Raw genomic sequence first — 72,089 nt, 5'->3', positions numbered from 1 at the left:
ATCACTAGCATCACACATGAGTTCGAAAGGTTTAGACCAATCGGGACGCTGTATAATCGGTGCAAATGTTAAAGCGGCTTTTAAAGTTTCAAAAGCCAGTTTGTAGTTATAATTAAAATCAAAGATGGCATCCTTTAAAAACATATTAGTTAAAGGCCTAGCTATTTTTGAAAAATCCTTGATAAAACGCCTATAAAAACCTGCATGGCCTAAAAAGGCTCTAATGTCACAGACAGTCCGTGGTAAAGGTAGAGATGCTATATTATCTAATTCTGTGCATGTGGTGACATTGAAGCATGTGGGGGTATACTTGCCTAAGCCAGTTTTCAGTCATGGACAACTATATGTTGCAGTATCACGAATAACTACACGATCATGACTGAAATTCCTAATCAAGAAAAATGGTGAAGAACCAGAAGGATACACTCAGAACATTGTCTACAAAGAAGTATTCAACAATTTACAATGAGGTAAAAAAAAATATTAGTTCAATCTCAAATTTTCATTTTTTTAACTTCGTATAAAGCGAATTACTTATTAACTAATTAATTTTTTTATTCTATTGCAGTGTAGAGGACCAACAGCTACTATGGAGACATTATTCACATTCGCCATTTTTTTTTAATTCTCTTTTGTTCTTTATTGGAATATACAAACCCATTTTCTATATATATGCCAAGTGTTTGAAATCACTAGAGTTTACTACTTCATTGGACATACCTTTGTTTTCATTTTATATTTATTTTTTAGTTAATTATATTACATTTGAAAAGATAATCTCCTACTTATCTGTTCTCGGTCGATCTACTTGCAACATTTATACATGACAACTCATTACAATTTGATAAAGCAAGTCACCAAGTCAGTTAGGAATTTGAAGCTCAGAGTAAGAATTGATAGAAGCTGGGACCACTATCTGGTTGGAAATGAGACATTGTTAAGTAAAGATATAATCCTCATCGACGAAAAAGTAAGTACCACACTTATTCAATGTCTCTTTTATCACTTTAAGATTTATATCCATTATTTTTTTCATTCATACAGGGTGACCAAATCAATGCGTCTATACCTATGGAGATCTATCCACAGTTTAAGGAAAAAGTTCAAGATGGTTCAGTGGTACATTTGGAAAAATTCATTGTTAAAAACGTTAGGTCTTACTGTCCCGTGAACAATAATAACATTTGAGAAGTATACAACCATGAGGAATATTTCAGATGAAACATCAATTCCACGACAACTATTCAGCTTTGTCGATTTCAAGAAATTAGCCCCACATGAAAAGCAAGACGAATTTCTTACTGGTAATTCTAACATTTTTTTTTCAAAGTACATTAGTTCGTTTATTGGTAAAATTTTCATAGGCTTACTAATAAAGTTTAGGGTGAACTAGTATTACACCCCTTCTAGATGGGAAATTAGGGTCTCCCCCCTAGATACACATAAAAAAAATTCGGTCAACCCACTTTGACTTTTTTTTTGTGTGTATTTAGGGGGGAGACCCTAATTTCCCATCTAGTGGGGGGGAAATCCTAATTGGCTCATCTAGTGGGGGCGTAAGGGTAATACTAGTTAACCCTAAAGTTTATCTTATTCAGATGTCATTGGTTTCTACAACAACATCGGTGAATTGCAAAAAAATGTTCACACAAGAATGGGACAATCAGATAAAAAATCAATCTACATTGATAATGAGAGGTATGCTTTTTCTTATTAATGATACTTTACTATTTAATAAACCAACTAATCACCAATGGTATATTTTTAACTCTATTTTCTTATTTGTTGTTAGAATGGAATGCATGGAAATTACTTTCTGGGGAGACCGGATTAAACAAATACCACAAGTCCTAACAAAAAATGGCCCAAGAGATATTATAACTATGACTTCAACAACAGTCAGATTGTTCTCAGGTACATCTATCTAAATATGTACATTCAATAAATTTGAGTGATATGTGCTAATGTACAAAGTTATTGGGCTTTGGGTAAATATGTACTCCAAGCAACACCGGCAACAAAGGTGTATATAAACCTGGAAACAGATGATGCTCATACTTTAAAAAATAGGTAACAATTACTTATTTCACAGGAAAAAATCATGTACATACTTTAAAGTTTATGACATATCTCTCATGTAAAATGTAGTTCAAACAATCCATGGGCAGAGTTGCCAATTTCCAGAAAAAGGCCATCTACCTATGCAACAGAGGCAAGTCAAGTGAAAAATTTAGAAGAAATTGACACATTGCTACTGAGTACTTCATCAGTGGTAACTTCCTGCCTTTATCCAAGTTCATGTGTAATTATTCTTTTCAATTATTGTTTGACTGTTTAACAAAATTTAAAATTATCAATGTATAGGGGAAAAGGTACAAATTTAAAGCAAAAATATCGATATTGACAACAAATACAACCGGCATTACAATTGTTGTGAAAAGCAACTAATCTTGAGAAGAAAAGTATAACTAAAATATCCGAATGGTGGTGTGACTATTGTTCCATTTCAATGAAAGAACCAACAAAAGGTATTGAAACAAATATTATTAAATAAATTACAAATATTATCATAGAGACTAAAGTAATTACATTCTATGCAGGTACAAAGTCCAATTTGAAATAGAAGATTCAACATGCAAAAAGTTGATAACAACGTTTGATGATGAGGCCGAATATTTGTTGCAACGTCCTTTGGATAAACTGTTGAAAATTGAGAAACAGGTATTAATTAGCTTTAACTCTTTAAAATTACATTTATTTACAAAAAATCTCGCATGATGACATTAAAATATTCTATGTAGGAAAATGGCTTCGACTTGGTTTCTGAAATATTAGAAGAACCAATTGGCAAGGAATATGAATTTGAAGTCAGAATAACAAAGTACAACTGTGAAAATGGAAAAGATAGCTCATTAACCGTCTCAAAAAATAGACAAAATTGTAAAGGTAAGTACAAATTTTACTGTTGGTTATATGCATTGTTAAAATTTTACTGTTGCAGTTTATTGCCTAAGCAAGTTGTGGAACTTTAGCTTCCTTTCATACCCCGGTAATAGTCATAGCTAACGTTTCGCTCTACTACTAACCTATCTTAAAAATAGGGCATCAAAATCATCAAACAAGATGATGAAGAACCAAATGCCAAAAAACAATGTGTAGAAATTCAGGTAACATACTCATTCCCTAATACTTGGAAATAAAATATTGAAATAATAACTAATTATGAGATTTAAAATTATTCTTACTACAGGATTGATTGAATTCATAAGGCTTCTCATCAATGGAATCATGACGTAAACGAAGGAGTGCAAGACGACATACGAAAATATACTCAAGTTATATGTTGAAGTTGCTTTATTTATATATTTTTCTTATTTAAAGGGATATTATACATACATTAAACTCATTATTTGCTCATTGTCTTCCACTTAATTGAAAGTTCTTTACTATCTAATAGTCGTACTGCTGCAGGTTTGCTTATTTAAACATCTTTCAAATTTTATATGTCAGTCTTAGAAATATCTATTTGATTAGTTTAAAGGGGATAGTGTGCTTACAGTCTTTAGTTTATCCATGTCAAGACGCAGGAGTAGGTACTATGGTACTTTTGTGATAGGGAGATTTCACTAATGTTTGGCGAGTCTATGGAATTCCACCTGAACTAGAAATATCTATGCAGGAGCATGTTTCAGTTGCATATCCCGTGGTGTTTTAGAAACACAATCTGACCGTCATAGATCTTTATAAATTCTAACAATGTGATGCAATGTCCAATTTTACATGTTTGGAAATGGCATTTTTTTTCAACCACATTACGGGCTGGTGGTTGAAGGGGGAGGGGAGATTAATGGAATTGAGGGGATTGTAGTTGGCAGAGTTGGAAGTGAAGGGATGGTTGTTGGAATGGTTCTTTGGGATGGTGGGCGTGAAATGGATGATATGGGTGTTGAAAGCGGTGGATAAAGCCGGGTATAAGACACCTTCTCCTATTCAGATGGCGGCGATACCACTTGGGTTGCAGCAGAGAGATGTGATTGGGATTGCGGGAACTGGGTCAGGTAAAACTGCTACTTTTGTACTTCCTATGTTGACTTATATATCTAGATTGCCACCTATGAGTGAGGAAAATGAGGCTGAAGGGTCCTTATGCTGTTGTTATGAGTATAAAGCCAGTAATTCAGCTCTTAGAAACTTTAGCTTTCTTTTTACTCAACAAAATCTTTGGCAACAGACGATTAGACTGAATGGAAACGGCTTTCTTTGATGCTTCAATAGGTATCTCTACTTTACATCCTCCCTGCAGTCAATAGGTATACAGCTGCAGAACATCCTACAATAGGTATACTTTCAATAGGGTACCATTAGATCAAACCCCTGCAGTCAATAGGTATGTCCTTGAGAACATCCTCCCGATACTTTACATGATGGTGAAACCGATATACAAATTGTTTTATGAGTACTCTACTACATTCCACGTAGTATCTCGACTTTCCTCGCAGTTTTGAATACGGTATCATGCCCATGTGGAGTCCAATCGAGGCAAACAAAAGTACCCAATTATATGCCGCATGCCAGCACATATCTATTTAAGTTTACCATTTTTCAATTTTCATCCCAAGGGAATGTTACTTATAGTAATTCTGTAGAATATATGGTAAGTGTGTTAAGTGTATCGTGTATGTTAAGTCTGTGTGCTATTTGTACTTATGTAGGTACCCATGTAGGTAACATCGTGTTATATATATCAGTGGCAATGTATCAGACTATCTGCTGTACCAGCAAATTTCAAATTCAGAGTAGCAGACTAATCGTGAAAGTCCAATGCAAATTGCAACTATAATGAGCTTGAGACGATCATTGAGTAATTTCATTGGCGTAATCATTAATACTCTGACACAATGTTTTCTACATGCCAAAAGTGGTTCTCAAAGACAGAGACCAACATACTTCTTCCACTAACGAGCGCCAAGACCCAGTCCAGCTTCACTTGCTGAGGCCTCCTACATTGTATATCATTCCTTTTGGTATTAAAGAGCGATATCTTATCTAAAAACGATTGTAAAACAGAGTTATTTTAGATAATTATCTATGAATCCATTTAGAAATCTATCAATAAAATCGATTGTTGTGTCACGGAAAAGAAACTTTAGTCCGAATCAAATCGCAATCCTCCAGCCCAAACATATACCATGGGACAGGGTAGTGTACATAATAATTGCTCATATAGTGATCCTTAAGCAGAATTTTCTTAAAATACCACGTGTGCACCGGCTACTTTTGAAAAACCGGTGCGAAGCTCGGTTCGCATACTACCTTCACCACATATGGTGAAGGTACATATAGTGGTTAAATGAGATTTCCCCAATTTTAAATACCGACATGATCATGTTAGAGACATTTTATGTGATGCATTTTGAAGGGCTGGGATACAAGAGAAGAAAGAAGCTCCTGTTAACTTTTTCATTGATCCGAATGAAGGCAAATTGACACTTTGGCCAGCAGATGTCTTGATTTATAGTTAGTCTGAAAGGAAGCATGCATGTGTTGATGTAACTAGAGTCTCTCCATTGGTATGGCTAGGGAATGGTGACTTTGAGGTGGGAGGAGAAGCTAAGAGAGTAGCAACAGGGAAGATAGAGAAGCATGAGGAAGTTTGTATGGCTAACCAGCATTGTTTTAATTATTCCATTCAGTTTCAACACATTTGGGCTTTTGGGACAACAGTCTGTTAAGCTCCTCAAAAGACTTCACAAAGTTATGGACAGTAACATTATGACAGCTGGGTCTAATGAGTTTATTTTTAGAATGATAAGATTTGTTATTCAGAAAGGACTTGCAGTGCAGCTTGTTACATGTTTGTCCTAATTATGTGCAAAACTCATTATCATTGTGAATAAAATTAAATTTTCCACTTTAAAAAAAAAAAAAAAAAAAAAAAAAAAAAAAAAAAAAACTCGCCTGCCTGCATACAAAAGAAAAAATTAAACTCAAAAAGTTCAAACATGCTTCTCCGTGTTCCTTCACTTCATGCCAAAAATGGAAAAATTAAATTAAATTTTTTTTTATCTTTTTTTAGCGATTTTCTTCACGCCAATCCTCCTTACAAGTCTTCATCGACCTTCACGCCCTATCTCTATAACAGGTGCTCTCTCAATGTGCTTCTTCTATTGTTTTATTTGCTTTCTTTATTATTATTATTATTATTATTATTATTATTATTATTATTATTTTTTTTTATTAATTTGATGAATTAGAGTTAAATTGCAATTGAATATTTCAGTTTTGTCGATTGAGTACAATGGTTGATGATGCATGCATTGATGGACTGTGAGTAACTTGAAATGGATGCACAACTTTTGGAGGTTTGTTCATTTTCTTTAATCTATACGGTCTTCAAAAATACATATTGTATATAAAACAATGGTAGAATGGTATACACACAAGGCATTGAACCTTCAAAGTAAGTCTTATTGCATCCCATGATGAACAAAAGGCGTTGATGCTTGCTCAGTAGTACTAATTATTGCTAATTTAATTATTGCTAAGTGATGAACAAAATACAGTACTACCAAAAAAGAATAATCACAAGATTAAGTTTTGATTCTTATGTTAGCTCATTAGCCCTGTAAAAATGAACTTTTAGATCGGGTTAGCTAGCTCCTTAGGTCATTTTTAAGTCCTATATTTTAGATAGATCTTTTTAGGTTGAAATTATCAACCAAATTTTGTTTGCTTTACTCAATTGCACTCTCCACATATTAAGCTTTTGAAAGAATAATTGTCATTTCAAATACAAATAATTGAATTTCACTTTCGACACAAATAGAACATGGGAAGAGCCCAATGTTTTTAAATGAAATACTAATTGTTGTTGGGCACCGCAGAGGATTGTTTGATGTATCTTTTAGACTTGAAGGGACAGTTAAGCACATCATATACCTTTAATGAAATATTCTTGTATGTTGTTGATCAGACCCCAAATGTGCGTTTTTATCCCCTTACATTACTGCATTACAGCCATTCTTACGCATAATAAATAGACAACTTATAGTTTTTACTTTCATTTGCAGGTTAATTATAGGTCATTTTAGAATACTTTTCATCTTAGTTGGTTACAATGTGGCTCCATTTTGGACTTAGTCATTGGCCTCGAGTATGGCTGGGATATTATCAATCTCACAACCACAAATGATTTGTTTCTATGGAATATGAGAAACTGAAGGAGTTTAAATTTTAAAGTGTAAGAAGAGGCGTGAAAGCAATAGAAAACAATAATAGATAGTAGTGGACATGTGGTGATGGAAATATTTATTATAATAGTAATTGTATAAGTGGTGGAAAAGTAGTCCGGTGGTTGGCAGTGGCCACCCGCCAGCAAACACTTTTAACCCCAAGATTAATTGAACCTTGCTCGTTAGAGAATTTTAGCTCTTGATACCATAAAGAAAATAAGAATAGGATGAATTTTATTGAATCAAGGTTGTTTCCATTAGACCCTTTTGAAGGGTATATATAGATAATTATATAAGACTCAAATAGAAATAAAATCTAGTAAATCCTAATCTTTCCCAGTCTAGAATATTCTAGAACATATTTTCCATACACCATATATTGCATATTATTTGACAATATATTAATTGATATTGTCAAATCTTTTATATTTTCCACCATTCCATTATTAACAACGATTCCATGCTCCACATCTCAGATCATCGTATACTTCATTAATTCTCACCAGCCAATCTAAGCTACAGACTACGGTGGTGACTGCTTCATCAGTGCATATATCGTGGAAGTTGCATAGACGAATGCCATTAACATTTTTGTTGCCTACAAAATTAGCTTTTTATACTAATCTCATTTAGAATAATGTAAATCATTTTGTAGACCATCTAATTATGTTTACTCATTTGATATTGTAAACCAACCAACTTTATTGTTTTTCATGGAATACAAAACTCTCCGGCCTCTTTGTATACATACAACACCATTCTAGGCTCTTTGATGGAAATACATGAACCATGAAGTAGTACATGCAGAGTGTATAACATCCTCATTTCTACCAAATGGAAGGACCATTGAAATTTTAAATCCTTTAGAATCACTTGATAACTTAGTAGAATTAGCTGTTGTGATTGGGCAAAAATCTCGCTATGATCTCGAAGCGATTAATATGGATTACGTTGGAGGTCATCCTAGAAAGTAGCAGATAAATCACTCCATTTACAATTTCCAAATTTTATTGTCCTTTTATAATTGAGTGTTCCCGCTTTTTGTATATAAATTGTGTTAAGTTTTAATGATTATTTGTCAAGTAATCCAATTGTTCCTAAGCTTAACCAAAACAAAAGCAAAAGCAAAGCTTCATTCAAGGTAATGTGAAGCGGGGGTGTGGGTATTAGTGATTAAAGTTTGTTCTGAATGTCGTTCGCTACTCACTTTCTTGTTATCCTCAATGGATCAATGCATCTATTTCTAAAAATCTGAGAGTAGTCATATTTCCAGTTTCTTCCATGGAACCTCCATATCTTTAATACGTATTAGTAGTCAGGTAAAATCAGATATCATTCAATTACTTCTAACTTAATATTTGATTGCAATAAGTTTCATTTCATTTCTTCTTATCTAAACTTATTGTCACCATTTTTTGTAGGTCACTCAAGCTTTCTGCCTTTAGTTTATATGCATTTATGGAGCGGTCAAGCTCAAGTATCTTTAGGTATTCATTCACCCTTTGATCGAAAATTAGTGGATACCCATAATAAGTTTCACAATGTATCAAAAGGGTATAAGGGATATCAAAAAGTAATAATGTAAAAATTTAACTACTCAACTCTGCTATATATATAGGATACATAATATATATAGAATATTCCAATCCATACTATATCTTATGTTAGTTAAAAATAACAACTTACGAAGATTGAATGATAATTAAATGTAAGGGTTTAACACAATTAATTTAAAAACAATGTCAATTACACACAATCGACCCTCTCAAAAAAATCATGCCATGAAGGAATCTAATGAAGATTAAATATCAACATACAAAAAGAATGTTTGAGCACACACCAAATAAGATGTGCACCTTATGTAGTGATATCCTGAGGAAGCTACTCCCACAATTAGACTTTTTGCCTGTAGTAGAGAATTAAAATAAATCAACATCATAGGTTGTCAACATTATATTGTCAATTCCACAAACAATGAGCAAACAAATCCATTAGGGTTAAGAAATTTGAAGTTAACAATAATAACACACCTTTCTGTGACAATCAAGTGAAGACAATCCTACGAAGAATCATTTAGTGTTGAATTGCAAAGATGACAATCACACCTATGCTTCAAAAGCAGCCATCAACTTCAACTGATTGAAGATGTTCACAATATCAACAACGACATTGAGATAACAACGTTTAGACTAACACATGCATAAAACCAACTTTAAGTAGAAATTATTGTTTAATGATGTTTCGTCCAAAAAGATATCAACACTTGTTTGATTGCCCAATTGTAGTCTACTTGTGAGAACAACCATAAAGCAAAAGGTCCGTGAATCAAAGGTACTGGTAGATTCGATTCTATTGAATTCTCTTTTAATTTATATTTTCTCAAATTCCTAATAGTTTAGTTTAGTCTAGTTTAATATTAGTTTAATCCAATCTCTACAACCACAATTTTTAATCCCTCAAACCCCCTTTCCATTATCGTCCTTCATATATTAATACAAACCATGAGCGGATTGATACCCTACTCATCCTTTACTCATTAAGGGATATGTAGGTTTTGATCTTGTGTGTTTTAACCAAAGACAACGATCCATCATCCATATTCCCACATCATCGTATCATCTCATCTCATCTCATCTCATCTCATCTCCATTCCACCTACATAAAATGCATATAGTCACCATGATGATAACCTCTATAAACCTTTAGCTCATTTGATATTGTTTAACCATGCCAAAAGATGATTGCAAAATTAAAATTTCTGGCTCGTCAAAAAAAAAAATACAAAGTTGATAGTGTACTAACAAATCCCTAAAGTGTTATGTGCGTGTATGCACATGTTGTTTTTAGAGTAATTCTTAGCAATGGGAGTTAGTAATAGGAAGTGGTCTTTTAGTTAGAGGAGTGGGTGGTTATTTGAAGAGAGTCCATGTTAGTAGTATGGGTGATAAGTGTTTCCTTATTTTTAGTATTTCAGTTGTACTTCCCACCTATTTAAAGGGTGAAAAGTTATCAATAAAGAGAGAAGATAAATAGTTAAGCAGACTTGTGTGATGTAGAGGTCAAAAGCTCTTCCATCAGCCTTAATTCTTACTTCTGTCATTTTATTTCTTGCATCACACAATTGGTACTAAGGTACCAAAGTGGTATCAGAGCCGGTTGGTTTTTGGATTGGGCTGCATCATTCGTCATTTTCAGTGAACTAGAAACATGAATTTGCATGAAGATGTAATGGAGATAAAAAAATATGTTGGCAAGTTTGAAGAAATTCATTGAAGACTATTGTGCTAAATCATAAAAGGTAATTGCCAGATTGCATAAGCAACGATTTTGGTATATGTCTGATTTCTTCGACATCTTTGAAGAAAAGGCCGAAAAGATTCGTAATAAACTTCGGAGTTTTACAACTTATGATATTTGGGACTTTTTTCTCAATTTTTAAGGAGGAAGTTGCAAATACTTTTAATCTTGGGGGGATTTTGAATTATCTTTCAAACATAATTCATTGTCGCTGACTTTTGATGAGAATGGGGTGGATCATTTATACCAGGCAAGGAGGAATTTTAGTACAGCAGCTACATGGAATTACTTCAGCATTTCAATTTGTACTGCTGCTATTTGTAACATTTTAGATTTTAATCTCTCATTATTTATTTAATCACATATATCAATAAAGTGGTATTGATGCTGTAAATGGGTTGTGGTCAATAAAAATGACAAATAGATATTGTAATCAAGTGCCTATATAAGAAAAGGCAAGTCATGAATAAAGGCAACAAGTTATCATCTAAAAGCAAGTCCAATGGAGGGTTGCTATAATGGGTTGCTAAAAGGTGCCACATAGGCCTTTTAGCAAGCCCATCCATATTTAGTAGCCCAAAATCAAAAAACCATTCCAATCACACTTTTTAGCAGCTGTTAAGTTCGGGATACAGATGGCAAAAACTCTGCCGTTTGTATGTTAAATTGCAACAGACGACAGACTCTATGCCGTCCGTATATGGCAATTACTAAAACGCACACTCCACTCCTCTAACTCCTCCACTCAAACAAATCCTCACTCCTCCACTCAAACAAATACCTCTCTCTCTCTCACTCACTTGATCTCCTCACTCAAAGGTAACACTAAAATGACAATTTTCATTCTTGAATTGTTAATTGTTTATTGAATGCTTGAATGTTATAATGTTAAATGTTGAATTAGAATTGATGTTAGAATGTTGAATTGGAATTGATGTTAGAATGTTGAATTGGAATTGATGTTAGAATGTTGAATGTTGAATTGGAATTGATGTTGGAATGTTAGAATGTTGAATTGGAATTGATGTTGGAATTGATGTTAGAATGTTAGTTTGAAATGGTTTGAAATTATGTGTGATTTGAATTTATGTTAGAATGTTATAAGTGTTGTTTGAATTGAAGTTAAGAGGATATTGTTGATTGAATTGTAGGTGCCACGCAAAATGAGTAACAAGGGTAAACGATTTTTCGGTCGAAAATCTGTTACTAGATTGACAAATGAGTCGATGTCAACACTAAACGCCGATGAGGATGAAAACGAAGTCTATAATTTGTAAAACCTTTCAGTAATTGAATTTCCGGACCCAGTTTATCCACTAACACATGCTATATTGGCTAGAAACCCAGAAACTCACATCTCTCATCGTGTAAATATGGTAAGCATTTGATCGTTAAATTTGATTTCTTTAACATCATAATTTGTATTTTATTTAATTTTAATGAATAAATGTTTTGAATAAATATTTAGGGAGGGGAAGGGGGGGAGATGAAATTGCGGTGTTGTTAGGTATCCGTGAACAATTGGTGAAAGATAATGGTTGCCAAAGGAGATTGTTTTGAAGGCATAAGAAATAAAATTTTACAATCTTCGTTTGGGTCATTGTTTCGATGTGGTTATCAAAACGCCAACCGTGGTTTGATATACACTTTGATCGAGCGGTGGTGAGACACAACTCACACTTTTCACTTTCCACAAGGCGAGATAGGCATCATTCCAATGGATGTTACTATGCTCACGGGAATGAGCGTAGGAAGGGGAAAGGTCGTTACGTTTGGAGAAGGTCAGTTCGTGACTTTTGATTATGCACAGCAAAGTTGGTCGAATATAAGGCCGGAGCATTGGGCTAAAAGGGGTATCAAACCCTCCTTTTTTGTGAATGAGTTCATGGAGAAGACGAAAGAGAGTGACAAAGGTTGGTGCCCGACGGGTACAGTTCGGGAGAGATATTTGAGAGCATTCTATTTGTACTTAATCACGAAGTGTTTCTTCCCCACAGGTGATAGTTCACTGAGATTAGGTTGGATAGAGTGTTTGGTTTGGTTAGATTACATGCATCAGTATGATTGGGGTGGTGCTATGTTTGGAGCTTTGATTTACGCGTTGGATCAAACATGCCGAGTTACAGCTAATGTTGCGGATGGTCAATGTGGTGGCTTCACCCCTTTTTACAAGTAAGTTTTAAAATTTTAGTATTAAAATTTTATGATAGTATTATAATTTTTAAATTACGTACAAGTTTGATTTTGATATTTGTTTTTATGATTGTATTGGTGGCATATATGAGTACGTACCTACCATGGCTCCTCTTCTGAGACCGAACATGGACCATGATATCGTCCCATGGATTAGAGCATGGATGAAAAACTTTAAAGATCGCCGAACTAGTCAAGGACATCACAACATTCACTTAGATTGTAACCAACTCGAGACTAGGTCGGTATTGGCAATACAGTGGACACCATGATTTCATACTCGATATATGGAATTAAATGTTGATGATGTGGAGGGAGATACCATGGATGATGTTTGGTTACGTGAGGCAATTCACCGTATATGTCGTTCGTATAATCTTACAATGCGCCAAATCGTCTTTGAGTTTGGAGGTATCATCGTGTGGTACCTGGGCGATAGGTGTTGGCACCAAATTGTTGGGACACCTTTCATCCCACACCCTCCTCCAGAGAATATGTGCCCATTGGGAAGAGCCAGTCAGTGGAGGTCCTATCTTAGAATGCATGAAGACTTGTGGCCACAAGCTTCTCTATATTTAGATGTGAATGGTGACTTCGATAGTTACTGGGATCGCGTCTCAAGGGGTCCTATATTACCTGCTAACATGTACAGAGCTGCTAACATGGACTTTGTAGGACATAAAGCTATTAGAAGTGATTTGCGTATCCCACACCCTGCTGAGCCTTACTCATCATCTCAAGGTCCTTACGAGTCTTTTGTTCCACCTCCTTCCGATCCGGATAACCCATGGAGCTATGGCATAGTTACATCTCAGTAAATGCATGTTACCATACCTATACCTCATGTTAATCAAAGTTATCTTCCGAACCTTGTCCCGGATTTTGACACTCTAGATGAGGTTAGTATTTGGTATATATTTTGAAATTTGAATTATATTTGGTTTATAGTGATGATTTTTCTTAAAGTTATTGATTTTTTTGTAGGCTACACATAGAGCGCAATATGTCGAGTCGCAGCTAATGATGCATGGGATGTGCGATTCGTTTATGACTACAACCGACGAATACTATCATTATTTGGTGGTCAAGCGAGAAGAGAAGAAAAAGACACATGATAAAGTCGCGGAGTTAGAAGCGCAGGGCTAGAACTGACATTGCGAGAATCACGATGAGCGAGTAAATCAAAGAAGAAGAGGCAAGTCAGGGGGTTCGAGCGAAATTAGTTTAGAATTTGTTTTTATGTGTGTTTTGATTTACTTTTATTGATTTTGTTTAGTTGAATGAATTGAATCATATTTGTTTAATAAATGAATTTTGTTTAGTTGAATCATATGTGTGGATTGTTGTCACCATTGTATGAACGAAATGGATTGGAATGGAATGAAGTGGAGTGAGTTTGTATATGAAAAGAATAATGAGATTTGTCAGTTTTTACGTCTGGTAAGTATAGACGGATGAGTTTCTATCGTCCATCCATTTAATTAAAATCAGATACGGACGGCATAGTTTCTGTCGTCTGTGCATAAATAACCAACATATGGTATAAACTATGTCGTCCATCTCCCGAAACTTATTATGGCAGCTGCTAGCAAAGGTCTTAACTTTGGTTTGGTTTTTGACTCCTTCCAAATTTAAGACTCTTTTAGCAGCCCCATTGGAATGACATTCTTGTGGTTGGGGTGCTATATTTGTCTTTAGCAGTCCATATAGCCCCCCATTGGACTTCCTCTAATGGGCTGTTAAAGGTAAATATAGCACCCCAACCACAAAAATGTCATTCCAATGGGGCTGCTAAAAGGGTCTTAAATTTGGAAGGAGTCAAAAACCCAGCCAAAGTTAAGACCTTTGCTAGCAGCTGCCATAATAAGTTCTGGGAGACGGACAACATAGTTTCTGCCATCTGTTGGTTATTTATGTACAGACGACAGAAACTATGCTGTCCGTATCCCATTTTAATTAAATGGACAGACGGAAGACACTGTGTCGTTCGTACCTTCCAGACACTCAACATAATTTAGACTTCGCCAAATTTAACCAATTTTTCACTCACATGCATTTACTTGTCATCAAGCCTCAAGCCTCAAGCCTCAACTCTTCAACCACCAACCTCATTTCTTGTGTCAACTTTATAGACCACAAATTTCTCAACTTTGCCTTCACTCACACTTTTTGCATTACTATTCTCAACTTTGCAACCTTTCTTCTTACATTCATTCTCAACTTTGCAACTTTTCTTCTCACATTCAAAATGGCTTCTTCTTCTCGCTATGTTGAATCAAGCTCCTCATCCGAAGATGAGAACATGATGAATGACTATGAGAACATGTTCGTACCTATTTTCTCGTTATTGTAAGACATGCACGAAGCTACTCGTGATCATCGAGGCTCGGTCCAGGGTAGAAAGTACATTTATTGTGATCGAATCGACGCTCATAATAGGATTATGAGGGATTATTTCATGCAATACCCGAAGTATCCCCTTGATATCTTCCGTAAGAGGTTTAGGATGCACCGCCATCTCTTCCTCCGAATCTTGAAAGTCATCTCTGACCATGACAAGTACTTCACATACAAGGTTTATGGCATTGGAAAGCCATGTTTGACGGGTATACAAAAGGTGGTTGCTTGCATTCGTTTGCTTGCATATGGGTGTGGTGCGAATGCGTGGGATGAATACGTTCAATTCGCAAAGAGCACCCTTTTCGAAAGCTTGAGGCATTTTTGTGATGCCATGTTGGCGGTTTTCGAAGAAGAATATTTGATGGCTCCAAACGAAGAAGACATTCAACGTCTACTTGCACAAGGTAAAAATCGTGGCTTCCCGGGTATGCTTGGAAGTTTGGATTGTATGTATTGGCATGGGAAATGTGTCCTACGGCATGGCAAGGTACATATGTAGGACATAAAAAGAAACCTACAATCATTTTGGAAGCCATTGTTGATCAAGACTTGTGTATTTGGCACGTTTTTTTTGGTATAGCGGGTTCAAACAATGACGTCAACGTGCTTTAACGTTCTCACCTCTTTGACAATCTTATACTTGGTGATGCTCCTAATTGCAATTACACCGTGAATGGTCGCCAATACAAAATGGGTTATTATCTAGCCGATGGGATTTATCCTAAATGGGCTACACTTGTACAAACAATCCCTCACCCAACAACTCAAATAAAAGGATTATTTGCTAAGATGCAAGAAGCATGTCGTAAAGATGTGGAGTGTGCATTTGGTGTCTTACAAGCTAGATGAGGGATAATCAAGAGTCCGGCGTGAATGTGGAGTAGGGATGACATTAATCGGATAATGAAGACATGTATAATTTTACATAATATGATTGGTCGAGGATGAACGAGAGATTGATATCAAAGATTGGCAAATTGACATGGATTGGGATCCACCAATCGCATTGCATGTTGTCGGGAATCAAAATGAGGAAATTGCAAGAAGACTTAACACACTTCGTCACATTCAGAGCAGAGAAACTAATGTTCAACTAAGAGTTTACCTCATCAATCACCTTTGGCAATTTCGTGTGGATCAAGGAATGTAGTATGAGTATTTCTATGTTTGTAGTTTAAGGGGGTGTTTGGATCCTATTTATTTTTTGGCAAAAAGTGTTTATTAGTCAAAAAACGTTTTTTGAAAAAATAAATGCGTTTGGTCTCTATTTTTCAAAAAAATTGTTTTTCATCGAAAAAACATTTATTAGTCCGAAAAACTGGTTTTATGAAAATTAGGTAAAACTTGTTTTTTAAAACAAAAAACTGTTTTTTCATCTCTTTCTCTCATCTGCGCTAAAGGCAAATTGACTGCCCGGTTATTTTCTCCAAAGAAAACTCGGTTTTTTTCGATATCTCGTCTCGATCTCTCACTCGAACAGCATCTCTCTTCTCGATCTCTCACTCGAACAACATCTGTCACTTGATTTCTAAAGGTAAGAAGATCCTAAAAACGCGATTTTTTTTTTGTTTGAATTAATTATACATGATTTGCATCTATGGATCTATATTAGATTGATTCTATTGTGTGTTTCTGTATAATTTCTATTATGTGACTTGCGTCGACTAAGCAAGGATTTGATGTTGTGATGTTAAGTGATGTTAATAAGTTGTGATGTTGTGATGTTGTGATGTTAAGTGATGTTGCGTCGACTAAGCAAGGATTTGATGTTAAGTGATGTTCTAATAAGTAGGAACAATTGGTAGTTGCACCTGATGTTGTGATGTTAAGTGGTGTTGTTGCTGCAACTACCATTTTTATTTTTGGAGCTAAGGTTGAACAATCTACTCAGAGTTGCTAGAGCCTCAGACAAAAGGCTTCTTGTAAAGAAAGGAGCATCCATGAAATAATAAAAGGTTAAGTGGGCATGCTCGCTGCACTAGCTTAATGGCGTATCGGCCACTTAGAGTACACTACTTACAGCACACTACTGGCCTTCACCCTTCTCACTGCAAGTGCTGCAGCTTTTTTCTCCTATTCACTTAACCCATTGGAGCCAAACACCTAACCAAACTTCTGCTCTGTGTTTCTCTCCTGCCCATTGGTTAAATGTCCTGCTTTCATGAAGAAAACAGGATGTCCCTATATATATTTAAGTTAGTGTTGTAGACTCAAAATAGAAATACTACACAAAAGAAGTGAAGTGAAAGAGAAAACATAGCTTTGTAAGATGGAATATAAGGGGAAGGGAGAATGATGTTGAGGTTTATAGTTTGAGTTCCGGCAAATGGAAAGAGGTGCCGATAAATGTACCACAGATTACAGGCATGGTACTGTCTAATGTATTTCTGCATGGACAAATTCATTGGGCAGCCTATACGAACATAGGCCCTTTGGATATTGTGACCTCCAAAAGAGTAGTTTTAGGCCTATCGTGATATACAACCACAAGAAAGAATTACTAGAGAATTTAAATATGGCAATTGCATAGGTGGGGAGACTATTTTCACCCAAGAATGTTGGTCATCAGTAGAGGTAACAAAATCTGGAAGCATGACTCTTTTATATATTAGTTTTGATGGTTGCATCTTTTGATATAATGATCTTTAATTGTACCATATTCATTACATATGCTGCTCCACTCTTCGCTGAACGACGCATTGTTGATGTGTTTCCTTTTGAATTGAAAGAATTATATTTGAATTTAATTCAATTCCTAAATATAGCCCCGTGTGTCGGATACTAATTTGAATCATTCCATTGTCATTTTTTTAGGACTTATCAAGAAATTTTTTTTTTTTTTTACTTGAGAGTTGATCATTAGTTGTTGTCACCATATATAGATGAGTAAAGGTACCACTTCTGAAAAAGTACGTGCAAATTGGAATGACAACCTTGATGTGATCTTTTCGGATGCGGTGGTTAAGGAGACTTTAGATGGTAATGTCACCCAAAATGGGTTCACCAAAGTCGGTTGGAATAATATATTGAAAGACTTCAACGAGCAGTCACAATGTGACTATAATATGGATCAAGTTTGTAACCGCTTGAATAATTTGAAGTCAAAATACAAAGTCGCAAAGGCACTTACTGTTTTATCTGGTTTTGGGTGGGATCCGACTACTTGTGTGTTCACCGCCAGCAGTGCTGTTTGGGATGAATATTTGAAGGTACGTAATGTTTATCGGAAAATGTATATCTATATCTTGAAGATTTTGATGTTATTAGATTATTAATAAAAGGAATGTACACAGGCACATCCAGATGCAGAATGTTTTAAAAAATCACCATTTCTCGTGTATGATCATATGGCTTTTCTATGTGATGGAAAAGTTGCTGAAGGAAAATTTTGGAAGTCATATCACCGACAACCAAATCAAGAACGGGTTTCTATCGACATACTTGAAAACACACAAGAGGTAAGAGCAAATGGTGAGTCTTTGCCTTTACAGGATGAGCCAGTTATACAACGAGAAGAGTCTGTGCATTCACCTGATATCGAACGAAGTGTTACTAGAGATGCAAACAAGGGAAGAGAAACAACTAATGCGAAGCGAAAGGCTTCTAATATTAGTGAATTGTCTGAAGCTGTAACAGAGTTAGCTGAGGCACATCGATTTAGGGCATCTTATTTTCGATCGGTTGATGATCCTTATGGCTTAAACAGATGTATTACTACACTAGAGGAATTGGAAGGGATTGAAGAAGAAGAGATCTATGATGCAATAGAATTGTTTGAAAAACCTCATGCTAGGGAAGCATTTATGTCTCTTAAGCCACATCGTCGTTTAAATTGGCTTAGGAGGGAGCTTTCTCGACCAACTATGGTTTAGAGGCTCTCTTAATTATTTTATATATGTTTAGAACGATTGTGACGTTCCATCTTTGTACTATTTAAGTTTAGTTGTGTGTTGAGCTGAACAATCTTTCTTTTTGATGATTTAGATATTATGATGTATTAATGATTGAGAGGAACATATATATTAATTATGTTTACTTGAACTTGGGCTTACTAGTTTTAGATAATTTTTATTCTATAGTGATTATGGAATATGTAGAGATGGTACTAGCTTCTTGTTGCAACTGTAGTAAATCTGGATCTAATGCTTTCAGATTTTAGAAAAGTTGTACAAAGAAAGTTGGGAACCAAATTTTGGGGTAGGCTGCATAATAATAAGTCCTACCAGGGAACTAGCAGGTCAAATTTTTTAGGTATTGAACTTAGTAGGGAAGCACCATGGCTTCAGGTCAGGATAAGATAGTTCTTTGGTAGTTATTATTGGTTCAATCTATTTGTTACTGTGATTGTCACTCCTAGTGGCCTGCAGCAAACTGCTATTATTGTTCCTCTCGAGAAAAATACTTGTGACTTGAACCTCTTTCCTGTCAATACCTCAAGACACTAAATTGTAGAATAGGTGATCTGTCCCTCAAGATGCTAAATTTCTGAAGCTCTCTTTGGTTTGTATCGTCATGTATTAAACTGTATTTCCCTATTCATCTGCTTGCTATAATGGAACAATGAAATTACTGTAGACTGCTGTGTTAAATAATTGGTTGGGTTGCAACTAAATTATATTGGTTCACTATTTCTGCCTTTTAGTCTGCCTTTTAGCCTTGCTTGATCCATAGAGAACCTGTATGTTGAATATTGTATTGATGCAACATCTATACTTCAAGTTTCTTTTGGGTCAAATTTCCTTTTGGACTGTTCTCTGAAGTCATGAACTAGTAAGTAGTAATATCAGATGTGGTGTGAAAAGAATACGACCTTGTCGTGATGTTGTATTCTTATGAGGAGTATATGTTGTATGTTATTGAATAATTATGAGTATTCTTAACAGGTGAGATATTTTTCAATTATGGGTTTCGATGATGAGCTAGATGAAATTGAAGAATGCCTCATAGAACAAGTGATTGCGTATGCTATTGGTATACTTGGAAGGCGTTTTGATAAGCAACCTTGTAATGATTCTATGCTTAGTGGTTAGGGCTGGCAATGGGTTGGATCGGTCCGGATATAGGCAAATCCAAAACCGATCCGCTTTTCAACAATAAAGACCCAGAACCGGATCCGATCCGAACGGATATTTGAGTTAGAGAACCAGAACCGAACCGAAAACTTTTTTTTTATTCCGGATCCGATCCGTTCCGAACCAATAAGCTCAATTTCAACCCGGTGAACCGAGTTTTTAATAATTGGATCCTAATTTTAAGTTATATAAATATTAAATAATTTTTTTTTTGCTAAACACAAAAACAAGATATACAAATAAAAAGGCATAATGAATGATTTGAAATCCAAATTTGTAATAGAAACCATCTTTTTATTATGTAAAAAATATCGTAATATTATTACATATGTATTTTGCATATCTTATTTTGGAACTTTAAATATTGCAATGTTGTATAAGGTAATAGAAATATATGGTGGAGGAAAATTAGAAAGAATAAGACTAAAAATTTTAATTGGATTAGGTCCATAACGGTTCGGTACATACTTAATCCAGAACCAATCCAATAAGAGTCCGGTTCTGATTTTCAAGACCCAGAACCGGTCCAATATGCTAACTACCTGTCCCAGACCCGCTTTTATTGGTTCGGACCGGATCGGGTATCGGTTCTTACCCGACCCATTGCCAGCCCTATTAGTGGTGGTGCCTATATGAATGAGGTTTTAGAGGGGCACAATGATCGATGCCGCAGAATGTTTCGTATGGATAAGCCTGTTTTTGTGAAGTTTTGCAAGATTCTCAAAGATAAGGAGTTGCTACAATATTCTTTTACTATTAGTGTACGAGAACAAGTAGGAATGTTTTTATATACTATGGGTCATTGTGCGTCAAATCGGATTTGTCAAGAACGATTTTAGCATTCTGGTGAAACAATTAGCCGCCATTTTCGCAATGTTCTGAATGGAGTTTTATCCTTATCAGAAGAGTTCATTCACCCACCTACAACTAATACGCCTCCTGAGATTCAAAATAATGAAAGATTTTTTCCTTTTTTCAAGGTAATTTAGAAACATTGTTTTTAGTTTAAAGTCACATGTTTTTCATTTGGTATTATGTATCTGACATGATTGACTATTTTAAAATTATAGGATTGCATTGGGGCTTTGGATGGTACTCACATACCTGCTAATCTTCCACTAAATCAACAAGTTAGCTTTCGTAATAGGAAAAATGATATCACACAAAATGTTTTGGTGGCTTGTACTTTTGACATGCAAATTTGCTATGTATATGCCGGTTGGGAAGGCTCTGCAGCTGATGCACGTGTGCTAAAATCTGCACTAGAAGACCCAGATGCTAGATTTCCTCACCCACCTGAAGGTATATATGTTTATGTTGATTTCTAATTTATTTAATATGCATTCCACATTATCATATAATTATTTACTTAATTCTAATTTTGTTCTTGAACTAGGCAAGTACTATGTTGTTGATGCTGGGTATGCAAATACAAAAGGGTTTTTGGCTCCTTATCGAGGAGTTCGATATCATTTGCAAGATTACAGAGGAAGCAAAAATCCACCAAGAACTAAAGAAGAGTTGTATAACCATAGACATTCATCTCTTAGAAATGTCATCGAGCGTTGTTTTGGAGTTCTTAAACCTCGATTTCTGATACTTAAATTTGCGCCAGCCTATCCATTTGAGACGCAACATGATATTGTATTTGCAGCATGTGTCTTACACAACTACATTCGTCTAGAAGGGAAAAATGATTGGATTTTCACTAGGTATGAAAATATGGCAAATGAAAATGTCCCAAGTGAAGAAAATGACCAAGTGGAGGTGGTTGCATCACGACCAAGTGCGCGTGTTCAAAGAGTTAACCAACTCCAAGCTTCATTACTAAGGGATTCAATTGCAGACGACTTATGGAGTGCAAGAGATTGAACGTATTTGATCAATCAATTTTATGATATGGGGTTGTTTTTAACTTTTATATAACTTGAACGGTTTGTAATAACTTTTTTTTATTGTATTATCTGAGCGAGTTTAGTTTATTAAGATTGACTATTTTTCCACACACAAATTTGGACTTTAAATAAATACGTTTGGTCCCTATTTTTTAAGAAAAAAATATTTTTTTTTATAAAAATAGCTTTTAAAAAAAATCTCAACCAAACATGTTTATTCAAAAACTGTTTTTAGAATAAATATTTTTTCAAAAAAACACTTTTTGAGAAAAACTGATTTTTGGAAAAAATAGGATCCAAACACCCACTAAGTATTATCTATGTTTGTTTTATAGTTTAAGTATTATCTATGTTTGACTTTATGTTGTTTCAAGACAATTCAAATTCAAATTAAATTGAAATTATAATATTGGAAATGAACTAACAACAACAATGGAAATGAAATAACTAAAACAACATTGAAATTAATCTAAGTCGTAGAAGTACCACCCTCACTAGAAGCACTACTTGGAGTTCCAAACGTTCCACTCTCTCTCCTTTGGCGAATTATCTCCATTTTCATCGTCTTGAAGTATTCGGCAACTTTCGGCTCAAAAGTAGAAGTATCTTGTGCTAATATTTTGTTGTCTTCTTTCCACTTCTTGAGCTCCATCATCTTCACCCTATCGGCGGCATTCGTCATTTGTGCCAAATACTTTTTCATTATCTTGTAATTCTCTCTTCCTTTCTTCATCCTTTCTTTCTCACCCCTTGTTTCCGGTGGTCGTTTTTTCTTGGTTCCACTTCCACTTCCACCTCCACCTCCACTTCCACTTCCATTCTTAATTTGTGTAGGAAATGGATCAATTTGAACGCCACCAAGAGTTGCCGACGGCGTTATAGGTGTTAAAGGCACGACTTCATCATCTACATAGAGAATGACGTTGGTGCGTCTCCTCGATGTAGTTGTGGACCGGCTCTCCAATTCTTCATTCCGTTTTGGGCTATCCTTAAGGAGGGCCCAACAATGCTCAAATTGAAAGTGTGTGTTATGAGCCAACATATATGTTGTTTTTGCCTTGGCCAACCGATCTTGGATCGTTGTGCCACTTCTTGCAGTCCTCTCTAAAGAGGAGATAATTCCCGCCCACCGGTTGCAAGCTTTTTGGATGTGTCCAAATCGAGTGGACACCGAGTCCTTGCTTCTCTTGTTATTTTCACCAACTCTCTCTTGTAATTTCTCTAATATTCTCTCCCAATAGTGTGTGACTCGTTGCCCCGCACCAACAATTGGATCTTCATTAACATATATCCACGCTTTGCAAAGAGCCTCGTCTTCTTGAATTGAAAAATTGGCGGACCTTGTAGATTTCTCTCCTTTTGATGTGGTTGCATGTTCCTTTAGATCTATTGTTGTACTTGGAGTAGTAATTGTTGTAGTTGGAGTAGATAGAAATTGTATGAGAATTAGGAGCAAATGGTGAGAAAGTTGTGTGAAGTAGTTGCTATAAATTTGCAATTTCAGAAAAACTAGCCATTTCTAGCCGTTGGGATGTCCGGACTAAACATACGGCAGAGTTTATGTCGTCCGTAATTTAAGGTACAGACGGTAGAAACCCTCTACCGTCCATATCCCGAACTTAATAGCTGCTAAAAGTCCCCATTGGACTGGTTTTTCGAATTTGGGCTGCCAAATTTGAATGGGGTTGCTAAAGGGCTATATGGACTGCTAAAGACAAATATAGCACCCAGCCCACAAAAATGTCTTTCAATGGGACTGCTAAAAGGGTCTTAAATTTGGAATGAGTAAAAAACTCAGCCAAAGTTAAGACCTTCGCTAGCAGCTGCCATAATAAGTTCCGAGATGCGGACGGCATAGTTTCTGCCCTCTGTTGGTTATTTATGTACAGACGGCAAAAACTATGCCATCTATCTCCCGTTTTAATTAAATAGACGGACGACAGAAACTCTGCCGTCTGTACCTGGCAGACGCAAAACCTGAGAAACCAAGAAATTTATTTTCCACTAATATTTATGTACAGATAACCAAAATATTTATTTTCCACTAATTCTCATAATTTTCCTCGTTTTCTGGCTAATCACCATTAAGTTTCATCGTTTTTACAACTTTTTTGCTTATATAAAAGTATAAAACCATCCTGGCATATTTCCATTTTGAGGTCCTTCTCAACTGTGTACCAAATTTTGAAGAGGAGATGACAGTCATAACATGGGAAGACTTCGAACTAGCCGTGTTTACTCGCTATGGTCCCAATCCATTTAGCGACTTTTTCGGCGACGTGGCTAAATTACAGCAAGTTGGATATGTACGAGAATATCAAGCTCAGTTTGAGCAATTGCTTGCAAAGGTTGGGCATCTTCGGCAGGAACGACAAGTGAGTTGCTTTGTTAGTGGGTTGCGTCCTTCGATTAGAACCGATGTTCAAGCTGCAAGACCGAACTCATTATCTACAGCAATTGGGTTGGCCCGTTTGTATGAAGCACGAGATTCATCACAGCAGCGACCGGTACCAACAGGTGAATCAAAGCGAAATTTTTTATCTAACAAAGACACTGCAAGCAGCAGTGCTAGTATTCCGGTTCGGCGATTATCACAAGCTGAATTACAAGAGCGGCGTACTAAGGGGTTGTGCTATAACTGTAACGAGAAATTTGTTCCGGGGCATCGATGCAAGAAGTTATTTGTGATAGAAGGTTGCTAGGATGAAGAAGACAGTGATATAATTATGAATGAGGACGACACTATTCATGAGGCTTGAGTGAGATGCCTTAGATTTCTTTGCATGCAATTTCGAGTTCCCGGGCACCAGAAACAATGCGGATAAAGGGTGGCATTGGGTATGTGTCGACTATTGTTTTGGTAGATTCAGGAAGTACTCATAATTTTATTAGTGAAACTCTTGCTAGCAAGGTGGGCCTACAGCCTGAACGAGGAGGAAAATTTGAAGTTGTGGTGGCTTCTGGTGATAAATTATCCAGTAAAGGTAAGTGCACAAACGTTAAGTTAAATTTGCGAGTACCTTTATTTATGGATTTTTATTTGCTTCCACTAGAAGGCTATGATATTGTGTTAGGCACTCAGTGGCTGCGTACACTTGGTCCTATTATGTGGGATTTCACAAAATTACAAATGAAGTTTAAGGTAGCAGAAAAAGAAGTACTCTTGCAAGGTGTAAATCCTCCAGCTAATAAACTACTTGGAGACTTACGGTTTTGCCATGAAGCAAAGCAGTGCAAGAAGGGAGTATTGCTTCAATTATACTCGCTCGGAACTCCAGTTCCTAAGCTTAAGGCTGGCTATCACCCTCCACAATTGCAGCAGATTCTTGCGGCATTTCAAGATGTATTTGATGAGCCGAAGGGCTTACCACCCCCACGAAAACAAGATCACAGAATTCCCTTGATGGCAGGTAGTGAACCAGTCTGTGTCAGGCCTTCTCGCTATCCGCATTATCAGAAAACAAAAATAGAGAGGCTAGTGGTCGAGATGCTCTCTACAGGTGTGATCAAAACCAGCAATAGTCCTTATTCTTCACCAGTTATTTTGGTAAAAAAATATGATGGGTCGTGGCGCATGTGTGTTGACTATCGTGCTTTGAACAAGCTCACAATCAAGGATTGGTTTCCTATACTGGTAATTGATGAATTATTAGATGAGCTACATAGCGCAAAGATATTTACAAAGCTTGATCTCCGAAGAGGTTATTATCAAATTCGAGTGGTATCTGATGACGCATCAAAGACTGCCTTTCGAACTCATCATCGTCATTACGAATTCTTAGTAATGCCATTTGTGTTGTCCAATGCACCGTCCACATTCCAAGCTTTGATGAATGAGGTATTTCAAGATCATTTGAGAAAATTCATTCTAGTATTTTTGAATGATATCCTTATATATAGCAAGTCTTGGGAGGAGCATTTTCAGCATTTACAGATTGCATTGGCTATACTAAGATCCCACAGGTTGTTTGTTAAAAGAGAGAAGTGCCAGTTCGGTCAAAATGAGGTGCACTACCTCGGTCATATAATTACTGCTACCGGTGTCGCGGTGGATTCCAACAAAGTTGCAGTGATGAAAAGCTGGCCCAAACCATCCACGCCTAAGGCATTAAGAGGCTTCCTTGGTTTGACTGGTTACTATCGCAAGTTCGTCCAAAACTTCGGTAAGATCGCCGGTCCACTTACCAAAATGTTACAGAAGGACTCTTTTGTATGGACACCAGTTGATGAAGAAGCATTTGCACGCTTAAAAGAAGCCATGACAAAAGCTCCGGTATTAGCTCTACCTGACTTCGCCAACCAGTTTGTAGTCGAGTGTGATGCTAGTGGTTCGGGTGTTGGTGCTGTTCTAATGCAAGACTGCCCTATAGCATTTTACAGTCATGCATTATAGGGAAAGAATTTGTTGATGTCGACTTATAAGAAGGAGATGTTAGCATTGGTACTGGCTGTGCAAAAGTGGCGTCCATACTTATTAGGAAGACAGTTCCTGGTTCAAACTGATCAGCAAAGCTTGAAATATTTGTGGTCCCAAAGAATTATTACAATAGCTCAGCAACGATGGTAGTACAAACTGATGGGATTTGATTTTGTTATTGAATACAAAAAAGGAAAGGAAAATACAGTGGCAGATGCTCTTTCTAGAAGAAATGGTTTTGCACAAGATGAGAAGAACAAAAGTGAACTTGCAGCTATTACTCATCCCGTTCCTCACTTGGTTAGAAGCTATCAAAGAAGAAGTACGGTGATTCCGTATTGCAAAACCTCATTCAACGATCAATGATGACAAAGCAAGAGGGACCATGGAAATTTCAAGTTGGAGTTATTTTTTTTTAGAGAGAATTTATCTACCCGAAAATTCTTCTTTACTTAAAGATATCCTAGGACGGTTTTCAACAAGCATACCCATGAAGGCTATCAAAAACTCTTCAAAGAGTTCGAGCTATTTTTATTGGAAAGGAATGAGACGACATATCCGGGGATTCATTGCTGCTTGTGATGGTTGTCAACGCCACAAATCAGAACAACTTGCTCTAGAAGGGTTGCTTCAGCCACTTCCTATTCCAAATCAGGTATGGGAGGACATCTCTATGGATTTCATTAATGGTCTGCCTATTTCTAATGGGAAAACTACTATTCTAGTAGTTGTTGATAGGCTGTCCAAATATACACACTTTCTTTCTTTGTCACATCCATACACGGCAATTGGTGTTGCACGAGTTTTCTTTGATAATATTTTCAAGCTGCATGGTATTCCACGGACAGTTGTGTGTGATAGGGATCCAACATTCACAAGTATCTTTTGGTCAGAGTTATTTAAACTGAATGGAACTGATTTTAATTATAGTTCAGTGTACCACTGTCACAGCCCGAATTTCTAAACAATTAAAAAATGAATATTTGAAATATAAATATCTCAAACATCACTTGGTTCAATTGTCTAAAAACCCAGGCTATGACGGGGTGGATACAACACAAATCAAAACCTAAAACCCACATCATAAACAATCTTAACCACAAATTCAATCTCTAAAAATTCTCTTTATTACTTTATACAAGTCTATCTTCCAAAAAAAAACATCAATATAATATTCTAAGAATAACAGGTCCTCAACATCGTATTCTCATGTCATACTAAAATGTAAACTACGTTATTACATCTTTCCAATAAGAATCAGACCTAAAAGAAAACTAACGGACTGCTCCAAGCAAGAATCCAAATCACACGCCGCGGTTCCACTGCCTTCCACCTATGTTCCCAAGAACACACCCACGTTGCCAAAACAAAGCAAACATGGGTCAGCAAATTGAATTTTTGGTATGAGTAGACTAAACACATATAACCATTATCATACTTTTAATTATTCAAACAATCCCTTTATTTTATCCCATAACTCAATCATTCACAAATTTGGAAGACAGGTAGTTCCGTCATTTTAACCGGCATAATTTCTTCCCAAGCAAAACTTCCATTTTATTAACTTCCATCTTATTAACTCATTCTAATAACTCCTTTTAATATCTAGATAATTGAATTACACTTACCGATATCCGCCGCTGTATAAGGGTAGGACCGCGTCCCTGCACAAAATGTTATTAAGTCCTACCCTCCTGCAAAAGAAAGTTAGAACTTGTATATATAACATATGTAGATATTCTATATGTATTCAAAGGTAAGCCCAAGCACACTCGTATAAACAAATCCATTTCTCTTATCAATTAATCAATTACTTTTCTTATACACCCATTTCACAACCTATGTACCTTAGGTCATTCCCACCACATTCAAGGAATACCCAACCTTACATTCCTGTACACTCAAGGAATACAACTAACCCGCAAGGCGAATACCTTAGTTCCTCTTTAGGGCAGTCCAAACTATCTGGTCATTCATGGCACATTCAATGAATACCTGGGTCATTCATGGCACATTCAATGAATACCCTTATATAACGCTTAACGGCCATTTATGGCACATTCAATAAATGCCCACCTAACATATGACTTCATCAGGTTAATAAACTCAATTCCAAAAATTGTATGCGAGAGTTCTAAAAGAGGTGGTAAATTGTTTTTACGATTATTGAAATTTATTGTATTTATTATTTCTCGAGAGAACCATTAAATATCTTGATTCACGTATTTTTAGGTTTACGCTGCTATTAATTTCATGAATGTCTAAGTGTCATAACGTTGTATATCATAAAATCTTTGCCTAATCACATATTAGTTAATACACGCATTACACATATATAGAAAGGTCTTAGCCTAAAGCCAAGCACGTTAATAGTCCTAGACTTATCCTATTAGACCAATCATAATTTTAGGAAAAGTCAAATTTTCGGTCAACTGGTCAAAGTCAACCCCGGGTCAAAGTCAAAGTCAAAGTCCACTCGTCAATGACATCCAAAGTCGACCGCCAAGGGTCAACAGCAGTCAACCAGTCCAAACTTATCTAACCCCAAAAGCCCACAGCCTAAAGCCCAAAGTCTAATACAAAAACCAAATTTGAAAATCTACATAAGCCCACCCACGATTGGGCCCAAGCCCAAATCGTGGGTTACTGTTCATCTTCCTTCCTCACCAAAACCTCCACCAGCTCTAGCCACCACCGGCCAGCCATCACTCAAGATGAGTTGGTTATTTCCAACCCACACTAGAATTTGGTCGGCCCAAGCCCAACATCAAACATGAATTTCGCTATCATCTTCTTCCCTCACACCACCATCACCACCACAAATGCGGACCACCGCCACCTATAATCAAAAAGAACCCAGCGGTTTTGTTCCATTTTCAAACCCCTACCTATCTATACTAACAAATCACGATTTCCTTATACTGGAAAAATCGCGATCTACGGCCATTACTAATCCTTCAAGCTTCAATTGTCCAATTCCAACACCCAATCGAATGACCTCATACATTCTACACTATCCCACTTCTCAACAACAACCCAATAACCAACATCCAAACAAAACAACAATCCAAGATAAATCACACAAAAAAAAATATGATGAGCCTCCATTAATAGTCGCTCTTTTTAAGCTTTTACAATGCAATTTACCAACTCTAACACACCAACACCCACCAATACAAAGATCAAAAAAATAAGGCAAGATGATCCATGGGCACGCTAGGCTCGCGTCTCCATTACCAAAACTCCAAACCGTCCAACAGGACTACAAAACGTAAAAAAACGTTTTCTTTATCTTGGCTTGAGACGCCATTGGCTTCCAAGCTTCGACGATCCGGCGTCAACAACTCAATACAAAGCGAAACAACAAGGGTTCAAACAACCCAAAAGACAAGACGATTAATAATAACCGAATAATGAATCGAAAACATGAGCAGAAATCTTTAACAAGAAAAAGTTTATCATGAAATAGAAACTAATCTACTCACAATAACATCAAGAATTTCATAAGTTCTAAACACACCAAAATCATAGTTCTAGTAGTGGTGAGAGATAAAATCTACTCACAATAACAGTTTTATATGGACAGTAATTTCATAAGTTCTAAACACACCAAAATCATAGTTCTAGTAGTGGTGAGAGATAAAATCTACTCACAATAACAGTTTATATGGACAGTAATTTCATAAGTTCTAAACACACCAAAATCATAGTTCTAGTAGTGGTGAGAGATAAAATCTACTCACCGGTATGAATACTTCTCTTAATTTCTCCGAGTCCGAGCCGTCAAAGGCTCCACCCTCCGAAATCCAAAAGCCTCCATTTTCATTATTTTATTATTCTCTCAACCCTATTTTCTAGAACAATGTGTTTATATACTTGGTCCGAAAACCCAAGCCCAACACGCATTCGGGCCCAAAACCAAGCCCACGTATCCCGAGTCCAATCCGACGAATTTTTAAAATAAACAATTTATTTAATTAATTAAATAGAAAAATACGTATAAAAACACGGGGTGTTATAATATACACACCTTAAAAGGATCTCGTCCCGAGATTCAAGGTAGAGTGTAGATTAACCAAACAAACAGTACGTCAAACAATAAAAATGAGACATACATGTATACGCAAGTATACACACCTTAAAAGGAATACACATATATAATATCATATAGATAGACATACTAATATGCAAATCACATACTTCAAAAATGTATCTATATACGTATTGAACCCAAGAAATACGTATATCCTCTAGCATACACAACTCAAAAGAATAAATGTAATTAGTTTCTTCAATTGCCAACACTTAATTAAAACCATTATTTCTCAATTTAGCAAAACCCATATTCTTCAAGTTAAGTCATACTAAGAAGGCAATGTAGTTCCTCTCACACCGGGCAATCGGTTCCTCTCTTAGTATTTCCCAACTAGTCCAAGCTGCTCCACATTTAATATACATTTAATAATTTCATTTCCCAACAATCTTCCCAAAATCTTTTCACTAAAAAAAAAAAAAACAAATTCCCTCCACCATCTTGGTGTTTACACATATATCAACATTTCTCTCGAAATCTCACAAACACCACATGTTCAAAAAATAAAAATATAAAACGATAGACTGATTCATATTATCAACGGCCTATACTATGTCCACCATCACATAGGATCAAACACCTACAATGTGAGGCATGCATCTTGGCTCACACACACCAACGATATGCAAGTATACACTGGTTCACACACCAACGATGCATACTAACTCTCTACCATCACATAGGATCAAACACCAACGATGTGTGGTATGCACACTGGATCACACACCAACGATGTACATGTATACACTGGATCAAACTCCAACGATGCATCGAGAGATGTTATGTATATTGGATCACACACCAACGATATACATAACTTGGACAATATCAAATATTTCAAATCCAACCTTTATCAAAAGGGTTTCTTTATTCCTTGGATAATTCCAATTTACTCAACTATAAAATTTTAAAATAATCATTTCTTCTTTAGTCAATACTTACTTAAAATAGAAAACTCCGTTAGGAAAACAACACTATAACATGCAAAAATTCGATTATAAATTTCATAAGAAATTAACCGTTAAAACAAGCATTTTATTTTCCTAATCATATCCCAACATTCCACTATAAAAGTACACACAAAACAACAAGCCAAACCAAATACCACAAAGAAACACTCCTACTACCCATTCACCACAATCCGAGGATCACCTAGACCTTCACTATCTAGGCTAACCTGGCTCCGATACCAAAATGTCACAGCCCGAATTTCTAAACAATTAAAAAAAATGAATATTTGAAATATAAATATCTCAAACATCACTTGGTTCAATTGTCTAAAAACCCAAAGCATGGACGGGTGGATACAACACAAATCAAAACCTAAAACCCACATCATAAACAATCTTAACCACAAATTCAATCTCTAAAAAATTCTTTATTACTTTATACAAGTCTATCTTCCAAAAAAAACATCAATATAATATTCTAAGAATAACGTGTCCTCAACATCGTATTCTCATGTCATACTAAAATGTAAACTACGTTATTACATCTTTCCAATAAGAATCAGACCTAAAAGAAAACTAACGGACTGCTCCAAGCAAGAATCCAAATCACACGCCGCGGTTCCACTGCCTTCCACCTATGTTCCCAAGAACACACCCACGTTGCCAAAACAAAGCAAACATGGGTCAGCAAATTGAATTTGCTGGTATGAGTAGACTAAACACATATAACCATTATCATACTTTTAATTATTCAAACAATCCCTTTATTTTATCCCATAACTCAATCATTCACAAATTTTGAAGACAGTAGTTCCGTCATTTTAACCCGCATAATTTCTTCCCAAGCAAAACTTCCATTTTATTAACTTCCATCTTATTAACTCATTCTAATAACTCCTTTTAATATCTAGATAATTGAATTACACTTACCGATATCCGGCCACAAGGGTAGGACCGCCCCCCTGACAAAATGTTATTAAGTCCTACCCTCCCCGCAAAGAAAGTTAGAACTTGTATATATAACATATGTAGATATTCTATATATGTATTCAAAGGTAAGCCCAAGCACACTCGTATAAACAAATCCATTTCTCTTATCAATTAATCAATTACTTTTCTTATACACCCATTTCACAACCTATGTACCTTAGGTCATTCCCACCACATTCAAGGAATACCCAACCTTACATTCCTCAGACACTCAAGGAATACAACTAACCCGCAAGCAAGAATACCTTAGTTCCTCTTTAGGGGCGGTCAAACTATCCGGTCATTCATGGCACATTCAATGAATACCGGGTCATTCATGGCACATTCAATGAATACCCTTATATATAACGCTAAACGGCCATTTATGGCACATTCAATAAATGCCCACCTAACATATGACTTCATCAGTCATAAACTCAATTCCAAAAATTGTGGCGTAGAGAGTTCTAAAAGAGGTGGTAAATTGTTTTACGCATTATTGAAATTTATTGTATTTATTATTTCGTGAATCCGGCTAAATATCTTGATTCAATGTATTTTAGGTTTACGCTATTAATTTCATGAATGTCTAAGTGTCATAACGTTGTATATCATAAAATACTGCACAATCACATATTAGTTAATACACGTACACACGTATATATAGAAAGGTCTTAGCCTAAAGCCAAGCACGTTAATAGTCCTAGACTTATCCTATTAGACCGAATCATAATTTTAGGAAAAGTCAAATTTTCGGGTCAACCGGTCAAAGTCAACCCCGGTCAAAGTCAAAGTCAAAGTCCACTCGTCAACAAAAGTCGACCGCCAAGGGTCAACAAAGAGTCAACCAAATCCAAACTTATCTAACCCCAAAAGCCCACGTTCCTAAAAAGCCCAAAGTCTAATACAAAACCAAATTTGAAAATCTACATAAGCCCATTCCACGATTGGGCCCAAGCCCAAATCGTGGGTTACCGCTCATCTTCCTTCCTCACCAAAACCTCCACCAGCTCTAGCCACCACCGCCAAATCACTCAAGATGAGTTGGTTATTTCCAACCCACACTAGAATTTGGTCGGCCCAAGCCCAACATCAAACATGAATTTCGCTATCATCTTCTTCCTCACTCCACCAGCGCCATCACCACCACAACAGCCACCACCGGCCACCTATAATCAAAAAGAACCCAGCGGTTTTGTTCCATTTTCAAACCCCTACCTATCTATACTAACAAATCAATGATTTCCTTTATAATCGAAAAATCGCGATCTACGGCCATTACTAATCCTTCAAGCTTCAATTGTCCAATTCCAACACCCAATCGACAGCCTCATACATTCTACACTATCCCACTTCTCAACAACAACCCAATAACCAACATCCAAACAAAACAACAATCCAAGATAAATCACACAAAAACAAGATGAGCGCCTCCATTAATAGTTTGTTGACTTTTACCAAGCTTCAATGACGGCCAAAACTCTCTAACACACCAACACCCACCAATACAAAGATCAAAAATAAGGCAAGATGATCCATGGGGCACGCCAGCCTCCATTACAAAACTCCAAACCGGCCCAACAAATCGATACAAAACGGAAAAAACGTTTTCTTTATCTTGGCGAGACGCCATTGACGCCTCCAAGCTTCGACAACCGACGCCAACAACTCAATACAAAGCCAAAAACAACAAGGGTTCAAACAACCCAAAAGACAAGACGATTAATAATAACCTAATAATGAATCGAAAACATGAGCGAAATCTTTAACAAGAAAGTTTATAATGCGAAATAGAAACTAATCTACTCACAATAACGCTTTATATGGACAAGAATTTCATAAGTTCTAAACACACCAAAATCATAGTTCTAGTAGTGGTGAGATAAAATCTACTCACAATAACAGCTTTATATGGACAAGAATTTCATAAGTTCTAAACACACCAAAATCATAGTTCTAGTAGTGGTGAGATAAAATCTACTCACAATAATGCTTTATATGGACAATAATTTCATAAGTTCTAAACACACCAAAATCATAGTTCTAGTAGTGGTGAGAGATAAAATCTACTCACAAATAACGGTTTATATGGACATAATTTCATAAGTTCTAAACACACCAAAATCATAGTTCTAGTAGTGGTGAGATAAAAATCTACTCACTTATGAACAAACACTCCTACCAATTTCTCCGAAGTCCGAGCCGCCGGGCTTCCACCCTCCGTAAATCCAAATTTTCATCTCTGCCTCCATTTTCATTATTTTATTATTCTCTCAACCCTATTTTCTGTAACGAACGTGTTTATATACTCCCAAAACCCAAGCCCAACACGCACTTCGGGCCCAAAACCAAGCCCACGATCCCGAGTCCAATCCGACGAATTTTTAAAATAAACAATTTATTTAATTAATTAAATAGAAAAATACGTATAAAAACACGGGGTGTTATAACCACCCTCAAACTGATGGCCAAAGCGAAGTGGTGAACCGAACGGTGGAGATGTACTTGCGATGCTTCACAAGTTCTCAGCCCCGCGAGTGGAGTAAGTGGTTATCATGGGCTGAGTATTGCTATAATACTAGTTGGCATTCGGCTACTAAAACTATTCCTTTCCAAGTTGTTTATGGCCGACCACCACCCACTTTACTGTCATACATTCCGGGAATGACTGTTGTTGATTCTGTGGAAAGACAACTGATGGATCGAGATCAGATCATTAAAGATTTGCAGACTACTTTCAAGGAAGCCCAATCCCGCATGAAAAAGATTTATGATCGTCACCACACAGATAGAGAGTTTGTAGAAGGAGACTGGGTTTATCTAAAGCTTCAACCATAGCATCAAACATCACTGTCCATGCGGAAAAATCTCAAACTTTCTCCTAAGTACTACGGTCCTTCCAAAGTATTGAAAAAAATTGGAGCAGTTGCTTACAAGGTGGAACTTCTGACAGGTACCCGAATTCATCCAGTGTTCCATGTTTCCTTGCTGAAGAAAAAAATTGGGGAAAACATTTCTGTCCAAACTGAACTTCCTATTGCACAAAGTCCTGCAGATACTCTTTACCCCAAGTCATGCAAATGCAGTTGGTTCATGATGTTCTGGAAGAGAGGAAACGAAAGGAATCATTCATGATTTATGTCAAATGGTTCGCTCCTTGTGAAGGATGGGTTAAGTATAACACTGACGGTGCTTCATATGGGAATGCAGGTCATGCAGAAGCTGGGTGTATTCTTGGGGGATCAAATGGCAATTTCTTGTTAGGAGTAGTGGTACCTATCCTAGATGCTACAAACAATGTTGTAGAGTTTTTAGTAGTGCTTTATGGTCTACAATTGATCATGAAAACAAGTTATAAAAGGATAGAAGTGGAGACTGAGTCCAACTATTGTTTTTAGCAATAATAGGAGAAGACATTAAGTGACATTGGTTATTGAGGAAAGTTATAAATCAAGTGAAGACGCTACTCCAACAATTTGAGGAAGTCGGGTTCAAGTGGTGTTACAGGGAAGGAAATACAGATAGTTTTGCCTCCTATGCGGCTTTCCAGGCTGTGCAAGCTAGCTACAACCCAGATTCAACCAAATATGGATACCTCAAGTTGGCCTTTTGGAGAAATATTTTTTCTTCCAGTTTTTGCATCTTAATGGTGGGAAATACGACCTATGTTTGTAAATATGCATGTTCTATCTGATGCTATGTGGTTGTATAAAACTCGCCTTGGTATATGACTTGAGGAAAGGTATATGGCTGTGAAATAGATGTGGAAAGTGCTATGGTTATGAAATAGTTGATGGGGGAGACGGGAGAGAGTATATGGTGAAGCAGTTGTTGCTCGGCAAGATATGGTCATATTCTCATATATATGGAGCGTTTGTCAAGGCATGCACAAGACAAAGGATTGCATAACCATAGGGCGTGCGAAACAAACATAGCTATAGACTGTTTTCCTTTATAGCATTGTAAGTTCTGATAAATCCACTGTATCTCATTGCCATGTTTCCTCTTTTAGTATACCAATATTCGCCTCCATGAACGTTTGGTGCGGCACTTTTTGTTCAGACCCATTATTATCTTAATTTCACCATAACTGATAACGCTAGAAGGGAAGGCAGAGTGGTCGAGACCTCCAATCCAATGTCAGCTGTAAAGGGAAGTGGTGGATTTGGAGTCGGAGATTTGTAGCATAAGTACAGATGCTGGGAATCCAGGCAAGAGAGAGCATTTAACTTTAAAACAAATCAACGCTTCAGAACAACTGTTATTCTACACACCGAAAAAGAGAAAAAAAACAGGAACACAGATGGGCCTGCAACACATCTATGAATTTTACATGCCAAAGTCCAGCAAAATCCTCTTCACAAACCAACTCTCCTTTGGTCCAACGAACATCAATCAAAATCACATTATGGTACAACGGCCTCTTTCTTCTGTTGGCTGTGGTGCCGTCTGTTGGTACCTGTTCGACTCAGAGGGGTTATACGTGAACTCAGACGTATCAAGCCCATACTGCATATGCAACAGATAACACATAGATTAGTGAAGGGTTCCTTTGTGGAAAGAATTCTAAGAATTTGACCATACTAATGGTGTACAACCACTAGGAGCCCATAAAAGCTGACTCGGATACAGATATGCCAAACTTTTCATCAACTTTAAAATGAAGAATTGCACAGAAGTAAAACGCACCTTTTCCCTCATTCGTGCACTCCAAGCATCATTCCTTCCTGGGCGTTGATCAAGGGTGCCAGCTACAGGTACACCTGTAGCAGGAGCTCCCTGCCTGTTTATAAGTGGCTGCCTAACTTGAGACCTTGAAAGGAGGTACTCTTCGTCACTGTCATAGTTTGCTGGTCTGTTTGCTGCTCGGACAACAAGAGCTAGCAAGAACACCAGTGCCTGTAGTATAGAACCAAAGAGACGCTGAGAAGTAGTAGAACAAGCGAATTAACTAAATAAAAGCACATAAATCAATGGCGCATAATGTCAGTCTGTTAGTAAAGTAAATAATTAGCACACCACAGACCATCAACACAGGTTTGGACATCTAGTTCACCAGGTGAAGATTTAACTGGATCCAAAACAGTTGGCTCATCAAGGTGCCAAAGAACCAGAAAGGTTAAAAAAGAAAACCCATTTGAGAGTTGGCTTGAAAAAGCCTTGAATGGAATAACACATTTCAAAATGTACTCCAACAAAGAAGTTGCACCTAGTGCAGCTTGGATTAAAAAACTGAAACAATCTGTACGGCCTGCAATATCTTTTCCAAATTACAATAATGTTTTCATATTATTGATTTACGGTATAAAGAACAGATCAAGATGAGCAGCAAAAAAGAAATAGAAGATGGGGCTGATAGTAGTTTCAAATAGCTTTATGGACAAAACAGGGGACAGTATCTAAGATTTTCACTCAACTTATCGTTTGTGTACTTAAAATTAACTAAAAACAGCCACCACCAAGTAACAGAAGTCCAGAACAACCAATAAATTAAGATTCGGGAGTCAGAACATATAAAAAAAGATATATTGTGCTTTGGAAAATGAATGAAACTGGAATATGTACTGATGACATTTAATCAATGTGGTGACACTCCACTAAATCACATGACCAATTGCCAAATAAACTTAACACAGTGGTTACCAGAGCAAATGGTTTTCTTTTTTTCGATAACGTAGCAAATGGTTTTCAATGCAATGCTTTTACCTCCAAAATAACAGCTCCAAGAGCAACCCACTTAGCAATTTTCCAGTTCTCCTTCAAAAAACTATAGATCATCTCAAAATCTCCAGTTTTGTCGGTTGGAATTTCCTGGGAGCAGAATTCATCAATTGGATAAGCATGTAAAAAGCCCAACTGCTCATGCAGATCTTTCTTATTCTTATTCTTATTCTATTATTATTATTATTATTTAATAAGTTGTAGATCTTTTCTCAAAGAAGGTAACACTTACATCTTTCCAGCTCTTGTCAAAGAATATGAAAGCTGCGCATCCCAGTTCGGCTAAGATCAATATGATCAGCAACAGAGAATACTGGATTTACTTAAGGAAAATATTATTGGTAAAAAATAATCCAAAATTCATGCACAAAATCAATACTTCTGTTCGTGTCACAACCACTAATATGACAAACGCCGAATTCATGCTTTATACAGTCTCTAATTATCATGGCACAAAGTTTTTACTTATTTCTTTGATTCGGGCCATTGAAAAATATTTCTTGGGAACATATACATTTTACACACGTTTTCAACTTTCGTATTTCTAAAACCAAAGAAGAAAAACCAAATGAAAAAATCACATTGCTAGCCATAAAACGTGAAGGCCCACATAAATGAACCCACACACAACACAAAAATAAACGCCGAACTAAATGTTAAACCTCAGATATATGAAAAAGATAAGTTAAAGTCAGGATACACATGACAGACAGCATCCACTCCTGGTTAAAGCTCCAATGCAGCCAAAAAGTGAAATGAAGACAAGTATCACCCCGACGCCAAAGAATAAGTATATGAACCTATAAAAACACCATCGCCATCATGAGAAAACATCAGTGGACAATCTGTAAAATCTAAAGAAAGTATATAAACTTCTAAAACCAAATATTTCAAAAATGATATACAAATGAAAAATATGATACTAAACCAGCACAAGAGAACATCAGTGAACAATCTGTAAAATCTAAAGAAAGTATATATATATATATATATATATAGCGGTAAAAAGTATTCATATATTCCTAGGTTATGGACACGCCATATTTTGAAAAAAATCAGTGTCGGATACATATCCACGTGCCCGTGTCGGACACATATTGCATGTAATTTACCTCGAATTTTGATATTTTCCGTGTCCGACAATTCGTATCCGTGTCTGATACGGCGTGTCAATGTAACCTAGATATATTCCAAATCATAATCAAAGTTACAAGAGGTTAACCCCTATTTAGCAAGATGCTAAGTTACCAGATTACCCACACCCTAAACATAAGATACCCTTCAAGTACAAAATACAATGTTATCTTAAGGTCTTCAAATCAGCCACTCCCCTAGACCAATTGTAGACTAGTTTTTTGTTCTCCAACAAGACTTTAAATGCTTCTTTGGTCTTCTGCTCAAATATTCTCCGATTTCTTTCATTCCATAGAACCCAAATAATTGCTCTAGGAAGGTGTTCCGCCATCCACCTTGACTTCGGCGATAGAGCATGTTTTATAATATCCCCACCAAGTGCATCCTCAATTCTAATTGGCAGAGTCCAAAGCTTGTTGAATGACACAAAAAACACCACTCACATCCTCATAGCAAAAGAACACCCGATAAAGATATGATCCACATCCTCTCCAATCCCTCTACAAAAAGAGCATTTATTATCAATAGTCCTTACTTTAGAGATTCGCTTGTCTACGGTTAGAACTCTCCTTAGAAACGCCATCCAAGTGAATAATGTCACCTTAAAAGGAATAGAAGACATCCAAATCCTCCTATATGGAAAATCCACTAAAATCTCTTGAGGTTTCAACACTCCTCACATGATTCTTGGCGAGAACCCCATACATCGATTTCACCTTGAAAACTTTGTTTTTATCCCACCTCCAAAGGTGCCCATCTTCTTCCCAAACTTATCCCCCTCTTGATAAATAGTGCCCAACAAGCTAATGAAAGTAGATGCCTCCCAATCATTTAACCTCCTTCTCAAGGTAATTTCCCATTCCATCCCATTCACGTACCTTTTAGCATAATCTCCTACCTTGGCATTTTTGTTCACCACACTACCGTAAATAGCGGTATATTGTTCACGGTCTCTTTCCAAGCCATGTGTCATGCCAAAAAGATATAAAACTATTCTCACCCGGTAAAAGAGTTACCCCTTTAGAAAAATTCTCCCACCCTTTCATGATGCTCTTCCATAGTGTGATACCATAAGGCCCCCGAAGTTGCTTTGGTTTCCATTCACTTTCCCCTTCCCCGTATTTATCTACTATTACCCTCCTCCAAAGATATTCTTTTTCTTCTCCATATCTCCACAACCATTTTGCTAGTAATGCTTCCCCCATGGCATATATATACTTGCACCCAAGACCCCCTTCTTCCTCACTAAGGCAAAGACAAAGCCTATCCCATCTAACCCAATAAATCTTCCTCTTCCCCTCACTATTTCCCCACACAAATCTTCTAAACACCATCTCTAATTGGTCAATCACTCCTTTAGGAATAGGAAAAAGTGAAAGAAAATAATTGAAAATTTGTTTAAGAATGGCATTGAGTAAGGTGACTCTCCCCCTTTTGGACATGAATTTAGCTTTTCACCCCGCCAATTTCGCCTCCACCTTCTCACATACTTTATCCCATATAGGTTTCGACTTACTTTTTGCCCCAAAAGGAAAGCCCTAAATAAGTTGATGGGAAAGTCTCCACTTCACATCGCAAGACATTAGCAATATTCCCCAAGTTATCCATTTCTCTTATACCGTAGATTTTAGACTTCCCCAAATTAATCTTTAGTCCGGACACCATCTCGAACCAAAGAAGAAGATTCTTTAATGAATGACCTTTCTCCATTGTATTTCGAAAATGTCATTCAAATGAAAAATATGATATTAAACCAGCACTAGAACTCAATGTCACAAATTAGCTTCTTCTCTAATAGCTTTTTCATCATAAGTTTTCATGCTAATGTGCTACTTGGATTAAACCATCCTAGTTCTACAGCTTCTCCTTAGTTGTAAAGAAATAACCACTTCATCTTCATTGAAAGAAAGGAAAATATAATATGGAAGTGTCGAGTACAAAAAACTGTATTTCCATCTTCAAAAACCAAGCAAAAGTAAAAATTAGTTTCCCAATATGTGTTTTAGATTTTCTAAATTTTCCCTCCCTCAAAGTGCATCAAAAGTTGCTAATTTTCTCCATATAGTGGTTCTAGGTATTTCCTTTTTTCATTCTCTCTCTTGTCCTCCCTCTATTCTCTTCTCTTCTACTTTCAATTTCCAATCTCCACTTCCCGGGTACAAAACGTTCTGAAAATAGCAAACATGGAATGACCTAGGTACAAAAAGTCAGGCCAGGACCTTGTTGCCCATATAGTAAACTTTTCCCTATGCAAATCTAAAAGCTAGAACAGTAAATGTTTATGCCTAATTTTGCCTCAATTCTAGCTCAAGTAAAACATTTCATCACAAAAAATGTACTTGTGATTGGTGAAATAAGCTCAATTAAGATGTTTGTAAAGAAAAATAATTACCAGGCTTTGGGCAACTTATCAAGAATGGTGTTGGAAAGAGAAACAAGCAACAACATAGGCCGACCAAGTTGTAAAAACTGATGCCCATCATCAACAGAAGGAGAGATATCAATTTGATGATGATCTTCAAATCTCTTCCACTCAACAAACAAATAGATCCCATATCCAATCATACCCAACCCAACTAATGTCAATAAAAAGTTTAGAAACTTTAACAAACACTCCAAACACCCTTTACACGACATTTTTTTTTTTTTTTTTTTTAATCTAATCACCCCACACCTGCAAAAAAAAACAAGTGATATGGTGTTTTGAATTGAGGAGAAAAAACGAATTTGCCTCGAGATTTGTGAACCAGGGGAGGATTGGATTGGATTTGCTGTCTGTCTAAAAAAAGGAGGAGAGAGAAATAAAACTGAGCATTTTAGCAAACGACAAGGGAAGACAAGAGGATTAACATTAATAATTAATTTTCCTTATTTTATGTTTTAAAAAACGAAGACACGTGGCACGGAATATGGGCTAGTTGAAGTTTGATAGAGACGGTAAGCAGGGCGGTGGGAAACTTATTAGAGTACTACTCTACCCCTTATTTATGATCACTGCCAAGTGCCAACAATTACAATTACGAACAAGACAATCAATAACGACGAAGACAGTCATCAAAGAGCCACTCTGTCTCTTCAATCATATATATAATCATATTTGGTTAGTCAATGAGTTTGAACTGTACTACTCAAGTAAGTTAGTAACTCAACGCCTTTTATTTAAATAAATTGCAGAATTTACATTAGAGTGGGACCAAATATACAATACTTTTTATATAATGATTTATATTTTATTTTATAAATTTATTTACGATTTAATTTTTTTTGTAAATGTCATATTTACATAATAGATAACAATTCGGTAAAAAATAGGTTTAATTTTTAAAAATATCATAAAAAAAGTTGCAAAATTCATTTTCAAAAATTTTAAAATAATAAAGATTTCAAAATTAACTCAAATTTTGTAGATGACATTTATAGTGATAAAATCATACCCACAAAATATTAATTTTTAGTTTGGTGTTGTATAGACTATTATACAAAAAGTGCTGTATATGTACCAACTTTTAGAAATTGTCAAAACGGCCGCATCATTTCGGATTTAGCCTTGCGGCAATAAAGGATTTTAGACTTTAGGGATCGGCTCATTGACCATTAGCCATTTTGAGATTGATTCTGTTAATAATTGCTGCCAAGTTGGTCGAAGACGTGGCTATGAGTTAGCGCTCGATTTGGTTGTAAACAGTAAAAAAGTGTGCCTGCGAAGTACGAATAGCCTGGCCATTTTCTTCATGATAACCGTGGTTCAGTCTAGGGGTGGGAATTTGGCCCTAATGACCCTAACCCGGTTCTGACCGACCCGACTCTAAGCCATATAAAGCCCTCACAGAGTTTAGGGCAGGGCCGATCCGGCCCTAATGCCTTCTAAGGCAGGGTTAGAACTAAGGTTCTGAAACATAGGCCCGACCCTAACCAAGCCCTAGTTATAATTTCACTATAAAATACACAACTAAAATTATCAAACTCCTTGTTGCATATTTTCAATTAAAATAACACTGTCTTTTGTAATTTATCACTTATCGTATGGGTACTTTTAATAACTTGTCTTATATCATAAAAACTTGTAAACCTAATTGTTTCTATCTCACAACTCACGTACACCTCACAACTCCCCGTCTAACCTAGTAATGAAGAATAATAATGAGCACTGGGCACTAGCCTTTAATGAAAAATATATTGACGTCAGTAAAAACTCATTCCATACTCTTATTTGTCTTTGTGTTCTTCAATGTTAAATGTAATTTTGGTGAGATTTGAGTACAAAAAATAACGGTTTATGTCGGTGAAAGCTCATTCCAAAATGTGTCTTCTCGTGATTTTAACCGTAATTTTGAAATATAAATGTGAGTCTACATGTCTTCAGTTTATTAGATTGTGGATATGCATTTTAAATTGTTAGACTTATCAAGAATTATTACTAGATTGGTTGTTATTTAAATTTCAAAGTAGTGTGACTTTGAGTTTGCAAATCTTTGAATTTTTTTTGTAATATAAATGAGTTTTAAAACTGATGTAGTAAAAAGAAGAAAATATATAGGCCTGGCCCGACCCGGTCCTAAACTGTTAAAGAGGGCTTAGGATAGAGTCAGGGCTTGAAATTTAGACTTATGACCCGGCCCTATAGGGACTTTAGGGCCGGGCTGACCCGACCCTAATAACTGAGAGGCTTTAAATGTTTAGGGCCGAGCTAGCCCGACCCAGCCCATTGCCCACCCCTAGTTCAGTCTATTCAGTTTCGTTCGGTTGTCCAACAACAAAACAGTTCCAGAACTACGCCCAGTCCACTTCGCAGTATTTTCTGCTGGGCCATATTCTCTTGAGGCGTTTCATTCCATAATCCGTATATATAAAGCTATTCAACAATTTGTCTGTACTGTAATTGTGCTGAAAATAAGTTTGAGTTTTGATGTTTTAAATATGCATTACAATAAAACACAAATTAGAACCAGCTTCTAGAAATACTCCACTTCTCTCTATGACAAAGATAAAATTCTTAGAAAGCACTGACGTAGAAAAAAGAGTCAGTATCGTTTTTGGTGTTATATAGGAGAATCAAGACTGGGATACTACTCATCTTAGTTAACTCATTTGTAATGACATCGTTTGAGATATGCAAAAGCTCAATGCTGGAGGTGTTGTCACTTTTTTTTTCCTGATCAATGATCTCTTTCATAGTATGGTCTGAGAAGCTCAGAGTTCTAAGAAACACCATTTGCATGCTGTAAGTGGTTCAAGTTGTTATAACTATGTGACCTCAAAGAATATTCCCGTATAAGCTTTGAGAAAAATGAATTCTCTCTTTCCAGTAGCCTAGCTGGTGTGTCGTATTCGACTACTCTTCCTGCAAATTGATCAAAGACTATAAATATAAATTTCTCTGCCATTTTGCGCAGATTCTTTCGGTTTTTCATCAATTCGAAATTCTTACCTTCACTAAGGACCAGGACAAAATCACTGTCTATAACTGTATGAACTCTGTGAGCTATGGTGATAACGGTACGGTCATTGAACTCCTGACTTATGATCTTCTGTATCACTCCATCAGTTGCTGAGTCAACTGAGGCTGTTGCTTCATCCAGAACAAGAACACTGCTTTTCTTTAACAAGGCTCTTCCAAGGCAAAAAAGCTGCCTCTGACCCATGCTCCAGTTTTCTCCATTTTCAACCACTGTAAAATACATGTATATCACTAAGAAAACTTGAAAAGAGGAAGAAGCACATTTTGAAGGGATGGCACAAGTATGGCGGAAGTAGTGATGTTTGTGTTATGATCCCTTGTTTGCCATTCCTCCTTCTTTCTCCTTCTTTACCAGTAGAGAAAGAAAAAATAAAACCAAGTGAAAAGAGGTATCCAGTTAACACTTGTGGTAGTCGATGAGTTTACCTGCTGAGTTCAACTTCTCTTCCTTCGCACGCACTACATCTCCAAGTTGACATTTATCCAAAGCCTGAAAAATAAAGAACTTCTTCAGTAATAAACTCTGAGAAATTATTTAGGAAATTTTCTGCCGCATAGGAATAAAAACTTGAACTAGATAAATAATATTGATGATTTAGTTTTGGAAAGAATTATGTTTCTTATCCACTCAGGAATTTAGTATGTGGCAGCACAAATATCGTCTCTGTGATTAGCTTATTGAAAATAATTTATAATCATTTTAGTCCTTTTTATTTAGATATCATAATCATATTTCAGATTCTACATTGTCTCAAACTCTATATGTTGATATTCTTTTCATGACTTTCTCTTTAAAGGTACGGTGTAGTAAATATTGATATATGTGTAGTCTCATGCAATTATGCAAATGCAAAGTTCTAAAAATCCTTTCCCCACCAATGGACACCCACATACAGTTTGATATATTGGACTGTGCACTTCTTCTTTTAAAGTAGATCAAGATTTTAGTCCTGGAAAAGTTCATCTTAACAGGACATATAAACCTTGTTTACATTGTTATTTATGTAAGTAGAAACTTCCATTTACTTATGTATGGACGAATACAATGCACATACACTAGGATTTTCAAGTTACCCGTTTTTTTATTTGTAGAGCTTTTTGGTTTGCTATTCTACATTTCTACCTGGAACTCATAGATCTTTTTTTCTGGGAAAACAATTATTAAAGTTATGGGTGAAATCTGGGTGAAATGTCAAGAGAAAAACAGAATATAAGCGTTCTCCCTAACTGGTGTCAATAGGTTATAGTTGTACCTTCCATATTTCACCGTCAGAGTATTGCTCAAGTGGGTCAAGGTTTCCTCTCACTGTTCCTTCGAACAAAGTTGGGTCCTGAGGGATAATGCTAAGCTTGGATCTCAAGTCATGGAGGCCAATCTTGCAAATGTCTACATTATCAATTGTGATGCTTCCTTCCCTGGGTTCCACGATTCGGAATATTGCTTGTATGAGTGTCGACTTCCCACTTCCTGTTCTTCCAACTACTCCAACCTTCTTCCTTCCCGGAAACGTGCAAGTAATGTTTTTTAAGACAGATGGAAGGTGTTCAGCATATCGGATCTGTAACATAATAACAATATACGTTTTACAGAGCAGGAGTGAAACAGAAAAAGAAAAGAGAGAAAAGAAAAAAGAATGTTGGTGGCTAATCCTAGAAAATCAACCAATTGTCTTGGCATTATCTCTCCTATAAAATCTAGCATTTGAAAGACCAAATCCGACATCTATTTCTTCTCTTATTGATTTTACGTCCCATTGAAATCCATGTTTGTTTTTCTTTTTCTGCAACTTCAAAATTGAATCATAGAGATTTATGATTTGGAAGTTTTACCTGCAAGTTTTGGAAGCATATTCTCCCACACTCTGGCCAGTTGTTTGGTGGCCTATTTTCGTCAATCACCAGAGAGGCTTCACTTTTAATTTTTGAATATTGTAATATCCTCTCCACGGAGATCATTTTATTCTCTGCATTGCATATGTTCCATATAACAGAGGCTTGTTGCACATTCAAACTCAGTCCATATGTTACTGCCAACCCTGCAATGCCTGTGAAGTTTCCATGCCCATTAAATTCTTGCTCCACCCATTAAATTATAAACTAGCATGTGTTGTGCTACGCATGAGTTCGCCAAGTTGTAAAGAACTAAAATGAAAATTGTTAAAAAAAACTAAAGAGAAACAATTTTTTGTGAATCTCTCACTAGGAAATGAGAAACAATTTTCTTAAAATGGGGAAGATATACAATTCCTATACATAAATTTTAGCTTTTAAATTAAGAAGACTATCCTAAAATTATTGAAGAAAGAGGTGGTTCAATTTTAATAGAGATCAGGGAGCCAATTGTAATTAATAAATAGGAGAGATGTAATTTAAATAAACGTAGGGAGGTAGTTCTAAAATCTTAAAATTGAGCTATCATATAGTGTAGAGATATTCTTAAATTGTTGCAATAGGAAGTCCAAAATTTAAAAGTTTAAAACTTAACGATCCTTACTTGGGTTGATTACTCCTTCAGGGAGGCTCACAAGCAGAATCAGTGAGAAAGCAAACACAAAGTTTGATAGGAGGTTCAGTCTAAAAGAAAGCCATTCCATAGCTGACACACTGTGAAACCATGGTCTTGAGTGGTTATCGATGAGTCCCAAATTTGTATTGATGAACCGGCATTCGTGATCGAAGGCTCGGATTGTAGCAGCTCCTGAAAGCGATTCTGCAAAGTGATGAAGAATGGGAGCCCTTTGAATTCCATCCAAGCGAGCAAGTTCTCTAGCAGTTGGTGTGTAATATCGCTGTAGTTGTGGCCACCAAGTTTAGATTCAAATTTAAAATGACACAGTAAACGCCACATAAAATCAAACCCACCAATTTGTTACATGTATAAAATGTGCTTATTTCCCCCACCAATTGGGAGAAAGAAAGACCATAACAATTGGGAGAAGAACCTACCTGGTACCATACGCACACTGCAGTCACTGGAACAAAAATGGCGAACACTTGCCATGCACATTGAGACATGACGCCGATGGTACCCAGAATTCGTATTATTGAGAAGGCACACCAACCTACTTTGTTAGCTATTTCCATGTCCATCACACTTTGGTCTGTAGATGTCTGCCATTTAGATGAATAATATTTGTAAGTGCTCGGAGTTTTTGTCCTATAGATGAAAAAAGTATGTCCATACACTATGCAGAAAATTGTTTTGATTTTCTTATACTTCGATGAGCTTGAAGAGTTAGAACACATATGCCTATGCGCATAGCAATGGATGTATATCTATATCAGTAGACCTACATGCATGTAGACGCACTAATGTAATACTAAGTGCGTTAGCTCACAAACAATCAAAAGAATCGCTTTTTAACCAAGAAACGATGAAATAACTTTATAAAATCAATGAATAATGTTATCACAATCCTCCTAAGCCTTTAAATAGGCGTCCTAACCCTAAACTAAACAAGCGATGACTTTCCCGAACTAATCCTACCAAAAATAAACAAAATTATCAATTATTCGTGTAAAGCCCATGATAAATCCCAGAGCGCGACCCGCGCTTATATGACGGCAAAACTGAGCGCACCATGCGCTCGATCTACTGTAACATTCGTTAGCTTTGAGTGTGACCTACGCTTGTATCAAGGCAAACTGAGCGCACCCCGCGCTCGTACTACTCAGAGAAACCTCTCATACTTTGACGATCCCATCATATTCCTCCAAGTATTCTTCAGCCATAATCTGTACTGCATCATTCCCCCTTGGTTGGAAGGAATTCGTCCTCAAATTTAAAACATCCTCATCGTCAGACGAATCACCACAGAATGGAATGAGATGTTGAACATTGAAGACATCTGACGTCCGGATATGACTAGGCAAACGAAGGCGATAGGCATTAGCGTTAATCTTTTCAATCACCTCCACAGGACCAATCTTGCGATGCTTCAATTTATTATAGTCACCAATGGAAAATTGGTCTTTAGTAAGTACAGCCCAGACAAAATCACCCACCTCAAAATGAATATCACGACGATGGCGATCAACCGTATCCTTGTACTTTGCATTTGACTCTATTAACTTCTGACAAACAGTAGCATGAGTATCCTGAAGGTGCTGAGCAATCTCAGAAGCAGTCGAATGAATAGGTCAGAAAACCGGGAATAGGCGCCCGGATCGATTAACGCGCGGGATTAAATCCATAGAGAACCTGGAAGGGACTATACCCAGAACTCCGATTAACCGAACGGTTAAAGGCAAACTTGGCTTGAGAAAGATGAGAATCCTACTGCTTGATCTTAGTACCCACCAAATAACGTAACAGATTACCCAAGGACCTGTTAACAACCTCTGTCTGGCCATCCGTCTGTGGATGATAGGCAGTACTAAATTTCAACTCAGTATGCATCATCTTCCATAAACAACGCCAAAAATGACTAAGGAAACGAGTATCCCGATCAGAAACAATAAAGGTAGGCAAACCATATAATCGATAAACCTCGTGAAAGAATAACTGTGAAACACTGACAGCATCGGTAGTTTTCTTGCACACAATGAAATGCGCCATCTTAGAGAACCGATCCACCACCGCAAAAATAGAGTCATGACCCCGTTGAGTACGAGGAAGACCAAGAACAAAGTCCATATTGATATCACACCAAGGACGACTCGGAACAGGTAAAGGCATATATAACCCTGCATTAGTAGCATGGCCTTTTGAGACTTGGCAAATATGTCAACGAGCAACAAATTTGTGAACATTTGTGCTAAGGCCCAGCCAAAAATAAGACTCAGAGACAAGCCGTAGTGTCTTGTCACACCCAAAGTGGCCCTCATTATTGAATTCAGTGATGAGGCGAAGACGAAGACTGCAGGCAGAAACACAAAGGTGCTTACCCTTAAACAAAAACCCCTCCTGTAGAGAAAACTCAGATAACTGACCCTCCTGTATATCAGTCAGAACAAGTGAAAACTAGGGATCACTAGTGTACATCTCAGGAAAATAGTCAAACCCAAAAACCGAAGTGCGCAAGGACACCAACAACAAAGAACGCCTGCTAAAAGCATCCGCCACACGATTTTGAACCCCAAATTTGTGGCGCAAGACAATGGTAAAATCCTGTAAATAACTAGACCAGCGCAGTTGACGGGCACTGACGTTATCTTGGTTACCAATATGCTTAAGTGCTTCATGATTAGTATAAAGGAGAAATTCGGAGTGAATCAAATAATGACGCCAATGTTTAAGGGTCTGAACAACGACATAAAATTCTAACTCATAAGCACTGTAGTTACGTTTTCGCGACCGAGAGTTTCTCACCTGAAATAAGCGGCGAGGGTGGTGAGTATCTCGACTAAGAAACGACCCCAATACTAACTTTAGAAGCATCAGTACACACTTCAAAGGGAGATGAAAAATCCGACAGTTTAAGAATTGGTGCTGAAATAAGCTTAGTCTTGAGAAACTGAAAACTCTCTTCAGCTGCCTGAGACCAAAGAAACTTACTACCACGCAAACAATCAGTAATAGGAGTAGTGATAGTACTAAAATGAGGAACAAAGCGGTGATAAAAAGAAGCAAACCCATGAAAACTACGAGCTTCAGTTAAGGTCGTCGGGCTAGGCCAGGAGCGAACTGCCTCGACCTTAGACATATACACAGAGATACCTGCGGCCGAAACCACATAACCCAAAAACAGAACTGAGTCAGTACAGAAAATGTATTTGGCAGCAGTAGCAAAGAGCTGAGCTTGGCGTAAGACAGACAACACCGCCTGGAGATCCTGGAGATGAGATGTGGTATCCTTGCTGTAAATTAAGATGTTATCGAAGTAAACCACCACACACTTGCCCAAAAATGGCTTCAACACCTGGTTCATGACTCGCATGAAAGTACTGGGTGCATTAGAGAGACCAAATGGCATGACCAACCACTCATATAGGCCCTCTTTAGTTTTAAAGGCGGTCTTCCACTCATCACCAATTCGGATTCGAATATGATAATAACCCGATTTTAAATCAAGCTTGGTAAAGACGACAGCACCATGTAACTGATCGAGAAGATCATCTAACCTTGGAATAGGAAATCGGTATTTGGTAGTGATCTTATTAATAGCCCGACTGTCAACACACATACGCCAAGATCCATCCTTCTTGGGAACTAACAAAGTAGGAACCGCACATGGGCTTAAACTTTCCCGAATAAAACCTTAATCAAGCAAATCAGTAACCTATCGTTGTAACTCAGCATGCTCTTTCGGACTCATCCGATAATGCTGACGATTTGGGATTTTAGAATCAGGAACCAAATCGATTTGGTGTTGTATATCCTTCATAGGAGGCAAACCAGCCGGTAACTCAGCCGGAAAAAGGTCCGAGAGCTCTTGTAACAATCCCTGCACACACACTGGCACTGCAATCTGTGGTGTGTTAGGTTCACACATTAAAATAAACACGTGACTAGCACCAAGCATTTCGGTCTCAAAACTGCGCAAAGCCAAACAAGAAGACTTTGGCTCGGGTGAGGTTGTGGGCACAGGCTCCTGAATTGGTATTAACACAATTTTAACACCCTCAAACTGAAAACTATGAGTATTCTTCCAACCATCATGAGCAACTCGCCGATCAAATTGCCAGGGGCGACCCAATAACAAATGGCAAGCATCCATAATAACAACATCACACCACACTTTATCAACATACTTAGAACCAATAGAAAAAGAAACCAAACAATGTTTAGTCACTGTTATCTCTATGTCTTTCTTCAGCCAATAGAGAGAATAAGGCGTCGGATGTTTCTCAGTGGCCAAGTTAAGCTTACGAACTGCTTCAGAAGAGATGATATTCTCACAGCTACCCGAATCAATAACCAGCTTACAGACCTTCTCTAGAATGGTACAAGTCGACTGGAAAATATGGTTGCGGAGCCAACCATCACCCTCAATCTCCTTAGGAGTAAAACACAGTCGGCACACCACTAAAAGTTCACCCCTGTCACCAATGACTAGTTCTTCCGGACTGTCATCCAAACCCACATAAAAAATGGGAGCCCCCAGAAAACTACCCACAGGATCCTCATCAATATCCTCATTCTCGGCAAACAAAATCTTACCAGGAGCAGGCAGTTTGGAACATCGGTTAGCATAATGACCCATCTCACCACAACGAAAACACTTAACCGCATTAGTGCCACGACCTAGAGCTTCTGGACCCTGCGACCTAGTGATAGGAACATTAGGAGTACGGGAGAACAGGACCACTACTCCTACGGTTCTGTTGTTTTTCCAGAATTAAGGCACGCTGATGAGTCTCAAAGACTGAAAAAACATCAAACAGGTTCAAGGCATCCTGCAAGTTAGAACGGAAACCCCTAATATAACGGGCCACCAACTTATCATCAGACTCTGTCAAATCTACACGAGACAATAATTGATAAAAATCTTTGGTATAGTCATCCACAGATTTTGCACCTTGACGCAAGTTCTAAAAGCGTTGATATAGTTCATGCGTATAATTGAATGGTAAAAAATTGGCACGGAGATATTTTTTAAGTTTCCCCAAATCAACGATTTTAGATTTACCTCTTCGGTGACGAGTTGCTTTCAACTATTGCCACCAAGCCATAGCACGACCACGAAAACGAGTTGCCATGCACAAACGCCACCTGTTTGTCGTCTGGCACCTCTTTGAACTCCATAACCTCCTCCACAGTCCCGAGCCAATCAATTAGATTGTCCGGCTGTAAGCTGCCATGAAACTCAGGCAAATCAATTTTCAAACCCGATTCCCAGCGTCTGTTCTCTCTGTGTTGCGGAACATGCGGAAAATTATCATCCTCCTCCAAAACGACAAAGGGATTGTTATCCTCTGCCTCCAGATCGTCCTCCACGTGCTGTGGTTCACGGTCTTTGTGGTTGGTCGAGTTGCAGATTAAGGGCCTCGACCTGGCGAGCTAGCGTTGCTACCTACCTTGAAAGTTCGGCCATGCGGTAACGAGCATACACATCGTCCAGATAAGCTTCTCTCTGAGGTCTACCACATCCTCTTGCTGCTTGACGAGACATATTTAGATCGTAGCTGAGTCTGATACCAACTAATATAATATTAAGTGCATTAGCTCACAAGCATTCAAAAGAATTGCTCTTTAACCAAGAAATGATGAAATAACTTTATAAAATCAATGAATAATGTTATCACAATCCTCCTAAGCCTTTAAATAGGGCGTCTTAACCCTAAACTAAACAAGGGGTGAACTTCCCGAACTAATCCTAAAAAAATAAACAAAACTATCAATTATTCGTGTAAAGCCCGTGATAAAGCCCAGAGCGCGCGACCATGCGCTCGATCTACTGTAACATTCGCTAGCTTTGAGCGCGACCTGCGCTTGTATCAAGGCAAACTGAGCGCACCCCACGCTCGTACAACTCAGACCTCTCATACTTTGACGATCCCATCATACTCCTCCAAGTATTCTTCAGCCATAATCTGTACTGCATCACGCACACATGTGAAGATCCTGCTCAATCAGTATCCTTATTTCTTATTTTCTACAGGTTGGCCTTTTCAAAGCCAGATTACTGCCTTACAGAATTGGAGGTGGAAAGTTTAAACAAAAGATTCAAATATTTGAGGTAGATTTTTCTGACCCTTTCTTCTATATCTATAATGTTCGCTAAAGTTAACGTAGATTAGAAGAAAGTGCATTTACGTCATTTATGCCTGAAAATTGTTTGACTGTACGTTTGTTATCATTCTGGAATCTGCATGTATATTATGAGTAGTTACTAGGATTTGAATTTTCAACTGAGGTCTACCTCGGTTTGGCTAATGTAGTGGAGATGTCATCATTGTGTTGTTTCTAGGCAACTTGTGCAAGTGGTTGTTAGAGGCTTGGCTGCCAATATACTTGTTTACTTAGCTTCTCGTGTACTATAACTGTGCATTTACTTCTTTCTCATCAGTTCATCAGTTCATGCCTTGCCTTTCAGAAAAGAAGATTAGTACAAATAATTAATTCAATTGGTGTTCCCTGTGGTCGCTTGATGTTTCTTTCAAGGTTCTGAATGCAATTACTATATATTAGTTCAAATTCTAGTGACTACTCATAATCTACATCCCCTCGGGTAACATGGATAATGTTTATTTAACCATGGTGTTTTATGATATAACATTTCCTCACTATTATACAATTCATATGGTACTATATTTACCATTCAGTGGACATCTCTCTGCTACTTCCTAGTAAGAGCTTAATAAAAATTATATGAATCTATGACATACATATATGCAGAACTAAGTTTTGTCTGACGTACCCGATTTAAGATCCTTCCAGTTGGTGTTGAATCAAAGAAAGACATTGGAGCTCTGAGCACGCTGTGAAGCATACTTGTGAAGAACTTTTGTGATGTCAGAATGCCAACTACTGCAATTAGTGTTGCACGCACCAGTACACAGAGTGAGCTGCCTACAGAAAGTAGTATGTACACGAGGAAAAGGTAACTCATCCCCATTTCTGGCTCAGACCCTGTTGAAAGTGGAGAAGCCCATGCCATCCAAATATTGCTGCCTATTTGTAACAATTGGAAGAGTAACTGTGCTAAGATAATGAAGGGGACCAGTAGTCCACCTCGCACTGCAGTCAGGTATGCCAAGTAAACATCTCTTCCAATACTTCCTTTCTCTCTTTCTTCATCTTGTGTCAATCTTCCTCCTTTGTTACTTATTTCAGGAGAGAGATTATGTTTGGAGTCTTGTTTACTATTTAGAAGTTCTATATTTGTGGTGGCGTCTGAATCAGCTTCGCTGTCTGATATTGGTGTTTGCGATATTCTACTTGTATTTTCAACTGTGAGTACTGATTCCAGAGCTTCATTGTGTGCCCCAACTAACACTTCAAATCCTATATTCTGCTTTAAAAGTTCTTCAAACTTTCCAGCCTGTGCAACTCTTCCATTTTGCATCACCTGTTATACCAATGGCTTACTTTCTTGTACCAAGTTTTGAATAATCAAAGTTGAAAATGTTTTCCTAAGGAGTTCAAGAATTAAAATAAGAAATTCATTCTGCATTATGATTACCAGAATGAGATCAGCTGCAGGAAGAAACTCCACTTGATGTGTAACGTAAATGATGGTCTTGTTTCTGAGAATTCCCAGCAGGCATTCCTGCAGAAAATTTACAACAGAGTCACATTAGTAAAAACTTTTTCGGATTGCAAGCTTGTAGCAATAAATGAGTAGAGATTAGCATTTTGAAACCAAGTTTGAAGGACTCATATGGAAGTCTGCTTTGATAACTTGTTGAACTTAGTTCTCTCGTAGATCACTTAACCAGTCTGCTTCATGTGTGAGTTAGTAGTTACAGTTGGATGATCCCATCCACCTTGCAACAACATAGGAAATTTTTCGTCCACAGCGTAGATAGTGGGCGTTTTCTTAAATGTATTATTGACTTGAGTATCATGATGCCCACAAATCAACCAATGGTAGAATATAAATACTGACCTCAAATAGTTGGGTGCCTGTATGAGCATCAACTGCACTGAAAGGGTCATCAAGGAGATAAATATCAGCGTCCTGGTACACTGCGCGCGCGATTTGTATCCTTTGCTTCTGTCCTCCACTCATATTAATCCCTCTTTCTCCAATCTCTGTTAGATCACCGCAAGAGAATAGCTCAAAATCCTTTTTCAAAGCACAGGCTTCAACTGTTGTGTCATATTTGGCACTGTCATAGTGATTTCCGAATAATATATTATCTCTTACATTTCCCGTCATTATCCACGGAGACTGGGGAACATAGGCTTTTGTCCCACTAAGCTTCACTACTCCTGATAGCTTTGGGATCTCCCCAAGTATGCATGATAGAAGACTAGACTTGCCTGATCCAACAGTTCCACAAATTGCCACTTTCATTCCCCTCTTCACTGTTAAATTGATTCTTTCTACAGTTGGTCTTGTTGATTCTGGATCCCAGCTAAATATTCCATTCTCAATCTCTATATCAAATTCCGAGCAATCTTTTGGAACAAACATGACAGCATCCGATTGAATTTCATCTTTTTGGAGGTAAGATGCAACTCGATCCATTGAAACTTTAGACTGCGCAATCACTGACAGTAGGTCGGGTAGATTGAATATTGGATCTTGTAACATTTGAAATGTTGCCAATGCAGATAGGACACTCCCAGCTGTGAGGGGGATACCAAGCCAAATACATGCCCCAAAGGTTACAACTGAGATGAATGTGGGGCATCCCCAGAAGATAAAAGCTGAGATTGCTGATAGCCTCAGTGACTTCCATAACCAATTGTACTCTATCTTTCTCAAGCTTTCAAGCTTGTGGAGGTACTGAATATCCCATGCTTGAAGTTTCAGGGTCTTCATATTGCGAAGAACCTCTGATGTGGCCTTCATTCGGTTGTCCTTGGCCTCCATGATCTTGGACTGGAATGTTTTCTGAATCCTCGTAATGGGTATATTGCAAGCCATGACCAATAGTGTTGCTGCCAGTCCTGCCAATGCACCAAGACCCAAGTTTTTACTTAAAATAAAGATTGCTAGGGAAATTTGTACTGGTAACATCCACATCGTGTTCATGTACCATATGAAGTCTGAAATTCGTTGGACATCCACACTCATATAGTTAATGATTTCTCCACTGGTGTGGCTTTGGCGGGACTGGCTTGACAAGTGGAGCCCTTTCCGGTATATGTGGGATATAAGTGCTGCTCTCATGCGAAGTCCTAGCTGGCGAGCTCCAAAGATCCATTGTCTCTGAGCAATCACTTCAACCATTTTGGCACTCAAGAAGGCTAGAGCAAGAAGGTACCCACTCTCTATGCTTTGGTTCTTCTTCCCACTCAGAAACTTCACCAAGTCATCAATCAAATATGGGCCAACGTATGATGCTGCAGCACTTGTTACTGCAAATAATGCATTTATTGCTGCCTTCTTCCGAATAAACAGAAAAATTGCCTTGTAGATGGAAGGATTTGCGTTGCCGTCTTTCTCTCTCACACAATTTAGATAGTCATCAAACGAGCGGGAAAGATATGCAGCAGAGTCCTTGATATCAACGTCTGGGACCTCATTTTGATCTAGTGATTTAGTTATTCCTACTGCAAACAATGGGTTTAGCCAAGAGAACGTGAGTAGCTGGAAAAGTGTAGCATTTCCATACGGACAATTTCTTTTGATCTCTGCATGTTTTTCAGCTGTGTTGCTGACAAGTGGCTGTGTGATGTCATTATCGGAAAAGACAATGCCTGTGATCCCTCTGATCGAGATCCCCAGCAGGTAGCTGGTGGCGAGAAAGCTTAGGATGTCAGCACAGTCCCTTACTGCTGGAGGCCTATGGTCAATAAATATGTAGTGGGTATCAAAAGCTATGCGGATAACAGACAGTAAGAAACTGCACATTAACCAGGCTCTTAGAATCCATGGAAGCTTTGAGGAGCCTGAGTTACGGAGATTAGAAACTGCAATCAGTGTGATGATCCATGAGGTTACTTGCAAGGTTTCTTCCACAAGAGCTGAGGTTCTGTTCATGCAAAGGGTCTCAATTCTGTTCAGCAGCATCAGAAACAAGATAAAATGGTTCGCTGCTAAAAAAGTAGAGCAGGTTATGTTGGCTTTATAACTAATCCCAAGGTTTACATTGACAGAGTACTTTTGTGCCCCTCTATCTGCAGTTTTTGATCTTTGCGTGCAAGATGTGCACAATGTATTCCATATGAAGTGGATAAATAAGCTTCCGATGAATCCAATCTGGATAACTATGCTGAATTCCTCCCAGAAACATGGTGAGCTAAGCTGCAACCCTTCTTTCAAGGCCAAATACTGAAGAAATTCAAAATCTGCAATTAAACAAGAAATTTTACTTGGTGACTTTTCAAGAAAAAATATGAGTAAACTAATGTCAAACTTCATCTACTGTTAACTCCTACGTGCAGAGATGAAGTCAATGTTTGGTACAAAAAGGAGCACCAGGTGGGCTTCTAACCAAAGTCATTGCTCTACAAGAATGTAACTTGCATAGTTGTAGCAAGTGTGCCTTGTTATCTAACAGTGCGTCAAATTTGATTCCAGATGATGATATTTAAATTTCAGAGTATGGTCTAATGTCTTTCCATCCTCAGACGGCTGTACTCGTATACATAACTTTCAGCCAATGGAAACTTAGTCTGGTAATTTACTTCTTTTCTCATATTTGAAATACTGAAACAGCGCATGTACTGGAGACTATAGGTATATAGCATTTAATATTAAATAGCTAAGAGTCTAAAATAGATATGCAAAGTAAGCAACTGATCATCAATTTGATAGCTAGGATTGAGGTACTAGGCAAAGGAACAACTGCTACTTACTGTGTTCTGTGTATAGTTTTTATCGCAGGTAAGTTACTAGGAAGGAGGGCCATGGTCAGATGGAGACATTCCAGCAATGATGCTCAGAACCCAGGTTTCGAAAACACCTTCTGAAGAAGCTTGTTACCACACATAAGAGGATATTATTTCTAAGAAGTATATCCATCATTACTTCCCATCTTCCACTCAATGAAGCGTCCCCAAGAACTTATCTTGTAGAACTTTTCAGTTACCTTATCACCTGTTCTCAGCAATAATGTTTTTACCATATTCCAGACCGAGTTTTTCTTGATTTAAATATATAAGGTAATTGTATGTTTCGGTTCAGCATTAAGTCATAGCTTGCTTCGAAATTGTTAACATTATTTAACAATCTGATAGCTACCGTGATTGTCTAATATCCAAAGCCTGAGGATTTCCAGAAACGCAAAAGAACGAAAGTGGAAAAGTTCTGTCTGACTATAATCTTAAACACATGCATAAATGAGTGCATTTAGGCTTGCCTGGAACACATTGTTCATTTACCCTACTGCAACACATCAAGATAAGGCTGTCAGAGATGGCAAATGAGTTCTGAAACCTCTAAGTAGATGATATGTACCCTGCTTATAAGTAAAATATGTTGGAATCTCTAATGAGTATTTCAAAATACTTGTGTGTTGTTTAGTCCCACATTGGTGAATCACCACTAGCAAGTGAGGTATATGAGGTGATCCTCTAGCATAAGGGCGTGCCCTTAGGGTACAAAGGCTTTTATGTTAGGAGGGAGGACTCACCCAAAGCCACACACGCATGCGCCCGCCCGCCCCAAGTCGGGTCAGGCTTGGAGGGAGGACTCACCCAAAGCCACACACGCATGCACCCGCCCGCCCCAAGTCGGGTCGGACTTGGGCTGTTTGCCTAGTGGGTAGTGAATTACCAATTGTCTATGATAACCGATCATACTCTATATAAACACTTCTCTATTCATAGAACAGAGAGAGAGTTAAATCCAATTCAAGAGAAAACCATAAATCGTGAATACTCTATCTGATCCCAAAACCAGAAAACCATAAATCGTGAATACTCTATCCGCTTCATCCCACTTCGCCCGGAGAGAGTTATATTCTTGCGTTCTAGAGGGTAGTGCGTTTCTAGTGCAAAGTCGCTCTTCATTAACCATTAAATCCTCGTGAGGAAGACGCCACTTGTTGCCTTTACGCACCATTGGAAGGGGCGAAATCTTTCCTTAAGGGACGACTAATAATCCGCCTTGGTTATTACCTTTTATTCTCATCATTGTCTTCTATTGTTTTCTTTTATCTCCATACAACAATCTTAAGGAAAGAATAAGATGTCTACACCGTTGACACCACCACGATCAAAGAAACCAATGCGAGTCATGGAAGTTACTTAGCCTACATGAGAGATCTTTGCACCTCTCTTGAATGCTCGCAACTTACCTAATGTGTCAAAGATTGAATCCTTCAACGGTTCACACTTCAAGAGATGGAGAGAAAGGGTGTTCACAGCCCTAGATGTACTCAACTATGCAAAGTATCTCACTGATACAGCACCCGTGGAGGGTTCTAATGATTTCGAAAGCACCCGTGGAGGGTTCTAATGATTTCGAAAGAAATCAAGCTGCTTGGCTCAATGGGAATAAGGTATGTCGTCATGGCCTTGTCCAATGAAATTTTTGATATTTATTGTTCAAATAAGAATGCACATGATATATGGGAGAGTTTGAACAAGAAATACATAATAGAGGATGCTGGTACTCAGAAATATGCTATTGGGACTTTTCTAAAGTTCCATATGAGAGAGGATAGAGATGTAACGTCTCAAATCCATGATTTTCATGTCTTGATTAATGATTTGAAAACCGGGGTATTAATTTACCCGAAACCTTTGTTCTTTGGATGTTTGATTGAGAAACTCCCCAGTCTTGGAAACACTATAAAAATAGTATGAAGCATTAAGCGTAGCGATGACTCTTGAGGGATGTGATCATTCACATTCACATAGAGGAAAAGAACAAGACTTCGGGATGAGGTGTTGTCTAAGGAATTCCATTGTAAAGCCAATATCATTGAAGGTAATCCCAAAAATCTAACAAAACCTCTAAAACCGGAAGTATACAACAAAAATAAGAATTTCAAGGTCAAAGGCACTTCTTTTAAAAGGGAGTGGTGCGCAATAGAAATTGTTATGTTTGTGGTAAACCCCGGACATAGGGTTTTTCGGTCATAACAAGAAAGACACCGATTATCCTCCCAATGCTAATCTAGTTGAGGGAGATGATATTGTTCTTCTTTGGTGTCACAAGTGTTCATAGCCACCGGGAAGAGGAACTGGGTACTAGATTCCGGTGGTGCCACCATGCGTTTGTGGTGATGTTGAAACCTTCTCGGACTACATACTAGTGAAAGATGAAAAGGTCTATATGGGTGACTCTAGGTCCGTTCCTGTTGAAGGAACAGGCAAGGTTCTTCCGGTTAACTTCGGGAAAACCCTTTTACTTAGTAATGTTCTTCATGTTCCCGAGATTCGTTAGAATCGATTTACAATGTCACCTTGGGAAAAGTCAAGTCCAAGGTGACTTTTGAGAGTGACAAGTTTGTTCGACAAAGAATGAGGGTTTTGTTGGTAAAGGTTATTGTAATAACAAAGGGTCTTTTCATGTTGAATGTACTTGACAACATTATTATTAATAAGAATGAATGCATACGCTTACTTGCTTGACTCTTTTAATATATGGCATGGTAGACTAGGAGATGTGAATGTTCAAGATATGAAAAGGATGAAAGCATGTGGTTTTATTGTCCGATATTTACGATATTTCTAATGATAAATGTGAGATATGTCTTTGAGACTAAAGCCACGAAAGAAACCCCGCAGAACCGTGTCTAGAGATAAAAACCGGATTACTAACTCTTATTCATACAGTTTGGGTGAATTCGGAAGTACCATGTCTGTAGGGGGGAAGTTTTATTATATTACATTCATAGATGACTTCTCTAGGTACACCATGGTATATTTACTTAGACACAAGCATGAGGCGGTGAGATGTTTCTCAAGTACAAAGTCGAAGTTGAAAACCGGCTTTAACTGTAAGATTAAGAGACTTCGATCCGATAGGGGTGGAGAATATGAGTCTAACCCCTTCCGGGACTTTTGTGACAAGAGTGACATTATTCATGAGACTACTCCACCATACTCTCCTCGAGTCTAAATGGAGTAGCCAAACGGAAAAACGAACACTAAAAAGAGATGATGAATGCTATGCTTGTAAGTTCGGAGCTTCCCGAACTTGTGGGGGAAGCAATCCTATCTGCTTGCCATATCTGAGAATAGGATACCCAACAAGAAAACAGGGAATAAGACACCATATGAAGTTATGGAAAGGTCATGTACCTAACCCGACATACTTAAAAATGTGGGGGTGTCTTGCTAAGGTTCTTGTGAATGAACCTAAAAAGAGAAAAATTGGGACCTAGAATCCGCTGATTGTATGTTCATTGGTTATGCTCATAATAGTGTTGCATATAGATTTTAGTAGTAAAATCTAATATTAACCTTGTCGATGCTAACACTATTATAGAGAGTAAAAATGCTTGATTTCTTTGAGAATTTGTTTCCTTTGAAAATTGGCATTGAGAGGTTGGTTGCTCCTAGTGAACAACAATCAACATATCCCCGAAATTTCTCAACAAGAAATTCGGAAGAGTAAAAGAGACAGAAATCCACCAATTTTGGTGATGACTTTTACACATTTCTTCTTGATGATGATCCCGTGGACGATAATGAGGCAAATCGGTTCTCGAGATGCTCCTTTCGGGAAGGATGCTATACACTCGAACTAGATTCGATTATAGCTAATCACACATGGGAGATAGTTGATCTACCTCTGGGGAGCATAAGTATCAAAATAGTCGATGCCTTTTTTCGATCCTTGACTACAAGTCCCAGCCTTGTATTTCTCGATGGAACCATCTAGTTTCAATTTCTTTTTGAAGAAATTGAAACTAGATGGTTCCATTGAGAAATACAAGGCTAGACTTGTAGTCAAGGGATTCTCCCGCAAAAAGGCATCGACTATTTTGATACTTATGCCTCTGTAATCCAGGATTTCTTCTATAAGAGTTCTAATGGCTCTAGTCGCTATTCATAATTTATTTATTCATCAAATGGATGTAAAAACCGCATTTTTTGAATGGTGATCTTGATGAAAAAAATATATATGATGCGACGAGGGTACGATAGTACCGGGGAATGAGCATAAGGTATGCAAGTTAGTTAAGTCTTTATATGGGTTGAAACAAGCGCCAAAACAATGGCATGAAAAGTTTGACAGTGTCATGATGTCTAATGGATATCACATAAATGATACTGATAAATATATTTACTTTAAATCTTTTGATGTGAATACATATGTGATTATCTGTCTATATGTGGATGACATGTTAATCATGAGTCCTAGCCTTGATGTTGTGAGAAACACCAAGATGTTTTTATCCTCCCAATTTGAAATGAAGAATTTGGGAGAAGCTGATGTGATTCTTGGAATCAAAATCATCAGAAACTGTGATGGCTATATGCTTTCACAAGAGCATTATGTTGAGAAGTTTTTGAAGAAGTTTAACTTTTATGATAGTAAGCCTATGTCGACACCTTATGAGGCAAATAGTGAACTTCAGAAAAATGCTCAACATGGTGTCCTTCAGTCTAGATTGCCTAAATTATTGGTAGTCTCATGTACTTGATGAATTGCACTAGACCTGACATTGCTTATGCAGTTAGCAGGCTAAGCAGATACACTCATTGTCCTAGCCAGGAACATTGGAGTGCCTTAGAGACCAGCCAAGAATTTGAGAGGAACAATGAATTATGGCATAAGGTTTAGACAAACTCCACCGTGATAGGGTTATTGTGATGCAAACCGGATATCCGATTCTCATGATATCAAGTCCACTAGTGGTTATATTTTCACCCTAGGTGGAGGTGCGGTCGCTTGGAAATCTTCTAAGGACCTTGATAGCTCGTTTAACCATGGAGTCCGAGCTTATTGCTTTAGATAAAGCAAGTCTTGAGGCCGAAAGTGGCTTAGAAACCTCTTGGCGATCTTCCTATTGGTACAAAACCGCCCTCTCCGTACATATGCATTGTATTCACGGGCCGCGAATAGCAAAGGCAAAGAGCAAATTGTATAATGGGAAAAGCGGGCATATTCGCCCGAGACTACGGTCTATAAAGCAAATCACTGAATATGGAGTTGTGGCTCTAGATTATGTGAGGTCGAGTTAAATTTGGCCGATCCTCGACAAAACCACTTAACAGAGACAAGTGGTTAATACGTCGAGGGGATGGGACTTTTGCCTTAGATAGGCGCGAATCGACGACGGCAACCCCACCTATGTGATTGGAGATCCCATGAAGTAGGTTCAAAGGGAAAAACAAGTCACCTCGTCGCTCTGGTATGCTATTGTCTTTCTTTGAGACGTCCCACCCTATGACTAGATATCATTATTGTATACTTTGTATAACTTGAATAGCAATGAGAAAATGATAAGTTATTTTACTCTTAATGGAATCCATAGTCCATTATTTTTATGAGATAGTGTATTTTAACTGCTATGTACACTTGATGGATATCCACCTACGTGAATGTAGAACTGGGTTGGTTCTTATGAGTATTCAGGCAAGTACTCTAGAGCATTCACATAACACAGTAGCGTATGAGGGCCAAAAAGCAACACCGCGAGTAATATATATAATGAAAGAGCAATGTGGGTGCATGTCCTCTATTTTACTACAAGGGAATGTTGGTTCAAAGATTTTTTAATCCACCACTTTCACGTATTATAAGACATGTTACCCTATGACTGGTTCAAGCCCGAAAAGCACCAATATCTTTATACATTGTTTTTTCGATTCTCTCTGGCATTTTGTTAACCCATTTCTTTTGTAATATCCTATTCTAAAATAGTGGGGGACTATTAGTATTTTGAAATAGTGGGGGATTGTTGGAATCTCTAATGAGTATTTCAAAATACTTGTGTGTTGTTTAGTCCCACATTGGTGAATCACCACTAGCAAGTGAGGTATATGAGGTGATCCTCAGCATAAGGGCGTGCCGCTTCCTTAGGGTACAAAGGCTTTTGTGTTAGGAGGGAGGACTCACCCAAAGCCCACATCGCATTACCCCTGCCCGACCGAAGTCGCGTCGCGTCGGGTTCCCGGGCTGGGCTGCTTTGTCTAGTGGGTAGTGTTTATAGAGAGAGAGAGAGAGAGAACTCGTGTATACCAGAAGTCGTGCTGCTGCTGCCTCTATATCGAGAGAGAAGTCGTCTTTCCGCCTTCTATATACACACCAAATAATCCAATTCAAGAGAAAACCGTAAATCGTGAATACTCTATCTGTCTTCATCCCACTTCTCATAAACAGAGATTCACACCTATTCTTCTTCTCTTCTTCCTGTCAGCCGCCAGAGAGAGTTATATTGCTGTTCTAGAGGGTAGTCTGTTCTAGTGCAAAGTCCATTGAATCCTGTGAGGAAGACATTGAATCCCGTGGAGAAAGACGCCACCGCCCTTTTCTCGCACCATTGGAAGGGGGCTTAAATCTTTCCTTAAGGACAGACCTAATCTAATCCTACTTGGTTATTACCTTTTATTCTATCCTTGTCTTCTATTGTTTTCTTTTATCTGCATACAACAAAATACTCGTGATTGGTCTACCTGCTTTTTGAGACCCTTCATTGTATAATCCAACTATTGCAGGTACAGTTTGGTTGGGAAATAGAATCATAGTTATCCTTTTAGCATGCAGCTCCAATGGCTTTTGGATGCTGTGTCCGTCTCCCATGGAATTGGGAAATTCACACAGTTACTTTATATAGCATAAAGCCAACTCTTCAAGTATAATAATCCAGTCTTTTTGGAATAAAATAGTCCACAACATACAGATTACCTACAGAGTCTAACTATTAACACTTAAAAATGGAGTTCAATTCTTTTCACATAGTTCTATATCTGATAGATTCAGTGAAAAAAATGCTCCTTACGCACTGGATTTTGAAAATCTTAGTTATTCATGAAGTAGAACACGGGTACAGTTTAACAATCCAGGTGGCAGTACCATTGATTGTGTCCAACCTCCTAGATCTAATTGGATTCATGTCACTGTCCATACTTTTCGTGGATCTTTTGTTCAGTCACTGCGCATCACAGTTAAGTTCAGTAAAGCCCATATTTTAACTTGAGAAAATATCCTAGTGCCCTGCCAACCATGAATATGCAGTGATGTCGATACTCGATAGTTAAGTTCAGAGTTCAGACTGCATAGTTTGGCTAAGATGAGAAATAATGCATAATGCATAAGGGGTTCTGTTTCACATTTTCTTAACATTTCAGAATTCCACTATTCCGAGTTTCTGACTCCCGTTAGGCTTAAAGGTTTCTAGTGGCCTACTGGTCAAGCCTTGAGAAAGAGGTTGGGATCTGATCCTGCCCTTCACAATGGAACAGCTATATTGAAGTAAACGAAATTATTACTATTAAGTACTCTTGCATCCATTTTTCTTATCCTGAACAACTTGCACATGAGCCACTTACAAGGACTTCTCTATAAGAACATTGTAGACCATGAAAAACGCAAGTCATGCAGCACACTAGTAGTGAGATAATATGTAGCAGAATCAAACAGAGAAGAACTTCATTTGTTAACATAGCAAATTGAAAACAAACTTCAAATAAGTAGAGAAAGAAACTTTGTTCACAATGGAAGTTATGAAGGGAGGGTGTCAAAGCTACTAAAACCAAAACGATAAACCTGTTCAAATAACTTCTTGTCATCTACTTAATCAAAAACAACAACAAAAGAAGAAAGAGTGTCTTACACTTCCAAGGAACTTGATTGTTAAACGGGTCATTTATACTTTTTTGGGCTATTTTTTTAAGTAAGTTGGAAAGTTCGAAAAATGCATATGTATATCCTGGTACACCAGCAGGTAAAGTTTGAGCTTACTTGATAGAACACTATTTGAGCCAAACATGTCTGCATACAAAACTTCCCTCCTCGCTTTGATATCCTTTCGACTAGCACTGTCAAGTATGATGCTGCAACTGCCTTAAAAGTGTTCGTTGTGCTGGTGCATATAATGGTTAGTGAAAGTTGTTGGGAGAGAACCTTTAGTCTATTGGATAACCAGGGAGGACAAGAAGGAATGAAACTATTGATGGGGAAAGGAATTTGAGGAGGGAGACGTAATCCAAGGTTGGCTTCGAGTTATAACAGTATTATTATTATGACAGCATTATATTATAGAATGGTGTTTGTTTGCACATAAATTTTGTCAAGTACGGAGAAGAGAAAGAGAGTTGTGCTTGAAAAGGATTTCACGTGATGGTTTTTCTAAGGACGGTATTTTGGCTGGTTCTCTAAACACAAGTTAGTGTCCTTTAGCTTATTAGGAAGGTGAGAACATGTGAGAAGACAAGGTTATATTAAGCTAAAAGTGACTCATGAGTGATGAGACGTAAATGAGATTAGATGCGCTTCTCCATTATTAGAGCACTTTGTTTGCATGTATAGGCGGCGATGAAATTATGTTTGTGGGGATTCTTTGCAGTTGTGGAAGATTTTTGGGCTCAGAGAGCGTTGTCCTCTTCTTCAGGAAATTGCGTGGAAATTAAAAGGAAATGTATTGCTCTAGGATAGTATAGACATTGATTTGCTGTAGGTAGGTCACTGAGGAGAAATATTTTGAAGGAACACACCTAGATAAACATGTAATACACCACTGAATAGTATCTCGAGGCAGTAAGGGCGTGCCAATTATCGTACTGAGAGTCAAATTTCCATTCTCCTTTAGAGGGACCTGAAGAGTAGAGTGATTCTACAAATGTTTAGTTCTCTTCCTATAGTGTACGTGAGGAACTCACTCACTTTTTGTAATTGTGTTTTGCACTTGACCATCAATAAAATTAAAATTATCAAAAAAAATAAAAATAAATGAACACACAATTCAAGGCTTGGGGAGAAAACATAGATGGAATACAACTAGAAATTTGGGTGGAATAATTTCAACACTATCCCTCAGCCGGACACATTAATTGGAAATAATCACAGGTGCACAGTTTTTTATTTGATTTGTACAACTTCACCTGGCAAGACTTGAACCCGAGACCTCTTATAATATGAACTTCAATACCATGTCAAATTACCAATTTATTCATAAGCTAGACAAATTCAATAAATATTAGAAGAGGCTCGGGGAGAGAACATAGGCATGAGTGTACGACACACCTAGAAATTGGGCTGAAATTATCTAACACATCTCTACTAATATAATGAGGCGTGCCTCCCCACAGAATGTAGTTCCTAAAGTTGAGCCAGATGCCTTATTTCCCTCTCTCTAATTGAAGAGTCACAAATGGTAATAAGTTGTTAATAACTTCGGAGTTTTTCTACGTGAACAAACAATTTTGAACAAACTATAGAGAACAAACTAACGTGGAAAGCATCACGTGCCCCTACTTCTCAAACTAACACTCCTCATATTCCAAAACAATTCACCCAAAAAAAAATGCTCGTCTTTTTTGTTGGAGCATACACTCCAATTTTCATCACTCTCATGCTAAAACTTCAATCTCTTCACTAAAAGTGGCATTGATTCTGTAAATGTTATATTTCGTTTAACCTTACTGATGTAGGCAATTTGGAGGAGAAAGGATTGTTTGATTGGGTTTGGCTGAGTTCGTTTGGACGAACTGCCTACGTATCAAGTTCTCTCTGCTGGGAGGAGACTTGAATCAGGTCAGACGTAGTTCCTCATCCTCTTTATATAAGCAAGGTGCCCGCACCTCCCGCTCTCTCGCGTCAGGTCAGATCTAGGTCTTCAGGTCACTTGGGAGCCATGAAGGCGAGTTATGAGTATTTACTGTGATGCGTACCTGAAGCTCAAGTCTTGATGACAGTCATAAAGACATACATTACTATCCGTTGTGGGATGAGGAGAGTGAATACTGATGAGATCAATTCTAAGTGAGAGTGTCTACTCTACTTGAGTCACTTTGAAGCGATCTCGCAGGACGAGTACCCAATATCGGTTGTTGGTGACATCACTTTGAGCGCGAGTTGCATAGGTCGCTTGCCTTGAGTCGAGTCACTATGGAGTGAGCTCAGAAGACGAGGATATGAGGTTGGTTGGTAGTTTTATTGTGCTAGACACGTGTTTGATATCTATTGGATGTGGATATTATTCCCTCACACAGCCCCATCTCAGTAGGGCTATAGCTGGAATAACAATCTATTGAGAGAGAACGGTGACACGTGTATGGCACATGTGAGGGTGTGGGCATTTTTTGAATGTGAATAGCAACTGCTTCGGTTTAGGGTGGGTGAAAATAGCACGTACTTGAAAAGACAACGCATAAGAAGACGTGTCACTCTAGGTTTTGGTGCAATGATGGCTTGCGTTGGGAACTGAATGGGCGGCTTGTATAAGACATTTTTGGGAACTGAAGAGTTTACCTTTTCTTCACATTTTTAGAGCAGTTGGGCATCCAGGTTAGTTCTCTTGCCATTTTTGCTTCTCTCACTTTCGTAGATAGCGTTTTCGTGTTAAGGTTGTAATCTTTCTAGTGTAAAGGATGTCTGATTTTGATGATACACGTTCTGATGAAATTATGGAGAGATCGCTAGGATCTGAGAATATGGTTGAGGAAGAGGTTTCTGAGTCTGTTGTTGCTATTTCGTGTGGCAACGAAGGAGAGGACGGTTCTTCTTCCAGTAGCTTACCACCTAGGGTTATAAATAGAAGTGTAATCACGAATTTTGTAGATATTAGGTCAAGATTCGATATTAACATCCCCAACCTGGAGATACACGACCTGAGTAATGTTGATAACGTGTTTAACAATAGTTTTTTACCGATAAATAGGGGGTCATTGTATGTGTGGGACAATTGAGGGTAGGACTGCAATTGCCGTTCTCAAAATTGACCTGTGATGTGTTGAACTACAATGGTAAGGCTCCCTATCAGTTCGTTGGAAATAGCTAGAGGTTGTTTAGGGTTTTTGATATGTTGAACGAGTCGGGGGAGTATGATATCGGACTCGATGATGTGCTCAAGCATTTCGCTGTGAAGTGATCTAGGTCGAACAATTTTAGTTTACAAACCATGACAGGTAAGTCGTCTGTTTTGGATGGAGTTAGCAACGAGTCTTGGGAGCAAAGACCGCCCGTTGTTATTCATGGGGAAGTACTGTGTGGTTGGAAGTAGTTTGCGATGTAGGAGTTGTAATTTTGATGGTATGTACGTACTAGTGTTTGTACTTGTGTTCATTACGTATATCATTTTGTTGTTGGTTATGATATTTGGTTTGTTTGTTTTGCAGACGTTGTTATTATGAACCAAGGATTCCGTGGTGAGATCGAGAGATTTGCACGACTTAGACAATCCGAGAAGAGGGAGATACTGACGAGTGTAGCGAACTACTTCACTGAACGTGGTGGTCAAGCTAGGTATCAGGTCGAAGAGGAGGCAACAGAAGAGAAGGGAACGATCTGCTATTGTGTTGAGCTCAGAAGCTGAATTTGAAATAGAGAGGGAACCAAGTGATTTTCTTACCCAGGAAGATCATCGGCGGGCTCGTGGTGGCCCAGGGAAGACTGGGGGTGAAGCTGGCAGTTCGGGGAGTGGGGCTGGTCGGTTAGGCTACCTATGCCTCGTACTGGGGGGAGTGCAGAGGTCGCTCCTAGGGACTCTGAGAGGCACCAGAGGGAGGGTTCTCCACTTGTGATGGATGATATTATCATCATGGTGTGTGACTCCCATTTAAAGAGGAAAGCTGGTCCTTCTGATGCGAGGCCTGGGAAAAGTGCTAGGACGGAGAGTAGGCGATCTGCTCCTGGGTCTGAGCGATCTGGGAGGCATCCTACGTTTGCTTCTAGGTCCAGGGCAGCGCTCGACTTGAGTGGCCTAAACTTGGAGTCTTTTAAGGCCAGTCAGGGTCAACCTGGTGTCTATGGTGCCCGTACCCCGACAGTGAAGGTAAGAGTTCCGAGTAAGGCGACTAGGAAAACTGTGATGGGTCAGGACAATCTGGACCGCAACTTGGTGTATGTTGATGACCAGGGTGTTAAGCGGACTATCTAGCGTTCTGACTGTAGTTATAAGTCAGCTCTTGTGGCGGGTTTCTTGCATGAGAGTATCGCTCTGGATGGTGACCGGAGTGATCTTGATGGCAAGAGCTTAAAGGAAAATCTGAGGTTGATGGATCTATCTTAATGCTTTGTAAGCAGTGTTTGGATTCTGCCTTGTTTCTTGTAATTGATCCGTTTGAATATTGTAATTTTGTGTAGCTGATCAGTGAGTATCGCAAGCTTAAAGAGATTTCCCAAATTGCTGAGTCAGAGAAGGTTGTTGTTGACGGGCTAAGGGAAGAGCTAAAGAACGTCCAACTCGTTCAGGCGGCCGAGAAGAAAGAGTTTGATGAACTGAAGTCAAAGTACCGTGACGCTTGTTTGGATAAGGTCATAGTGGGTAATAAACTTGCTCAAATGAAGACGGAGCTCGTGATAGTTACGAACTATGAAAAATGCTGTAAAGAGGTCGCTCAAGAAGCGAATGATGCTTACAATGCTCTGGATTTTGACTATGTGGAGCTAGAGAAAGCGTATTCAGCTTTGAAGGATGAACATGAACGCGGGGCTTCAGGTACACCAGTGTTAGATGTACCTGAAGATGCATGTGATGTTCCTTTTTTGGGTACTTCTTCTGTATAGATCGTGGAGAGCCCTCTTGATCGAATCATTGCTGGTACTTCTTCTGAACCTATTACTGGAGCCATTGTGGAAAGCGTACTTGATCCCCTGGCCACTGAAAATTTGGCAAATATTTCTTAGTCTTGTCAGCTTTGAATGAGTGTTTCTCTCTGTTCCTTATGTTTTCCGATGTAAGTGGTATTGATATAATAGAGCTAGTCACCTAGGCTTGCCTGGGCAGTTGTTCATTATGTTTCCCGATGTAAGTGGTATTGATACAATAGAGCTAGTCTCCTGGGATTGCCTGGGCAGTTGTTCCTTATGTTTCCCGATGTAAGTGGTATTGATACAATAGAGCTAGTCTCCTGGGCTTGCCTTGCCAGTTCACATTTTATGTTTGTTGTGGATGGGCTAGATACATTAAGAGCTGATAACCTGGGGCAACCTGGGCAGTTCGCCTTTATTATTTGCTTTAATGTTGGTACATGGACGAACTGGTTTCCCGGAATATTCTTGGCAGTTCGGCTTGACTTTGCTATCGTGCTAACCGAGTTGGTTTTCTGGGATGTCCCGGCAGCTCAGTTAGTATATGAACTGGGTTCCTGAGTCTTTTCAGGTAGTTCATAATTTATATTTATAAAATGCATGCGTATTTTCTTTCTTCATTTTCCTTCTGTCTTGAATGCAATTGCCTGATGTTTTGATATCCGCATTTGATTTGAACTTTAGAAGTACATGTTTTGCGAATCAGTAAGATTGTGGCTCTAGGGAGCTATGGGTGTTTTACTCCAGTGAGCGTTTTAGCCTATGTAAGCGTGTTGCTTTTAGTGAACGTTCTACACGGACTTGACCCTCGAAGTGTAGGTTTCCAACAAGTGAGAAGTGTTTAGGCTATGTAGCCTGTGCGCTCGAGTGAGCGTTTTAGCTTGATTAAGATTGTTGGTTGCCCTAGAGAGCATTCTGCACTGAGTTGACCTTAGAAGTGTAGGTCTACAACTAGTGGGAAGTATTAAAGCTATGTAGCCTGTGAGCTTGAGTGAGCGTTTTATCATAGAGAACGTTTTAGCTCTGGAGAGTGTTTTAGTTCGACTTAGCGTTCTGACTGTAGAGAATGTTTTAGCTGTGGAGAGCGTGTCAGTTCAAGTAAGCG

At 37.9% G+C, this 72,089-nt stretch overlaps 5 protein-coding genes and 2 long non-coding RNA genes across 8 annotated transcripts; 5 read left to right on the top strand and 2 right to left on the bottom strand.

Moving 5' to 3' along the window:
* The first annotated feature begins 15,078 nt into the window (after window positions 1–15,078).
* Window positions 15,079–15,621, top strand: LOC147524767 (uncharacterized). The gene has a single exon (XM_086576345.1). The coding sequence runs from the start codon at window positions 15,079–15,081 to the stop codon at window positions 15,619–15,621; it is 543 nt and encodes a 180-aa protein (XP_086432471.1).
* Window positions 15,622–17,910: 2,289 nt separating this feature from the next.
* On the top strand, window positions 17,911–19,064 carry LOC147524766 (uncharacterized protein At2g29880-like). The gene is made up of 2 exons (XM_086563731.1): window positions 17,911–18,331; window positions 18,416–19,064. The coding sequence occupies exons 1-2, from the start codon at window positions 18,005–18,007 to the stop codon at window positions 18,992–18,994; spliced, it is 906 nt and encodes a 301-aa protein (XP_086419857.1). The 5' UTR covers window positions 17,911–18,004; the 3' UTR covers window positions 18,995–19,064.
* A 2,206-nt stretch (window positions 19,065–21,270) lies between these two features.
* On the top strand, window positions 21,271–22,090 carry LOC147524765 (uncharacterized). Its single transcript, XM_086563732.1, has 2 exons — window positions 21,271–21,496; window positions 21,591–22,090. Exons 1-2 carry the CDS (start codon window positions 21,388–21,390, stop codon window positions 22,064–22,066), a joined length of 585 nt encoding a protein of 194 aa, XP_086419858.1. The 5' UTR covers window positions 21,271–21,387; the 3' UTR covers window positions 22,067–22,090.
* Window positions 22,091–36,724: 14,634 nt separating this feature from the next.
* Window positions 36,725–42,499, bottom strand: TOM2A (tobamovirus multiplication 2A). Its single transcript, XM_086604251.1, has 6 exons — window positions 41,766–42,499; window positions 38,940–39,039; window positions 38,472–38,552; window positions 38,225–38,329; window positions 37,208–37,417; window positions 36,725–37,027 (listed from the first exon to the last, which is right to left on the bottom strand). Exons 1-6 carry the CDS (start codon window positions 42,008–42,010, stop codon window positions 36,920–36,922), a joined length of 849 nt encoding a protein of 282 aa, XP_086460377.1. The 5' UTR covers window positions 42,011–42,499; the 3' UTR covers window positions 36,725–36,919.
* A 1,753-nt stretch (window positions 42,500–44,252) lies between these two features.
* ABCC9 (multidrug resistance-associated protein 9) lies at window positions 44,253–66,766 on the bottom strand. The gene is made up of 11 exons (XM_086604234.1): window positions 66,197–66,766; window positions 55,325–57,678; window positions 54,899–54,985; window positions 54,134–54,784; window positions 47,778–47,942; window positions 47,326–47,620; window positions 46,662–46,876; window positions 46,085–46,390; window positions 45,258–45,321; window positions 44,802–45,041; window positions 44,253–44,714 (listed from the first exon to the last, which is right to left on the bottom strand). The coding sequence occupies exons 1-11, from the start codon at window positions 66,222–66,224 to the stop codon at window positions 44,572–44,574; spliced, it is 4,548 nt and encodes a 1,515-aa protein (XP_086460360.1). The 5' UTR covers window positions 66,225–66,766; the 3' UTR covers window positions 44,253–44,571.
* LOC147524763 (uncharacterized) lies at window positions 52,928–54,755 on the top strand. Its single transcript, XR_015220799.1, has 2 exons — window positions 52,928–53,452; window positions 54,154–54,755. It is a non-coding gene; the product is annotated as an uncharacterized LOC147524763 (long non-coding RNA).
* LOC147524762 (uncharacterized) lies at window positions 57,485–58,522 on the top strand. 2 transcript variants are annotated; one of them, XR_015220805.1, is made up of 4 exons: window positions 57,485–57,624; window positions 57,775–57,811; window positions 57,911–58,008; window positions 58,217–58,522. It is a non-coding gene; the product is annotated as an uncharacterized LOC147524762 (long non-coding RNA). The 2 variants fall into 2 exon arrangements; XR_015220806.1 differs by having other exon boundaries at window positions 58,205–58,522.
* Window positions 66,767–72,089: the final 5,323 nt, after the last annotated feature.

The sequence above is a fragment of the Coptis chinensis genome, chromosome 1 (genome assembly GCF_015680905.1).
Source record: "Coptis chinensis isolate HL-2020 chromosome 1, ASM1568090v1, whole genome shotgun sequence".
In the NCBI taxonomy this organism is placed as follows: domain Eukaryota; kingdom Viridiplantae; phylum Streptophyta; class Magnoliopsida; order Ranunculales; family Ranunculaceae; genus Coptis; species Coptis chinensis.
This window is presented reverse-complemented; position numbering and strand designations above follow the sequence as displayed.

What these genes read in the sequence shown, in the direction of transcription:
- LOC147524767 (XM_086576345.1), top strand. Translation starts at nt 15,079, where the DNA reads ATGCACGAAGCTACTCGTGATCATCGAGGCTCGGTCCAGGGTAGAAAG.
- LOC147524766 (XM_086563731.1), top strand. Translation starts at nt 18,005, where the DNA reads ATGAGTAAAGGTACCACTTCTGAAAAAGTACGTGCAAATTGGAATGAC. An exon ending in TTTGGGATGAATATTTGAAG is followed by an intron (nt 18,332 to 18,415) that starts GTACGTAATGTT and finishes GAATGTACACAG; the next exon opens with GCACATCCAGATGCAGAATG.
- LOC147524765 (XM_086563732.1), top strand. Translation starts at nt 21,388, where the DNA reads ATGCAAATTTGCTATGTATATGCCGGTTGGGAAGGCTCTGCAGCTGAT. An exon ending in ATTTCCTCACCCACCTGAAG is followed by an intron (nt 21,497 to 21,590) that starts GTATATATGTTT and finishes TTCTTGAACTAG; the next exon opens with GCAAGTACTATGTTGTTGAT.
- TOM2A (XM_086604251.1), bottom strand. Translation starts at nt 42,010, where the DNA reads ATGTCGTGTAAAGGGTGTTTGGAGTGTTTGTTAAAGTTTCTAAACTTT. An exon ending in TTGACAAGAGCTGGAAAGAT is followed by an intron (nt 38,330 to 38,471) that starts GTAAGTGTTACC and finishes TTCTGCTCCCAG; the next exon opens with GAAATTCCAACCGACAAAAC. An exon ending in GTGCACGAATGAGGGAAAAG is followed by an intron (nt 37,028 to 37,207) that starts GTGCGTTTTACT and finishes TTGCATATGCAG; the next exon opens with TATGGGCTTGATACGTCTGA.
- ABCC9 (XM_086604234.1), bottom strand. Translation starts at nt 66,224, where the DNA reads ATGTTTGGCTCAAATAGTGTTCTATCAA. An exon ending in CAGGCACCCAACTATTTGAG is followed by an intron (nt 54,986 to 55,324) that starts GTCAGTATTTAT and finishes AATTTTCTGCAG; the next exon opens with GAATGCCTGCTGGGAATTCT. An exon ending in TGAAGGAGTAATCAACCCAA is followed by an intron (nt 46,877 to 47,325) that starts GTAAGGATCGTT and finishes GAAACTTCACAG; the next exon opens with GCATTGCAGGGTTGGCAGTA.